Source organism: Hibiscus syriacus, unplaced genomic scaffold (assembly GCF_006381635.1).
Source record: "Hibiscus syriacus cultivar Baekdansim isolate YM2019G1 unplaced genomic scaffold, ASM638163v2 tig00002237_pilon, whole genome shotgun sequence".
NCBI lineage: Eukaryota > Viridiplantae > Streptophyta > Magnoliopsida > Malvales > Malvaceae > Hibiscus > Hibiscus syriacus.
This window is the reverse complement of record NW_024061918.1, coordinates 1,996,458-2,068,546: the sequence shown is the minus strand read 5'-3', so window position 1 is coordinate 2,068,546 and position 72,089 is coordinate 1,996,458. Positions and strand designations below refer to the sequence as shown.

Here is a 72,089-nt window from a genome sequence, read left to right as displayed (position 1 = left end):
ATCTTTTCCTTTACCAAAATATGGATCCTCATCAAAATCCAAAGATCATATGGTGTCAAGCAAAAGGCAATCAAAATCACAATCAAAATCAAAATCCCAATCACAACTGGCTTCACCTTTTAGGACTATTAACTTAGGTGATTTTTAAATGCAAACGTTGTATTATGTGTATTTTATGTGTAAACTTTTAACATTTTCAGTTAGGCATGTATTAGTAACTTGAGTTTGAACATTACTATGATCTGTTCAGTTGTTATCACTTATTACACATTCATTTGAATATCGCAACGCGAATTTGACTATCGCAACGTGAATTTGACTATCGCAACGCAAAAATTGCAACGCGAATTTGACTATATCAACGCGAATTTGACTATCGCAACGTGAATTTGATTATCGCAATGGGAATTTGACTATCGCAATGAGAAAATCACAAAGCGTATTAGACTATCGCAACGCGAATTGACTTTCGCGTTGCGATTTTGGCTTTCGCATTGCGATTTTGAGTTTATCATTACGAAAGTGTACCTTCAACAGGTCTTTTGCCTTCAATATAATGTAGATTGAAATCAACAAATCAACTTTTACATTTCAATCAATTAAACAAGCAAAAAATAATAATAATTCTTATTTTCCTCATCAATTAAACAAATCAACTTTTAAGAATCAATTAAACAATCAAAAAAAGTGTACCCAGACAGTTGTTTATACACCCATACATCAATTTCACGCAGCTCACTTCAGGATTAACTTGCAGAAACCAAACATTTGCTCAAACAACACTTTCTACACATCTAAAACCAACAAACAACAAATTATTGAATTCTAGGTACTTAACAACACTTGCATTTGACTTACAAATTGTTTATGGACACTTTCATAACGCGGATACAGGTAGGCAGCGTCTCGCATATATTGCTCTAGCCATAAAATGCCGGAACCACATGCCTACTACACCTCTATCTCTATAGGTGAGAGGTAGAAACTTTATACTTCCTATCGTCAAACGCTCCAAGCACATGCATACGAGAGGACCACAATCCCCTCTGGCTCCCTGTGTTTGTTGTGGTGCGGTCTCGTCTCTGATAACTGTAACATTGAACTTCTTTGGCTTCTTGTTTCCAGAATAAGTCCAATAATTAATCGCATCCAAGAATTTAGCCAAATGAGAGCTCCATCCCTTAATAATATCTCTCAAATCAGACAATGATATGTAATTTATCATGTTGTCATATACTATTGTCTTCAGGGATGGGAGCTGAAGCTCGACGAGAAACCAATGATTATGTTCCAAAACATGGATAAACACCTGCAATCATAAGTAATAATTCAATTGCGCACTTATTTATGAACACCTTTAAAATATTTAAAAAATAAATACTAACCTTATCGACCTCCCACCATGCAGGATAAAGTTTATCTTGTCCATTACCCAACACATATGATTCATCTCGTTGATTCTTCAAGTGAACTACGTGAAAAGACGTCGGCATAATTGTATATCGCATATTTGTTTTATTTTTCCTTAGTTTCCTTATTATTAGAAGACATGACACCCATGCATCAATATGTTGTTTTACAAAAAAAGACATATATTAGTGAATTACATAAATTTAGAAAAAAAATCAAAATGAAATATAAGAAAAATATAAGACTTACCCCCCATCGAAATAGCCATTGTCATCAACCCCTAATAACACACCCCACCAAGACCGATCAAGCAACAAATACATATCATCGTTGAGTTTGTATATGTCAGCGTAACACCCCTAGCTCCACTCATGTAGATAAAAATCAACTACGGTCTTAGCCCAAAGGGTATTATCCAGAATTGTTTCCGGTAGTTTTCTCCTATCCACTTCATCTGCCGAAATGGTACTGGCCGGTAACTCATACGAAAGCTAATACTCATCCATCATGTCCGGTACGTGAGAGGGTTTCTCAATAATTCGACATATTACGTCGTGTGAATCGGGCTCTTGAATGGTGGGAGGGACCTCTTCAACGATGACAGGGGCCTCTTGAACGGTGGGAGGGGAATCTTGAGGGATGATACGGGTCTCTTGAACGATAGGAGAGGCCTCTTGAACGATGACAGGTGAGTCGGGCTTCTTCTTACGGAGTCTTCGCACTATTGGGGTGAACGAAGACGTAATGGCTTGTACACGCCGTCTGATGTGTGAACCCCGTCGTGCAAGAAAAACCCGACGTAAAGCATCCACCTTATCGGGCCACTAAAAATAAATTAATATATAAATCAGTAAATAAACAGAAATGATATTAAACAGTGAAAACAAAGACAAATATGTTTCAAACTTGCACGGTATTCACCCAAGTCATTATTCTATCATAGTTCACAAAATACATCAGATAACATTCCAGAAGTAAGCACTTATATAAACATTTAAAAGGACAACATATAGGTTTAGTGCATGTTCAAGGACAACATAAAGAGTAGTAGTTTATTCTTGAAACTTAAATTTGCAACACTGTGAAGTTAGTATTTGTCTTTGTCTTTTGGTTGAAGTAATGCAATCCATTCAAGTTTCAATTTGCAGAAGAAGAATAGTTTCTGAAACTTAAAATCACAACACGAAACTTAAAATCGCAACGCGAAAATGACTATCGCACCGCGGAAATGACTATCGCAACGCGAATTTGACTATCGCAACGGGATAATCGCAATGCGAAATAAAAATCACAACGAGAAAATCGCAACGCGAAACCAAAATCGCACTTCAGATATTGTCTTTACAGAACCTAGTCTAAGCATTATTATCAGTGCGATGTTGACTAATAGAGCCATTTTCTAGAGGATGAATAACTACACTATCTATGCAGTCTCAATCACTATCTATATTGTGTTTGAGTTTATGTTTATTGCTCTCATCTGGAAGTTCTATTTTTCACCATCTATGGTTCTGATCATTGCCATTCTAAACGATGAAACCATCATGACAATCTCAAATGACAGAGTAAAGTCATCTTCCTTGCCTGATAGATGGAAACTGAAAGAAAGTTTTGCCACCAGAATTGTGCTTGGAGGCTAATTGGCATTGATTACTGTCGTTTTCTTCTAGGTTATGTATGATACCGACTTCTTCTCGGACAAATTTGGTGTAAGGTCTCTAAGGGACAGAAAGGATCAAATGATGAGTGCTTTATATTTACAAGTGAGCATTGTGAGTCAGACTCTAATTTTTGTGACTAGATCACATATTGGTCTTATGTTGAGAGTCACGGACTACTACTAGTCACTGCCTTTGGTCACTGCCTTTGTTATTGGACAGTTGGTTGCTACTTTAATTGTTGTATATGCAAACTGGGGATTTGCAAGGATTCAAGGAATAGGATGGGGATAGGCTAGTGTCATATGGATTTACAGTGTTATTTTCTACTTCCCACTTGATCTAATGAAGTTTGTCATTCGTTATATCTTAAGTGAAAGTCAGTGTGGAAGCCAGTGCGTTGCTCCTAGCGATTAGATGATCGTAGATAAGAATCTACCATTAGGTTACTCCTCAGATCGATGAATCATCATTTCAGTCTCGACTATTGCACGATCTTCGAGCTCACTGTTTCATCTTGGATCTTCATATTTAAAAATGATGTCTCTCAATACTCTGTAAACCAACTCCGTTAATGCCTCGGCGGTGTTGAAGTTAGCGCGTCACTTTTTTATTACTAATGATGACATGATTGTATAGAAGACTCCACTGCTGGATTACTCCTCGAATCAATGGATCACCACTTCAGTTTCGAATGCGGCATGATCTTTGAACAAGTCTCATTTTCTACTCTCAACTTTTTTAGCCCTCAGTGCATATCTGTGTACGCAACCGCTTGATTGAAAACTTTTATCTCTTCTTTAAGAAAATTTTCTCATGAATATCCCCTTGCGGATCAATACTTTTCGCATTATGTCATGTCGATGCAATACAATGCAAAGAATGAAGAAAATGACACAATCAAAAGAAAATAAATAGGTTAGTGTACATAAATAAAAGGAAATAAATTAGTTAATGTTCACAAACAAAAGGAAAGAAATCATTTAATACAGGTGAGACAATCAATACAGATAAAAATATTATTCAAAGATTAATATAACATCTACCCCGTCATGATATATACCCGAACATGCTTTGATTAAATAAAATTCCTACCCGTACATGCTATCTACCCAAAATAATTTTCAATAAATTAATCTTAACCGCATGATATCTAGTTCGCATGTTGTTATTCAACAGGATTTAAAGCAAAAAGGAAAGGTTCAGAAACGTTCCTCCTTTGTGTACACTTATTTTGGGTACCTACTGACGGACAGAGGTTCGGTATGACTATACCTAGGGTGACCGTTCTACGATTCACTATATGCATGGTTACGACTCTAACAGGAAAATGGTACTCGAATTGTCCTTGATGTCAGTGCCTCCTTGGGCTGCCAAACCCTCGATCCTCACCCATTATAGGTTTTGAACGGAACGAGTTCAATTCGAGGGGATTCAATGCCTTATACTCATATGAGGAATAAATCTCTACGAAGGTATAAGGTATGTATCTCATGGGTTATTTTCTAAAACTCATACGAAGAATAAATTCTTACGAGAGTAAAGCATTCACCCGACTAAATTGGATCGAAGCTCATGTCTAGAGCTTATGTTATGCAAATGTATGTGATGTGTGTGAGGAGAAACATACCTACCTTTGACTAAAAAACATATACGAAAAAACTCAACAAACTTGAACTAAGTTGCAAGCAAAAATTCAAATGTTAGTATGACAATTAAAAAATCAAGCAATTAAAAAACTTCAATGAACTGATCATAAGTTAACAAAAGACTTGAACTCATAATTTCGACCACAACGACAATGTGTAATCGACTTACAGCCTGACTCTCTAAAAACATTCTCTAGCAGAGTCGCCAAGTTGTCATAACCATTTTTTAGGGTGGAACAATTATTTATTGTTTTAAAAACAATTACAACTTTTTATTTTGGAAAATGGGTGATTTTGGATTAAATTGGATAGAGTCACCATCGACCTTTGAGTTAGGTAGGTCGAATACCTAAAAACGTCTTTTAAAACAATTTTAAGAAAAAATATTTTTAAAAGACAAAATTAGTCTGTGTTACCAGAGGTTCATTTTAAAGGGTTCGGGAGTCGGTTACGCGTGGGGAAGATTAACACCCTACAACGCCCAAAATTGGTACTGTGTCGCCTACAAATTGACGTACTGGTGAAATTTATGAGTCGAATATAAAGTTAAAATATGATCCATTTATCGAACATTGATTAATTTGCTTCGAATTCATTATTTAAAGAAAATCCTTTAACTCGATAAAAAATCTTGAAATTTGCAATCCTCCATCGGGAAAGCTATTTCAACTATTTTCCATTGTTAAAGAATATTCTATTGTCGAATATGTAAAAGATGCATATCGAATATAAATTACAAATTGACAGTTTCGAAAAATAAAATACATAACTTGCATTGTTTGGTTGTAAAATAAAAATGAATTAACAATTAATAAACTAAAATTGATTTATTTCAAGTTTCAGTTTGTTCGAAGTGTCGGATTGTACCACTTCGATCAAGTGATACTTTCCATGCCCGTTCTACAAATACATTCTTGAAAATATTCGAATAAAATAAAGGAGTATAAAAATAATGATGAAAAAAATATTACATGCATGCTATTAAAATATATAAAACATATATCTAATGTAAATAGGATTAATAATATTTATTTAATTTATGCGTGTACTTAGTTGATGCATAAAAGGATGCATAAATATAACATGGCCATATATATATTTATTATATATTTTTATTACATAATCTAAGTAGTGTTTTATACATGCACGAATATATATATATATATGCATAAAGAACTAAACTATATAAAAATATGTGAGAACCACTTAATAGAATCGTATGGCATTAGATCCCACTTTTGTCAAAAAAAAAATTTAAACAAAGCAATGCAGAAACTTTTTACACAACAAAAATCTTGACTTGGAATTAAGATCACATGCACATTGATGTTATTTTACAGACATATATACATAAAAATGTAAGTAAAAAACAGCTAATAAATCAAGATACAAATTCCAACTAAAATACACACATACAAATATTGTAACATTAATATATTATTTATGTATAAAAATATGAACATAATTATATAAGATGCAAAACAATAGCACATAAAAATATTAATAATACCCTTACACATATGCATATATATAACACCAATGCAAATAAACACAACATATAATACAATCATTTCAAGCATTGAAAAAAATAAAAACGAAACAGTGAGAACCTAATGAGCAGTATACCCCTAAGCTTTGAACACCAGATTAAAGAGAATGACTAGAATGAAAATGAAACGCAACATAAGACTTCACAACCTAAATTACTCAATTTTAAATGTTGACTAATATGAGGGACTAAAATTGATACTACATTAAATCATCAGTCAAAATTCTAAATACCTAAACATATAGGATTATAGAAATATGGGACTAAAATAAAACATTAAGAAATAAGAGGCTCAAAATCAAATAAAGTACAATTAATGACCAAAGTAAAACATTACAAAGATACGAGGACCTAAAACGTGATTTGCCCCAGAATGAAAACATGGAGGGGTGGAGCGAAACGGCACCGTTTTCAAGTGGGTATTTAAACCCAATCCAAAACTCAAAATTTTCATCTTACCCTCATTTCTCACCTTTCTGCCCGAGAGAAGAGAGACAGAGAAAGAAAATTCTCTCAAGGGTTCAACTGAACCCAAATTCCAGTGGGTTCTCAACCGTGTCAACCACCACAGTCGACCGGTGTCAGAAGAGAGAGAAAAAGATGTGGCTAGGAGCACCTCTTCGCCCTGGTGATGATCCCACACTTCGTTTGGCCTGAAAGTGGCCCCATCGCCGTAGATATACAAAGAAACCCCTCGGTTTCTTTGGCTCCGGTGACTCTTGGACTTCTCGGTGGTCAAACTATGAGGTAAGTCTTCTTCTCTATTTATTTCCTTTGTTCTGTTGTGGTTTTCTTTTCTGATTCTCTATTTTTCTTTTTGATTTCTTCGAATCCCCTTGCTATTTTTTTCCGAATCTCATTCCCTATCTCCGAATGCTCCCCTCTTATTTATTTCTTCGCACATCACCTAATCCCACTTTTGCATGTCAATTTTCTTTGTGTTTGGTATATTAATGACGGGTTTAGGTAAGAGTTTGGTTATATTTATTTTGACTTTGGCTTGATTTGGTGGATGATTGCTTTTTTCCTAGAGAAAATAGTAGCCCTTTATTTATATTTATTTTTACAGCTTATGAAAAAGGGTCCTACTCCATGACTTTTTCATTTCTCCATTTGTTACTCTTCTTTTGCTGCTGGAGAGTGGATTTGGAACTGAAAGCATGAGGCTGATAGGAGTAGTTGGCTTCACGTGGGTTATTGCAGTGGTTGAAATCTTAACCGGGTCGGGTAGGGTTGACCGGTTCGGATCATGTATGGTCACTTGTAAACGGGTCGTACTTTTGGTATTTGCATCTGTTGGGTTGTGCATTGGGCTTCGGGATTGGTCTTGTAATTGGACTGCAAAATATGTAATAAAACTAATTAATATTAATAATAATAATAATAGTAATAATATTAATATTTAATATTTTTGGCCCGGACAAAAACGGGTGTTTATAATTAATATACAGGGTCATCAACAATGGAGAAAAGAGATGAGGTGTTTTGATTCACTTGTCCATTACTTCTTCAAAGATCACTGCTTACATACAAATTCAGGTAGTATGGTTTGAGTCATAAGAGAACCGATTCATCGTCTATGGGAAAACCTCTTTTTTTTCTTTTTCGAACAAATTGTTGTCCGTCAGAAATTCTCAGAACTTTAGTTACTTAAATCATAAAGAGTAAAATACACAAATAATCCTTCAATTATATGATAATTTTTTTTGTTGAATTCTTCAATTATAAAGTATAAAGAATTATAAAATAATCATATTATTTTAAAAAATTAATAAAATAGTCTTTTCTTAGCTAAAATTTTAACTACAAATGATGTGATATTTAATGAATTTGGCATGAATAAATATAACCCTAATTATTTTGATTTGGCTCTATTTCTAAAAATTAACCCTTAATATTTTCAGATTCTACCAATTTAGTTTTGAGAAAATAACCTTAGTGACCGAAAATGCCTTATAATATATGATTTTGACCAACTTTTTTTTGATTTGCCAAAATGACCAACAAAATCGCAATGCGATCTCTAAATCGCAACGCGATCTCCAGTATCGCAAATCAGTTTCCATATTCGCAACGCGATTTTGACTATCGCAATGCGAATATGTAAATCGCAATGCGATAATACAAAATCGCAACGCCATTCTGACTATCGCAATGCGATTCTGACTATTGCAACACTGAATTTCAAATTCGAAACAGGTTTTAGTTTCGCAACACAAATGTTTTGGGTATATAACTACGCAGCAGCAACAACTCATAACCTAAATCCCTAAATCGTAACTCATTCCATCTCCATCTATCACTCTCTCCGGCGACATCCGTTCCTATATCCAACGACATCCTATATCTAACGAAATCCTTCCCCATCCGGCAACAGGTTTTAGTTTCGCAGCTCGTTTGTTTAGTAAATTAATTTACAATAATGAAATCATCTAATGTTGATCATGTTTGGATAGATTTGTGTTTTGGAGGGTCATGGGAGAATGTTCATGGTGTTTTACAATATATTCCTTTACCCATGAATCTTCAACAAAAACTATCATTAAAAAGTAACTTATAAAACTCTAATGTTATGTGTTGCAAATAAATTGAATTTAGAGCCCCTAAGTGGATTTAGGCTATCTTATCAGAGAAAAGGTAAAGTTTATTTGTTAACCGATAATTAAGATGTTGAACGATTCATTGCTTACATTAGTGTTTCGCAAGATGATGTTACATTGTATGTTGTTGAACCTAGAAGTAGTGAAGTTGGGTCAGTAGCGGGTAGTAATCAACTAAGTTTTTCAACCCCAGTTTATGGTGCTCAAAATTTAATGATTCCACCACAATTTCATCACCAAGAAAATTTTGTTTCACCACATTTCCAATACCAAACACAATCTCAAAACCCATAACCTTTCCCTAATCCAAATGCCAATAAACTTTCAGCACCAAATTCCGGTTTTCGTATTGACCAATTAGACGATGATGAGCCAACAGAAAAAATTGTGAGTACTAGTCAGTATTCGAAATTTGATCTTGGTCAATACCCGGACTTTGATCTTGGTTAATACTCAGATTTTGATGATATTTCAGAAGAAGAAACAGACCCTGCGTATAATGATTTTGATATTGGTCAATACCCAAATTTTGATGATGAAACAGCTGCTGCCGAGGAAGATGTTGTTGATGATAATGAGGAGGAAGTTACGACTGTGAATGAACATGTTGAACATACATTCTTTAATTCATATAACCCTGAAGAAGAAAAAGAAGAAGAAAGAATCCCCGAAGAAAAGTCCCCGAAGAAAATGCCACGGGAGTATAACTGGAATATGCCAGAATTACTTCAGATACCGGAAGAAGAGTTGGTAAAGATAGTTGATTGTTACACAAAAATTATTCGTATCAAGAAAGATGATTGTTTTGATACAAATGAAGACATGAAGATAGCTTTGTATGCGAAATGTGTGGAAGATGGCTATCAACTAAAAGTTAACAAATCAAGCAAAGATCGTTTCGAAACAAGGTGTATGATTGACAAAAACTGTACGTGGCGTATGACTGCAAAGAGGATAAAAGATTGCGAAATGTTTCAAGTTAGGACTTTTATTGATAAACATACATGTTCAAGAACCCAAGTTTTTCCTCACCATAGACAGGCAAACAAAAAGGTGTTGGGTGGTTTTCTGGCTGACTTAATGTTTTTGAATGGCAGGGTATATCGGGGACATGAAATTATGACTGACATGAATGCTCGGTTCAAGATTAGTATCTCATATTCTCAAGCTTGGAGAGCCAAATGTTATTCCTTGGAATTGTTGAGGGGGTCGCCAGAAGCATCGTTTGCCCAACTGCCGGCTTATTGTCACAATTTAAAGCTGAAAAATCCTGGGTCGGTAACTCATATCAAAACAGATAGAGATGGACGCTTTGAGTTGCTGTTTATCGCCATTGGTGCTGCGGTTAGTAAATCAATATAATTCTGTTGACTCATTTTTGTTAGTTAAATGCATTTCACATTTAAATGATTATATTTCTTGTGTATATTATTTTGTAGATTCGTTCGTTTATTACTTGCATGTGCCCAGTTATTATAGTTGACAGAGCACATTTGAAAGGTCGATACCTTGGAGTAAACTTATTAGCAGTAGTCATGGATGCTAACAATGGGATATTGCCAATAGCTTACGGGGTTGGCAAATCTCAAACCTCTGATTCATGGACATGGTTTATGGGGCATCTTAGGGATTGCATAGGTCCTATTAGCAATCTGACAATCATATCCGATAGGGCAAACTCAATTGACAACGCTGTTAGAAGGTGTTTCCCAGATGCTTTTCATGGACTTTGTGGTGTTCATTTGTATAGAAATCTAAAATCAAGGTCTGCTGGTATAAAAAATCACAAATGGACATACTGGAAGGCTGTAAAAGCTTATCAAGAAGTGGATTTTAATAAGCATATAAATTGTTTAAGACGTGTTTTGCCTCAGTGTGCTCAAACACTAGAAGATGTCGGGTTTGAAAGATGGTCAAGAGTATATCAACTTGGAGCAAGATATGGTTTCATGACGTCTAATAGTGCAGAATCAATCAACGCTCTAAGTCGTCATTCTCGGAAATTACCCATTATTATGTTAATGGAGTTTTTTTGAGCCTCTATTCAACAATGGTACTACAAGAAAAGAAACATGCAGGTATTATTTCTTTAAATTTGTAACTTATCATATATTTTACTCAGTATTATTTATTTAAATTTACAGGAACATTGGAACATCGTGTTACACCATGGACTGAAAAAAAGATAACGAAACGTGTTGTGAAGTCAACGTCATGGAGAGTTGAACCATGTCCAAACACTTTGTTTGAAGTACTGGATAATAACTTAAATGGGCTTGTCGATCTAAATGCAAAGACGTGTAGTTGTATGAAATGGCAAACATCTGGTTATCCGTGTGGCCATGTTATAAAAGTTGCTCTTCATCTAAACCAAGATGATTCAAGCGCATACGCTATGGATTGCTACACTACATAAGTATATCGACAGACTTATGCTGAGATTATCTACCCTATTCCACATCCTTCTGAGTGGGACATACCAGATGACTTACAAACAGTTTTGCCATCAGCCTTGGACAGAAGGCTACCTGGCCGACCAAAAAGTCACGATCGTATACCGTCTAAGGGTGAAGAGAGGAAGAGATCGACATGTAGTCGGTTCAAGGAAAGTGATCATACAAGGTTGACATGTGGATCACCAGTCCCATCACAATCATCTTCTGCACTACAAAATATGGATCCTCATCAAAATCCAAAGCTCATATGGTGTCAAGCAAAAGGCAATCAAAATCGCAATCAAAATCAAAAATCCCAATCACAACCGGCTTCACCTTTTGGGACTATTAACTTAGGTGATTTTTAAATGCAAACGTTGTATTATGTGTATTTTATGTGTAAACTTTTAACATTTTCAGTTAGGCATGTATTAGTAACTTGAGTTTGAACATTGATATGATATGTTCAGTTGTTATCACTTATTACACATTCATTTGAATATCGCAACGCAAAAATCGCAACGTGAATTTGACTATCGCAACGCGAATTTGACTATCGCAACGTGAATTTGATTATCGCAACGGGAATTTGACTATCGCAACGAGAAAATAGCAAAGCGTATTAGACTATCGCAACGCGAATTGACTTTTGCGTTGCGATTTTGGCTTTCGCATTGCGATTTTGACTTTCGCAATGCGATTTTGAGTTTAGCGTTGCGAAAGTGTACCTTCAACAGGTCTTTTGCCTTCAATATGATGCAGATTGAAATCAACAAATCAACTTTTACATTTCAATCAATTAAACAAGCACAAATAAGAATTATTTACTTATCAATTAAACAAATAAACTTTTACAAATCAATTAAACAAGCAAAAAATAATAATAATTCTTATTATCCTCATCAATTAAACAAATCAACTTTTAAGAATCAATTAAACAATAAAAAAAAGTGTACCCCAGACAGTTGTTTATGCACCCATACATCAATTTCATGCAGCTCACTTCAGGATTAACCTGCAGAAACCAAACATTTGCTCAAACAACACTTTCTACACACATCTAAAACCAACAAACAACAAATTATTGAATTCTAGGTACTTAACAACACTTGCATTTGACTTACCAATTGTTTATGGACACTTTCATAACGCGGATGCAGGTAGGCAGCGTCTCGCATATATCGCTCTAGCCATAATGTGCCGAAACCACAAGCCTACTGCACCTCTATCTCTATCGGTGGGAGGTAGAAATTGTATACTTCCTGTCGTCAAACGCTCCAAGACATGCATACGAGAGGACCACAATCCCCTCTGGCTCCCTGCGTTTGTTGTGGCGCGGTCTCGTCTCTTATAACTGTAACATTGAACTTCTTTGGCTTCTTGTTTCCAGAATAAGTCCAATAATTAATCACATCCAAGAATTTAGTCAAATGAGAGATCCATCCCTTAATAATATCTCTCAAATCAGACAATGATATGTAATTTATCATGTTGTCATATACTATTGTCTTCAGGGATGGGAGCTGAAGCTCGACGAGAAACCAATGATTATGTTCCAAAACAGGGATAAACACCTACAATCATAAGTAATAATTCAATTGCGCACTTATTTATGAACACCTTTAAAATATTTAAAAAATAAATACTAACATTATCGACCTCCCACCATGCAGGATAAAGTTTAGCTTGTCCATTACCCAACACATATGATTCATCTCGTTGATTCTTCAAGTGAACTACGTGAAAAGACGTCGGCATAATTGTATATCGCATATTTTTTTTTATTTCTCCTCAGTTTCCTTATTATTAGAAGACGTGACACCCATGCATCAATATGTTGTTTTACAAAAAAAAGACATATATTAGTGAATTACATAAATTTAGAAAAAAAAAATCAAAATGAAATATAAGAAAAATATAAGACTTACCCCCCCATCGAAATAGCCATTGTCTTCAACCCCTAATAACACACCCCACCAAGACCGATCAAGCAACAAATACATATCATCGTTGAGTTTGTATATGTCAGCGTAACACCCCTGGCTCCGCTCATGGAGATAAAAATCAACTACGGTCTTAGCCCAAAGGGTATTATCCAGAATTGTTTCCGGTAGTTTTCTCCTATCCACTTCATCTGCCGGAATGGTACTGGCCGGTAACTCATACGAAAGCCAACACTCATCCATCATGTTCGGTACGTGAGAGGGTTTCTCAATAATTTGACATATTACGCCGTGTGAATCGGGCTCTTGAATGGTGGGAGGGATCTCTTCAACGATGACAGGGGCCTCTTGAACGGTGGGAGGGGACTCTTGAGGGATGATAGGGGCCTCTTGAATGATAGGAGAGGCCTCTTGAACGATGACAGGTGAGTCGAAAAAAATTTTCTTTGTACAGGTGAAAACTTTGACGCAATTGTAGTGACTAGGCTTATTTTATTCCTTAAGGTCAATTGAGCCGAAAAAAATTCTACAAAAACAATAAAAATACCAAGTTAGATATACCAAAAACAATAATAAACATAAAGAGTAGTAGTAGTTTATTCTTCAAACTTAAATTTGCAACACTGTGAATTTCGTATTTGTCTTTGTTTTTTGGTTGAAGTAATGCAATTCATTCAAGTTTCAATTTACAGAAGAAGAATAGTTTCTGAAACTTAAAATCGCAACACGAAAATGAAAATCGCAACATGAAAATGACTATCGCAACGAGATAATCGAAACGCAAAATGAAAATCGCAACGCGGAACTAAAATCGCTTTGCGATTTTCATTTCGCGTTGCGATTCTCTGTTTCCAATAGTCATTGTCTAAAATTGAAACTTGAATGAATTGCATTATTTCAACCAAAAGACAAAACAAAGACAAATACTAACTTCACAAGGTTAAAGACTAAACAGTTTAGCAGTATTGGCAGCAATCGAATGAATTTAATAAGCAATCTAAGTGAAATGGTTAATCTATTATTGAAATTACCAGTAAACTTATCATCAATTTCAATATGAAAAACCTAATAATAATGCAAAAATTTCAAAATAAAAATAATTAAAAAACTAACCATCGTGGTTGATTTGGTTGATTTTCCATTTCTGACCGTAAATGATTGTGAGGGTGGCTCTGAGAGATGGAGATAGACGGATTTCGCCGGAGATGGGGATGGATTTCGTCGGAGATGGGGACGGATGTCGTCGTAGAGAGTGAGAGATGGAGATGGGACTGAGTTGTGATTTAGGGTTGTAGGTTATGAGTTACGATTACGGGATATATTAATATTCGTGTTTGGAATTTGAAAATAAAATATGCGTTGCGATACTAATGGCGCTTTGAAAATCGCATTGCGATTTTGTATTATCGCGTTGCGATAGTCAGAATCGCGTTGCGATTTACATATTCGCATTGTGATTTTCTAAAATCGCAACGCGAATTTGGAAAATCGCAATGCGATAGTCAAAATCGCATTGTGAATCTGGAAACTTATTTGCGATATTGGAGACCGCGTTGTGATTTAGAGATCGCATTGCGATTTTGTTGGTCATTTTGGCAAATCGAAAAATAATTGGTCAAAATCGTATATTATAAGGCATTTTCGGTCACTGAGGTTATTTTCTCATAATTTAGGTTGATTGTGTACTTTTCCCTTTATTTAAATAGAGGCTAAAATAAGTTTTTGCATCCATGTACATGTGAAAAAGCGTCTATAGGGAATACAAAGCCGAGCATATGCAATCATAAAAGCTTTGTTGCACCAAATTCAAAGCATCTGATGGAAATGATAGACTTTTAGATAAAAAGAAAATCTACTGAGGTCCTAGAACTTAAAAATGGGTTTTTTTTACTTAAAAATCACCCTATGAACCTAATATGCTCTAAATAATATCCTTTGACTAATATTTCCCTAACTAACATCCTTTCGTCTGAGGTGGCACTAAGGCGCTCTCCCGATAAAGAGCTTTAGCGGGATTTTAGTTGACTGGGTTAACACGCGGGTAAGGAGCATTTCAGGAAATGCGCCTTACATGGTTTCTGCTGACTGGGATGCCACACGGGTAAGGCGTGTTTTAGGAGGCACGCTTTCACGGGGTTCGGTGACACGTGGGAAGGAGCGTTTCAGGAAACGCACCTTCCATTAAAATACATTTAATTCCCACCCGTTTTCCCCACCTAACACCCTCTTCCCCCCTATATAAACTCCTTCAACCCCCTCATTCTTCACACCAATACATCTCTTCGTCTTTAATATAACTCAAATTCTTCCTTTATTTGAGTTTAAAATTTCTTATTAGTGGTAATAAATTTATTTTTAAATTATTATATTTTTGTAAATAGTTGTTATTTTTTTATAAATAGTTTTTTAAAAATAATTTTTTATTTTTTATTAAAATTATATTTATATAATTATTATTTATTTAAATTTATTAATTAATTATTATTTGTGCTAATTATGTTTGTTTGTCTACGGTTATCATAGAAAGCGAAATGTTGTTGCGTTTAGATGCAAATCATATCTCAAAACATTTTAGTGATATGGTAATAATTTTTTAAATTTATGTTAATGTTTATTATTATTTTTAATTTAAATTTATCATGAATTTATATTAATGTTATTGTTTATTATTATTTTAGTGATATGGTAATATGTTAATGTTTATTATTTTTATTTAGGAAAATGATCGTATTTTGGAGATATTTATTAAAAACACGAAGATACCGACACCAACACGTATTTTTCCGTATCTGTCTTCCGTCGGATTTGGGTATATTGAGAAAGTTATTGGTGGTTGCAAACTCGAACTCATCCTAATTTCCGCATTAGTTGAGAGGTGGAGACCGGAAACACACACATTTCATCTTCCATGTGGAGAGTGTACAATTATATTAGAGGATGTCTTAATGTATTTGGGGCTTCCCGTTGACGGAAATATTATGTGTGGTGTGGCCGATGGAGATTGGCATTCAATATGTATGAAGTATATTGGAGCTGCTTCGCTAGATTTCAATGGAGGTAGAATATCTTTATCATGGCTAAAAGCCAATTTTGAAGTTTTGAAAGAAAATGCTTCTGAGGATGAAGCAAAGGCATGTGCTCGGGCTTATATACTACGAATCATTGGAGAATTATTGATGCCTGACAAATCTCGCAACCAGGTGCATTGTATGTGGTTGTGTCAACTTATTGATTTTGATGAAGCTGACATTTCTCTTTAGAGAAATGTGTTGTGCATCGAATTATAATAAAACTGCTATCGGTGGATGTCTCCTGCTTCTCCAATCATGGGCATGGTTTCGCATGCCTTTCTTATGCCCGATCGTTAATGCCTTTCTTACGCTCACATGATCGAGTGGTTCGCGATCGCTTCCAATTCTACCGTGTCTTTTGGACTTACCCTCAATGTATTAATGCAGTGAAGTACTATAAACCAGTTGTCCAAATTGATGGTACTTTCTTGTATGGGAAATACAAGCAAGTTTTATTATTGGATGTGGTCCAAGATGGTAACCGCAATATTCTTTCTGTTGCGTTTTCCCTCGTTCAAGGAGAATACACTGAATCTTGGGCTTTTTTTCTTAAAAATTTACGTTTACATGTTGTCACAAGGGAACGCGTATGCATTATTTCAGACCGAGGAGCCGAGATAATCCAATGTAGAAATCTCCACATGTTCAACATCGTTATTGTGTCCGTCATATTGCTACAAACTATTATGGAAAATACAAGAAGAATGATGAACGTCAGTTAGTCGTGCGCATGGGTATGTTACTTTTTTTCATTTTTTTCAATCATTTTCGTATTACTTATTTATACTTCATATTAACTATTACAAATTTCTAATGGCTTAGGTTACGAACTCTTACCTCAAAGGTTTGAGTCTATGCTACAAGAATTGTTTGGCAAAAATAAGAAGGGGTGCGAGTACATTATGGACATCAATAAAGAAATGTGGACAAATGCTTATGATGGGGGGTATCGCTATGGTCATATGACAACCAACTTGGCTGAAGCAATCAATTGAACCTTAAAGGGGGCTCGTCATTTACCAGTCACGACATTGGTCAAAACGACTTATTTTCGTTTGGGTCAACTATTTGCAAAGCTCGGTGGACAAGCTCTTACTTAGATGCAGAACGATCATATTTATCACCCAAGACTAGTAGCTTATTTACAGAAAAAAGTGGTTGCGTCAAATGGGATGTTGGTTACAAATTTTTTCTCGCACCCGCGAATTATTTCGTGTAACCAAAATGCCACGTCCTCTTCAAGAGATTGAAGCTTACTCTTTCAGAGTTAATCTGCAAGAGAGGTTGTGTGATTGTGGTTTCTTTCAAGCACTCAAATATCCATGCTCTCATGTCATAGCAGCTTGCTCATATTCCCATTTGGACTACAAAAATTATGTTGATCCCGTATACCAACTTTCACAAGTATTTAAGGTATATGAATTTGAGTTTCCGCCCATAAGTAACGAAAGAGACCCATATGAGATTCAAACTTGGCTTACAATTGTACCAGATCCGTTGCTATTGAGGGACTCAGGTCGTCCAAAATCCACTAGAAAACATTGTGATATGGATATTCGGGAGAGGTCAACAGAACAAAAAAGATGTTGGCATTGCAGAAACATCGGGCACAATAGAAAAAAATGTACAACTCTGTTATCATCACTTAACCGTTAACCCTTATGTAATTGCATTTTCTATTTCAATGAATGTTTTTGTTTCTAATATTTAAATGTAATTATTTTTCTATAATTTCCCAATGTAAATGTATTTTCTACCTAAATTTTCCACTTTCCTCTACTTCAAGTAATTAGAATTTTCAATTTAATTGAACCTTACCCTAAAGCACTTTAACCTACACAGTCTTAATGAACCTTTGACCTACAAAATCCTTCACCACTTTCACCTTAACGAAACATATAACACTTTAACCTAAATTCACTCCACCTTTAATACACATTTAAAAAATACCTTCGACAATTCTTAAATCATAACCGGAACACTTTACATAATAAATTACTAATTTATAATAACTCTAAACCATAAACCCTAAATCTTTATTTTAAAAAAAAAAAAGCAAAGGCGAGTTCCTTGAAACGTGCGTTCCACCATGGTGCCATATCAGTTGGAAAGAGCTTCCCCGGAAATGCGCCTTATGTCCACATAAGCAAACCCCACTAAAGCACGTTACCGGGAGCGCGCCTTATTGCCACCTCAGACGAAAGGGTGTTAGTTAGGAAAATATTGGTAAAAGAGTGTTATTTAGGACATATTAAGTTTATAGGGTGATATTTAGTTCAAATCGCCTTAAAATGATCATAGATTTATATATTTTACAATTGTTTTATTCATTTTTATTAATCTCAAAATAACGTATTCGATTTTACTCGGATTAGAACATTCCAGTTGTTGTTCACATAAATTTTGGAACCAATGTGAGTTATTATTGACTATAATTCAGATCCATTATTTGTTAGTTTTTTAATATTTTATTTAAATTTTGTTGATTTATTAGAATTTGAATTTAAATTAAATTCTAACTTTAAAACAACCACGTACAATTGCAGGTGCCAAAAGAAGCGTGGGTCCAGCAAACTAATTCTATAAATATCAAAAGCGATTCGTAAAATCTTTTAGAAAAAATTGGGGTGTATAATAATTCTATTTCCATTTCGGTTTAGCTAAATTTAAAATAATATAATATAATATGATAAATTTTTTCATAATTCTTTGGGAAAATTCCCTTTCTAAATCTTTCAGTCGTTTTTAGCAATTGGCCAAACTTAACGTAGTAATTATATGCTAAAGCATTGGAATCAACAGTTGCATGACCTATTTACATAAAAAGAATCCTTCTAATTACAGTTTTATCATAATATTCAGCAAACAAAAATAAGATTCCACATAATTAGGAAGGGAAAAAAAAAAAGAAACAGAAGCAGCTCTCAGTGTTGATAAATTGATTGCTGATAAAACGTAGTAAAAGAGGTGTATTTATCGATAAATTACTGATTTTTTATTATTTACGTGTCAGATACCGTTAGAGAAAATATTATTGATTTAACACCTTTTGTAGAAAGACGTGGCTCATGAACTGCGTCTTACGCTAATGTGTCGCCACGTGATGAAAGACGCTGCCCATGAATCACTTCTTACGCCAGTTGGAGTCACATCAACGTAAGTCACGGTGCATGGGCCGCGCCTTTCTGCCAGCTGACACACTCGCCAGAAAGGCGCAGTATATGGGTCACGCATATCATAATTGTATCCGAACTTCTCGGCTTTAAACTTTTCCCTCGGCTATAAATAATACGCTCTCAACCCGTAAAAATTACCCATCAATCATCTTATATTTGATTTAGAAGTTCGTTCGATCTTTCGTTATAAGGTAATTTTTTTAATATATAATATTTTTTTATATGATTATTTGAAAAAAAAAATTATTGTACTAATTATTTTCTTTTAATTTTTGTGGTTGTAAAATTGGAAAGCATGATCATATGTTGAAACATTTTTGTCGATACGGTAATAATATAAAATTATATTATTTAAATTATTTACGTTTATTTGTAAAAAATTTATTGCGCTATATTTTAATTCATATATTATTTATTTAATTAGGCTTATTTCAGTTTTTTTTACAGATATAAGACTATCTCCCTTTCAAACTCTCAGAATGACGCAAATTTCAGCTATTGTTTACTATGATGGAGAAATTCGGGAAGATGAAACCGGCGTTATGTTCGTATCAAATCATTCTATTAAAATATCCTTCAAGAGAAACATAACTCTTGAGGAGCTGATAACGAATATTTTAAGGAAGGTTCATGTTGGAAGTACTAGAAGACTGTCGTCGTTTCAGTACATATTTCCGACATCAGTGTTTCCGTTAACTTATACAGCGTTCGAACTATCAAACGATGATGATGTTGAAATGATGGTTGATTCTCAAAATCATTATTCAGACGCCGATACGGAGATGTATGCAAAGTTTATTGAAGTGCGTGAAGTTCGGGGTATGCCATTATGCTCCCACTATGGGGTGGCTCAACAAGCTGATCAAGTTGACAGCCCAATTACAGTAATGTATAATGATTTTAATGCCATAATGGGAAATTCGCATCATGGTTCCATCCCATCAAGTTCAACGGGGAGACATTCATCAGCAACTCCTTACGATCTGTACAGAGGTAGGTCCATAAACAATCCGTATGGCAACATCGCGTCCAGTTCAAGGGGAAGACATTCATCTGCCAATTTATTTGACCTAAATATGGAGATGCCCTCGACGCAACAATCTATGTAGTTTCCATTTGAAACGATGGCTTCAAGCTCTAGGGGAGGCATTCTACTGCGAGCTTCTTTGATCTCAATGTCGATATGTCTTCTAGTTCAAGGGGAAGACATGCAAGTACCAAGTTGTTCGACCTAAATGTGGACAGCGTGAATGAACCTTCATCTCCACCAGAAGAACCGCTTAGTGAGCCAGGTGCAGATGGTGCTGAGACTGGACTAATCGTTCACCCAGAATCACCGTAGTTCAACTCTGATGATGATGATGATGATGTATATGAAGTTTCAAAAAATGTGGTACAAACTAAACCTCCAGTACACATGTATGAAGATGACTATGGTGCAATATAGGGCCAAAATTTACGGATATGCCTAATCTTGGTGACTATGGATTTAACTCATAAATAATTAATGGTGAGTTATATTTAGGCATAGAGTTTTCAAGCAAAGAAGAAGTGATGATCGGATGGTGGCAATAAAAATTTAAAATATATGTAATTATGTTCAGTCCAGAGTCGACCGCTCTACGACCGAAAAATATGTTTGTCATTGTGTCCAACGTGAAAATGGATGCAATTGGATGGTTCTCGTATAGAAGAGGAAGGGGGAAAACAATAGATGGGAACTAATGATATACAACGGTCCTCACACATATTGTGCTGGAGTGATCAACCAAAATCATCCCAACTTGGACTCCGAAATGATCTGTCAATCCATCATGCCCATGGTAAAAGCAAGCTCCCATATAGCTATTGTTGTGTTGATTTCAACTATACAATCACAGTATGAGTATTCCGTCTCATACAGAAAAGCATGGTTGGCAAAGCAGAGTGCGATTAGAAAACTTCACGGCGAATGGGATACATCTTACAACGAACTACCAAGTTGGTTTAGGGTGGTGCAGAGGTTGAATCATGAGACAATGTGGACTTCGAAACTTGCCATGCATACCATAATGATCGAGTTCTTCGTGATCGATGCAAATTCTACCGGCTTTTTTGGACTTACCCACAATGCATTAATGCTGTGAAATACTGTAAGCTTATGGTCTAAATCGACGGGATATTCTTGTATGGAAAATACAAGCAAGTTTTACTATTGGCAGTTATCCAAGATGGTAATCGCAACATTCTTCCCAGTTGCTTTTTCCCTTGTTGAATGAGAAGATACAAATTCTTGGGCTTTTTTTCCTCCGAAACTTACGCTCACATGTTATCACGAGGAAAAAAATATGAGTCATTTCAGATCGCGAAGCTGGGATCAAAGCAGCAATGTAGTCTTTGGATCCAATGTGGCAACCACCCTATGTCCAACTTAGGTACTGTATCTGACACATTACTGCGAACTATCATGGAAGGTTCAAGAAGAATGATGAACGCCAATTACTTGTGCGCATGGGTATGTGAATCTGTTATTATTTTTTCTTTCAATCATTTTCATTTTTTATAGAAACAAAGTTAGTAAGCTCTACATTTTATGATCAGATTACGAACTACTACCTCTAACATTTGAATCCATGCTTCAAGATTTACGGGCGAAGAACGAGGAAGGATATGATTACATCAGCCTCATCAATAAAGAAATGTGGGCAAATGCATATGATGATGGATATCGATATGGACACATGACGACTAACTTGGCTAAGGCAATCAATTCGACCTTAAAGGAGTTACGTCATTTACTTGTAACGGCTTTGGTAAAAATGACATATTTTCATTTAGGAGCACTTTTTGCGAAGCTCGGGGACAAGCTCAAACATGGATGCAAAGCGGTCATATCTATCACCCTAGATTAGTTATAAATCTACAAAAAAAAAAAAAAGAATTGTTGCATCAAATGGAATGTCTATAAGAAGCTTCTCTAGAACGCATGAATTGTTTCGTGTCACAAAGATGTTGCGACCTCTTCAAGGGATTGAAGCTAACTCGTTAAGAGTAAATCTATGGGACAGATGGTGCGACTGTGGATTTTTTCAAGCTTTGAAGTATCCATGCTTTCATGTGATAGCATCTTGCTCGCATACCTGTCAAGACTACAAACTGTTTTGTGGATCCCGTATACCTACTATCAGAAGTGTTTAAGGTATATGAATTTGAGTTCCGCCCCATAGGTAATGGGAAAGACCCTAATGAAGTTTAGAATTGGGTTCCGATTGTACTAGATCCGACTTTAATAAGGGACCGTGGTCATCCAAAATCCACTCGAATTCATTGTGATATGGATATTCGAGAAATATCTAGACAAAAAAAAGATGTGGGCATTGTAGAAACCCATGACATAGTAGAAAAACATGTCCACTTCTTTTGTCATCAAGTAACCGTTGATGAGGAACTGATGTAGTTGTTGTTTATCAAATAATAGTTCTTGTAATTTAATTCACATTTACTTTAAGTTAATGTCATTTGATAACCACTGATTAATTAAACAAGAAACCAATACAAGAAAAGGGTAAAGAAGAACCATTCAAAGTCAAATTATCCAATAAACATATAAAGATTTGACATCTATTAGCTTTACAACTTTATTAAGAAAAATAAGATTTGCTTTGACAAAGCTATGATTTATATGAAACATTTTTATTGGTATTTGAATATAATTTTAAATACAAAAATCTTTTAAAAGACAATTGTCTTTGATACATATAATAAAATAAATTAAGTATTAAATGGTAAATAATTAAAAATAATTACAATTATTTGTCCAAAAAATAATTAAATACAAATATAATAAAATATTTGAATCTATCGATGTTCGCGTCTTGAATGTGTTCCGCAGGGCGGTAGCTGTCTGTCTCGAGGAGGATTTCTTCTTATAACTTGTTCTGAATCCTCATTGTCATTATCATCACCATCATCGTCGACATCAGGAGAAGATACATTTTGTTGATAAGGAACTGATGCCGATGCAACACCTCCATAGAATAAGGACCCTAAAGGTGTATGACTGACTATCCCACCGCTCATAGAAAACTGGGAAACTGAGAAAACACATACATCGATGAGTGAGAAAAATGTACAGGAGGTGTCTGTGCGTCGGCCATCGGCGGTGAGGCTGGAATCGCCAAATAACCAGCATATGAACCCCAAGTCAGATCTACAAACATAGAACCATAATATCCTTCAGGATGGGTCATATAACTCTATGGCGGTGGTGGCATCTGGTATGTGAACAACGGTTGTGGAATCTGATATGGTTGCAGACCCATATGAATTGGTTGTGAGGTGTACATCGTTGCAGATGGTGACTGCTGTAAAGGTTCTGGTGCTGTAGCTGACGACAAACCGGAAGCACATGCTATCCGTACACGAGTCGGGGAATGATGGGGTTGTGATAATGTACATCTTTATCGACGTCGATGAATGCTCCGTCCTTTTGCATCCTTGAAAAGCAGGAATGGTTTCCCGTTATTGTTGAACCACTCGTAATAACCATATTCAACCGTTAAATAATCCACATAAATGGGTTCTCTATGGGGAATGCACCGACGTCGATCCTCCCATATCATGACCCACTCATAATGTTTCAGCAGCCAATTCACATCCTTTTTACAGCGTCAATCGATATTATGCAACTCGTCGAGATTTTGAGGTGCTTCCGGAATTGATTGTACAAAGCCAAATTGTCGGAGCACGTAATCAGTGGGGTGCCACTCGATAATCGCATAACAGATCAAAGGGACCACCGCCATCGAAACATCTAATGGGCCACTTAACTCATGTGGGATGCAAAACTTTATATCATCATTACAATAAGAAGCCCATTCAAACTAAAATAAATATTTATAATTCTTATCAAAATAATAATCTAATTATATAACGATAATACAAAATAGATTTTCAAACATTTAAATACATACCTTTATGTCAGCCTTCTGATCAATTAGTAGCCTCATTAATTCTAATTCAGCAGGTAGATCCTGATGATTTTTTCTGTCAATAGACCACCTATTCAAAATAATAATTTTTATTATATATTAGATAAAATGATTAATATATGAAATAAATATTGTAATTACCTCAATAGTAGCGAGAATACGAACGCATTCTTTACAACAGGACAGAAAAAGGGCATGCGATACCATGCCCAAGACTGCAGCAGAAGGAGACGTACGCCGATAGCATTTTTCCTATAGTCAGTAGCTCGACACATTTCCCTATACAAGAATGCCAAAACTATCGAGTCCCAACTCAGTGTTCCAGCCAGATGAAAATTGGTGAGATGCCGCAACCACATACAGTGAACTTGGTTGCGCGATTTGTCGGGTATCAAGAACCCTCCTATCAGCTGTGGTATGCATGCCCGTGCATATTTTTTTACCTTATCCTTCGAGGCGTCCTCACTCAAATTCTTGAAATTTTCATCCAACCAATCTAACGGAATTCGACCACCGTTAAAATTTGGCAGGACACCTCCTAGATATTCTTGGCACAATGAATTCCAGTTACCGTGTGCCACCCCTGAAAGCACATCTCCATCTACCGGAATCCCCAAGTGCGTGAAAATATCCTCTAGCGTAATTGTACACTCTCAGCATGGAAGATGGAATATGTGCGTCTCTGGTCTCCACCGCTCGACTAATGTAGAAATCAAATTTGGTTCTATCTTACATTAACCTTCATATCTAGCTACATAACCGAATTCAACCTCAACTAAATACGGCCAGACACGAGTTGGTATCTCTAACTTAAAGTTGCGGATAAAAGGATCTAATATACAATTGCACTCCTAAAATTATTAATAATTACAAAAATTAATATATAAACTAATAATAAAAAATTAAATAAATAAATTATTACTAATAATTTAAATTAAAATAAAATTTAAAAATATTACATTATCAACAAAATGTCTCGAGATATGATTTCTATCCAAATGAAGCAGATCACCTTCTATTTTATAACTGCAAAAAAAAATTATATAAAATAATTTAAAAAAATACTAAAATATTAATTTAGTGGAATATAATATAATATATTACATTCTAAATAAAATTTGACCGAAATTTAGTTTTAAAAGAGTTTGGTTTTTGATATGGTTTGAGAGGATTTGGTGTGGTGGAAATAATTAAGAGGGGATATTTATAGAATGGAGATGGGGTTTGGTCGGATGGGTGAGGGGAGTGTGAACGGTTGGGATTTAATTATGAAATGCACGTCCCATGCACCGCGCCTTTCTGGCGCATATGTTAGCTGACAGAAAGGCACTGCCCATGCATCGCGCCTTACGCTGATGTTGCTCCAGCTGACGTAAGGCGCAATTCATGGACGCGTCTTTCAACACGTGGCACCACTTCAACGTAAAGCGCGGTGCATGGGTTGCACCTTTCTACAAAGGGTGTTAGATCCGTAATATTTTCTTTAACGGTGTCTGACACGTAAATAATAAAAAAATCAGTGTTTTTTTCAGTAAATACGCCAGTAAAAGAAAACAACATTCAACTTGGTTGTATCTTGGTGGCAGCGACAGGGAATGCTCCACTATAAGCAAAAGACTCGTCACTGTATGGATGGATATCAGCTCCCTTAGCTGCATCCTCGTAAGTTGCCGAGCTTACCGCCAATTCGGCGTTCGGGTTAATGCCGACCATCTGTATAATGTCTTCAATCTCCTTTACCACTTCACCCATTGTAGCCTGTCGGCTCCCGTCTCTTCAACACATCTCATTGCTAGCTCTACAAACCTTTCCAGGCTTTTGGATGATGGGCCGAAACCAATAGATTGGTCCAGAATCTGTTGGAGATTATACAATGTTTTTGATTTGTCCATTGACATTCTCACCTCTCTTACTATATATTTCCCTCGCTCTATTGGTCTTCTTGAAGTTACTATTTCCAGCATCAGTACTCCAAAGATGTAAACATCGCTCTTCTCAGTTAACTGTTAAGACATGTAATATTCAGGATCCAAATAGCCCTACAACAGAAACATATTCATTCTTAGGGATGATGGCCTATAAGTAGAGAATAACAACATTTAAGGTGAAAGGAAATGAGCAACATTGGTAACAACCTAACAGCTGAGCTTGGTACTTAGTTTTCTTCCATTACAAAAGGTTGTATTAATTGTATGCATAGAGTCAGCGTATGGACGAACCCACCATTGTACCCTTCACTTGAGTACTAACATGACTCTTCTCACTGTCACCCATAGGTTTGGAGCGACCAAAATCAGCAACTTTAGCTTTTAAGCGTTCATCTAATAAGATGTTAGCAGACTTGATGTCCCTGTGAATAATGGGAGGATTCGCGAGCTCATGAAGATATGCCACTCCTCTAGCTGCACCAAGGGCTATTTTTAGTCTCCTGGTCCAGTCCAATCTGATTCCCAATTTCCCTGCATTATTATACTATGTTATTTTTCCAAATAAGTAAATCCATGAATGCAGAAAAAGCATTTGATGTCGGGATATATATATATATATAGATATAGATATATATATTCTTTGTGAGCTAAGGATATGTAAAATGATGTTTAATTATTGATAATGTAACCCAATTTGGAGTAATGAAGTTAAGAAACAGAGGAAGTACCTGACAGACTGTCACTAAGTGAGCCATTAGGAACATACTCATATATCAACATTTGTTCACCTCGCTCAAAACAAAATCCCAGTAGACTAACATTTTTATGATGAACTCTTGATAGAAGCTCAATCTCTGTTATGAATTCGAGCCCCCTGCATTGATCCTTGCTGAGCTCGTTTGATAGCAACGAGCTCCCCTGTAGGGAGAGTTCCACTATAAACCTGTAAGTGAGGAAATCGAAATTATTTGGAAAAATAATTTTTTTAACTCACGATGATCATCCTAAAGAAATCTATCTCAGCAAAACAAATAGTTACAGACAGAAATAATCTATCAGAAACAATGCAGAAACAATCTCACAACAAAATTAAAAAATATAGATACAAAAAAGGAAACCACTGGAAAATCCTTTGTTAGGTACCAAATTTCCCCAAATCAATCTCACAACATAGCAGAAACAATGAATCCATTGACATAGCAAAAACAATCAACCAAAATGAATACCCATTTCCCCAAATGAACTGAGAAATCAACTATCCAATCAACCATAAACTTAAGACCCACAGCTAACATACATAAAATAAACGAAAAAAACAATACAAAGAGTGAGTGAAAGACTTACCTCTTGGAAAGGTTGTTAGGTGCACCACCGGTAGGCTTTAGCAACACGAAGAAGAGCAAGTTCAGCTTTGAGATATTTCAACTGGGCTGAAACCTCGGTCTTTGATTTCTGCCTCGTCGGTGACAATGAAAATGGAGGTCAAGGAAGATGAAACAAGAATTAAAAGGAGGTCAAGGAAGATGAAAAGGGAGAAGTTGAAAAGAGAGATACCTGAGAAGACACAGTCCGCCTCGCAAGGCCACTGGGAAAACAAAGAAAAATGACTTACCCTTTTCCAAGGTAAGTTATTTTACCGTGTTTTACTTTGAGTTTTTCGTTGACCGTAAAATAAATTATATTGACCCTCTTGTTTTACAAGAACCAAACACAAGAAAATGGGAAAAATATTTTTCCTCCAATCAAACAGACCATAAGAATAATTTTTAGAATTGAAGAGAGGGAATATTTTTAGAATTAATTAAGATGATTTTATATTATGATTACCAATAGATTTAATATGGAAAATGTGAACTACAACATAATCTCTATAAATTATTACACAATAAATTAATATTTTTTAAAAAATAATACTTTTTATTCGATTTAAGTTTAAGATTTAAATTAATAATTTAGATAAATTAATAAGATAGTAATTTTTAGAAAGGCTCGTATAAATTTACGGCATCTTTCATATTATAAATTAATAATCTATAAAATTACAAATATAACTATAATGACTTAGTAAAATATGTTTCCATTGTTATTTTCAAACACTTTTCAATGTGAAATCATGGTTGATTTTTGGATACCTTTTAGATAGATGTGAACCCATAGTTGGTTGATTTTGAATTTGATTGACTAATTAGGAATGTTTGATGTTGTTTATAAAGTAGTTGATTTTCTACCATACATGAAATTGCATAAGTTTTAACTAGTACTACGTACTCTAAATAATTTTGTCTTTTAGGATATGTATTATATTTAATTTGTCACATTGTATAAGAACATCATTCCACTAGTTAATACAATGTTTCATTCACGAAGAATAATATAGATTTGTTGAATCGAACAAAATCAATTTATATTAATAAATTAATAATTTATCGATTAATTGGCACCTTTTTAAATTAATAAAATCACATGATTTCAATATTATTAATTTATAGAAGTTTTATTGTATATCTTTTTTTTCAATTTGGGCATCTATCTTTTTTTATCAATGTCGTGTCTAACATTTTTGAATTATCATTTTAAATACTTACATTGTAACGACTATTAAAAAATGTTGTCAATCACTCAAATATGAAACGTGATACATTTATTTTTTTAAAAATTTTATTTTCTAAAATATAAAAAATACTTTTTTAAAAAAACCTCAAAATTTCTATAAAATCTATCCAAAATCCTTAATCCAGAGCATCAAATCCTCATCGGTTGTCTCCCACTACTGTCGCCTATCCATCCGTAACCTCCTACCTAACCATCATCAGTCGTCACCTGCAATCTCAATCTCCCAAATCCCTAAGTGTGCGTTTGGTTCACGAAATGTAAGATTACCAGTGAGAATAAAAGATTACTGGGAATGTTGTATTTTGTGTTTGGTTGGTTTAGCATGAATGTAAGATTACAGTGTTTGGTTAAAGGAATAAAAGATTATTGGAATTTATATTTTACCAAATTGTCCTTAATATATATATATATATATATATATATATATATATATATATATATATATATTAACAAGTTGAATTCTACTATAATTAATTTATATATTTTCTTTAAAAAAAATTAAATTCATAAAATTTATATAATTTTTTTTACAAATTTGAAAAGATAAATAGGTTTAATGAAAGGGTAAAATTTTATTTTAACCCCAGAACTTCATATAAAATTTTAATTATTGACTTTTTTTGTAAATCTAAAATAATTTAAGGATAAATTTGTAATTTAACCTTCGTAGAATTTTTATTATTCAATGACAGAAGAACGATATTTTTGAAAAAAATATTTAAGGGAATTTTAGTCCAAAACGTCGGTAATCCAACAATACCTAAGGGAGTGGGTAATCACATTCCCGATAATATACCCCCAAAATACCATTGTTGATAATAAAAAATTACCAGGGGCTGGGAATGTTGACCATCTTTATTCCCCCGGTAATAAGATATGACGTGAACCAAACAGCCCTAAATGTCAACACATATCCATCGTAACTAGGGAGTGAGTGATCAACGGGTGATTGCCGACAACGATGGTGGTCGACGAAGAAATTAAAAGTTTTAGGATTACATTTAAAAAATAAGAAAAATTGGAATTTTCTTAATCTATGAATTTTTAAAAAAAAATAAACAAAAATAAAAATTAGGTCACGTGAATATTACTAATTGGTTGATAGCTTTTTAACGGATTGTTTAACGACCATTTCGACGTAGGTATTTAAAATTGTGATGTTAAAAACATTGAACACATTTATTAATTGAAATTTTTTAGATACTTAAATATAAAAAAAAAAGATATACTTTAAAGACTTTTTTTTACTAAACCTTATAAATATAGGATTCAATATCATGCAATTAAATAATAAAAGGAACACATGAAACCTTAATATTGGTAGTTTTAGATAGGAATGAGCGTTCAATTGAGTCGATTCAAGTTAAAAAAATTTGAGTTATTCGAGTTGAAGAGTCGTATTTTACAACTCAAATTGAATTTGATTTTTTTTTCAAATCGAGTTTAGTTTAAGAAATTCGAGTAAACTTATTCAAGTTTTTATATATTTTATATTCTTTTCACATTATAGTGTTATTTAATATATCAAATACAATTAAAATCATAAAATATATTCATAATATTATATTTTAAATAAAGTATTTTGAGAGTAAAATATTGAAGAGTGTATAAAGGAGTCAAGGAATTGATGTGAAGAAAGAATTTACAAACAATTGTAGTCAAAATACCAAATCAAGTAAAACGCAAAGTCAAGGAACTAAATAAAATAAGAGAGTATATTTTTAGTGAAAAAGTAATACTAAAAGTTACATAGGTATTTTATTCTAGTATATGAGAATATGGTTTAAATTTCGTAAAAAAGGGGGACTTAAAATAAAGTATAAATTGAAGAAATAAGGAAGTTGTGAAAAATTCAAGGACTAAATTGAAAAATATAAAATTTGTTATAAAAAAGAGTAATTGAAAGTACATATGTATTCTACTATGGTTTAGGAGCGTGTAGTTCAAATTTAGTAAAAAATGGACTTAAAATGAATGAGAAATTGAATGAGTAATGAAATAAGGGATTAAATCGTAAACCGAATTGATAATTCGAGTCAACTCAAAATTTCAAATTTTCAACTCGACTTGAACTTGAAAACCGAATTGATAATTTGATTTAACTCGAATAACTTGAAATTGAAAAAAAATCTGTTTTTTGAGTCGAGTCGAGTTTTGCTCACTCATAGTTTTAGATTTTTTCTATTGGTATTTTGAGTAAGGCACCAGTTGCAGTTGAAGCTTTTAATTACCGTTTTAGTGATAATTTAATTATGAATAGTGTGAATTCATAAGTGGACTTAATTATACCAATTTTGTTAAGGGTCACGTAAACACTTTCGTTAAGTGTTAATGGTAGGTGACTATATTGAAACCACTTAAATAGTTCAGTGGTCATATTGATGCAAATTTGAAAATGGTGGTTATTTCGTGACCCAACCTATAGTTATGTGGTCATTTATGTAGTTTACCCTTTTTTATTTTAATAAAATATAGGGTAAAATATAGTAATGGTCACTGAACTTTTCTAAAGCTTTCATTTAGGTCCCCCAACTTTTAAAACTTGCAATACAATCCTCCAACATTTAGTCCGTTTGCAATATGGTCCATGATGTAACCGATCGTTTGACGTCGTTACATTGCCGTTAGTACATCTGAAATATGGTCACTGAACTTTTAAGGCACTTCCATTTAGGTCCCCCAACTTTTAAAACTTACAACATAATCCTCAATTTCATTCTAAACCCCAAATTCCTTTTCGATCTCAAATTTCCTTTTTTACTTCTCTCTTCTCATTTCTAGCGTAACTTTTTAGTCAGGGATGCATGGGAAATTCTAATCTAACTTTGAAATTTTTGGATGTTTTGACTTGAATAAGGGTCCATTGAGAGAAGACCCGACCAAGGGGCTATCGGGACCATCAACGATTCAAGGTGTAGTGTTAGATACATGTCATCTCAAGTGAAGCATAGATGTTCAATGAAATGCTTGTGAGAAAAAAATGGGGTTAGAAATGCAGAGTTGACAAATACTACTAAGATGAACTAAGTATCATTGTTGAAAGTCACCAACAAAGTTATAATTATTTTGTATAAATGACATATAATAATTTCTTCGTTTAATCCTTGTGGTTAAAGATTTTCCAACAGATGATCAAATATAATGAAATCTCAAACAACGCATTCACCTTTCAGTCTCTTTCGCTATTCACTCTCTTTTGGTTTTTGTTCTTCAAATTTCCGCCATGTAAAATTGTAAACCCAAACAGTGCTCTGTCTTTCAGTTTTTTATTTATAAAGAAAAAATGGAGGAAGAATTGCTGGAACGCACCACTGATTGCGGTTATTTCTAAGCCTCTCCCCTCACTTGCAAGAAGGTATCTATTTTCTCTTTTGGGTTATCCGGAAGTAAGCTTTTCCTCTTTCACACTTTCCCATTTTCAGCTCTCATTGTGTGTTTTTTGTTGAAATTTTTATGTTTCTGGAACTGTATGTCAATGATCTGGATATTCAGTGTTAGTTTTGAACCAAAACTATCTAATTTTTTTTTCTTAATCAAAATTTTTTGTACTCCTTATGAAAGATATTCAGTTCATCAGAATATAAGTGAAAGAGGGTCATAAGCTAAGTTTTTTTATCTTCTTTTTTGTTTTTTCTTTAAATCAGGGAATTGGTTATAAGTATCGACATAGTGAAATCGCCAGGCTCAATCCGAGAGACTGTTGGTACTAGTTTACTGGGAATTGTATTGATCCGACCTATGGTTTTCGACGTCCTGTGAGCTCGTATTCTTTTTAATAAGTTCATGTTGATTATGGGACTGATATATCCTGAACGAATTGGATGTTTTACATGTTTTGGAAATTTTACAGTTGAATTGTATTGAATTATAGCTTTAGAAGACAATTCTGCATGCACGCAACTCGAAAGGCATCATGATAGGGTAGTATATTTGGAGCAGCTACTTGACCCTGTCATGATGCCTTTCGAGTTGCGAAAGAGACTGAGAGGTGAATGCGCTATTTGGGATTTCATTATATTTGATTATCTGTTGGAAAATCTTTAACCACAAGGATTAAACGAAGAAATTATTATATGTCATTTATACAAAATAATTCTAGCTTTGTTGGTGACTTTCAACAATAATACTTAGTTCATCTTAGTAGTATTTGTCAACTGCATTTCTAACCCCATTTTTTCTCACAAGCATTTCATCGAACATCTATGCTTCACCTAAGATGACATGTATCTAACATTACACCTTGAATCGTTAATGGTCCCGATAGTCCCTTGGTTGGGTATTCTCTCAATGAACCCTTATTCAAGTCAACACCTCCACATAATTCAAAGTTAGATTAGAATTTCCCATGCATTCCCGACTGAAAAGTTACGCTAGAAATGAGAAAAGAGAAGCGAAAAATGAAATCCGAGATTGAAAATGAATTTGGGGTTTAGAATGAAATTGAGGACTGTGTTGTAAGTTTTAAAAGTTGGGGGACCTAAATGCAAGCGCTTGAAAAGTTCATTGACCATATTGCAAACATACTAACGGCAGTGTAACAGCGTCAAATGGCCGGTTACGTCTGGGACCATATTGCAAACGGACTAAATGTTGGAGGATTATATTGCAAGTTTTAAAAGTTGGAGGACCTAAATGAAAAGTTCAGTGATCATTACTATACATTACCCTAAAATATAATATTCTTAATATTTTGTTTATAAAATTATAAAAAATCATAAATAATATTAAATACATTATTTTAATATTTAAAAATAATAATATTAATTTTTCTAATAAATAATATTATTTATTGTATTCAATATTTAAAATATATAATTTCTAAAAAAATATCAAACAGTGGAAAATGGTTTGCACAATTTCATCCAAACACTGTAAAATGATGTCTAGAAATTATCTATTATAAACATTATGTTGTAAATTATATTTACAATTATATATGAATCATATCAATTTAAACTATAATAAATTCAAAAAAATATTATATATGAATTATATCAATTTAAACTATAATAAAAATATAAAAAATAAAAATATAATTTATACAACTCATTATCAATATATTAATATATAAATCATTATTTTTTTATTTTTAAATATTTAAACTAAATTATTAAAAATAATATTTTTTAAGGATGTTATTATTAGATTATTAAACTAAAATGTAAATACATAATTGAGTGGATCCCATGCATTATTAAGGATAAAAATTATAATTTGTTTCCAAACGTAAAGTTAAAAATGAAAAAACTAGAAATCCTGATTTTTGCGGTTGGTTCGGAACCATCGTTTCTACCGTAATTTTTTTACTCAATTTTGTGGTCAAAATAGATTTTTTAACTAAAAGTGGTTTTAGATAATGTTACCAAACGAACCCTTAATTTCAATATTCAAGAAGAAAGCTTAATCAAGCTTGACTTTTTTTCTTCAAGTTTGCATTGTATTAGTTGTCTTTTATTTTCATATATGTTTAAGGATGTAAGTAATGATCTGTTACTAAAATAACGATTGTTATATAATAATAAAAGTGTTATAAAAATTATTAAACATAATTTATAACATAATTGTAACCGTAATTTAAATTTATGCATATATATTATATGAAACTACTTTTTTTTTAATTAACTTAAGATGATTATAAAGTATTATATGTTCTAAATATTCTCAATCATTTCACATTAAACGTTTAATTACCTATCTGCAGTCGTTGGTGTTTAAACTCATGACTTCTAGGAACAACATCAATTCCTTTAACCCGAGATAAATTGATTCGTGCTATATAAAAACTACGTGGTGTAAGCCAACCAACCACCTCTATAAAAATATGCCAAGATGGAGCTCACCCAATCCATGGCCAAGGCGCTACCTCGCCAAACCTCATAGGGTCATCGTACACGTAAAATTTAGGTTGTTCACCTCATTACCTTCTACGAATATAACATATGGACAAAAGTCAAATCACATTAATTCCAATCCACCTTACTGTAAAAAAATATTAAAACACACGACACCGAACCTAAATTCTTGCTCTCTATCACACATGGTTGTACATTCCAGTGGTGTGACCAAATTTGCAGCAGCAGCTCATTTCATGCACGTCTACCACGGTAACGACTAAACTTCTGTTATTCGACGTTATATCTTAATTTTTTTATTGTTTTTAATTCAAGTTAGCTTAATCCTCACTTTCATCTACATTTACAAGAAATTGTTGTAAAGTTTGTAAATGAGGTATATTAGCGGCACCATCCATGTGATTATTCATGGATTTACATACGATTTTAGGCCTTACCCTAAACTCCATCACCACTTAAAACCATCGTTTTCGGTTCTAATTTTCGTGCCAAAAATGATTAAGCGGTTTGAAATGGAAGGTTTCGTTAGGGAACTATCGCATTAGAAGAAAGTTTCGTGTTACTGTAACTTCATTGTTTCTGTTGTCGATGGCTTCGTTTGTGGTTGTTCTCGGGACTTTCACGTTGAAGTTGTTGGTCATCCAAGGCTCCTCGCCTTGCTTCCTGAAACTTAACCGATTTTCTCCGCCGCTGATGAGCTCTCCGTATTCGTACATTTTATCTAACTTCGGTTTCCGGTCATCCCTTCCCCATCCGCCTTTTAACTCTTCTTTGGGATCGAAAACTTCGATACGCGCCCTGGACGACAACGGCACGTTGCATTCCGTGACGGATGATCAGGAGCTGATGCGGCGTGCTATTGTCGTATGTCCAAATGTTACCGAATCCTCGGGGAACCTGACCCCGAAGGTGGCGTTCATGTTTTTAAGTAGGGGATCTCTGCCTCTAGCACCCCTTTGGGAAAAGTTTTTCTTGGGACATGAAGGGCTTTACTCCATTTACATCCATACATCGTCGGATTTCATCGACGAGCCACCCGTAACCTCGGTGTTCTACAAGCGCAAGGTACCAAGCAAGGTGAGATTTAAGAAATGAAGACTATAGAACAGGGCGTACACGAAGCTGATCAGATTTTTCGATTCATAGGCGTATACAATTCGAGAATTAATTGGAGCTTTTCATGTGTAAATTTGATTCTCTTTTGTAGCCTGTTCAATGGGGAAGCGTGACAATTGTAGATGCCGAGAGACGGCTGTTAGCCAATGCATTGCTCGACTGCGCCAACGTAAGATTCGTGCTGCTCTCGGAAGCATGCATCCCGCTGTTCAACTTCACCACCGTTTACAACTACCTCATCAACACCAACCAAAGCTTCATCGGTTCATTCGGTGATCCGAGGCCAACCGGACGCGGCCGTTACAACAAGCGGATGTTGCTGAAGGTCTCATTGGCCGATTGGCAAAAAGGGTCGCAATGGTTCGAGGTCAATCGAAAGCACGCCCTCAAGATAATATCAGACGAAATTTACTACCCTCTCTTTAGAAACTATTGAAATCCTCCATGTTACGTAGATGAACATTACGTGCCAACTCTTGTCAACAAAATCTCGCAGGAGCTTAACACGAATCGGAGCATCACTTGGGTCGATTGGTCGAAAGGCGGTCCACACCCCACACAATATGTGAGAAAAAAATGTATCGATGGAATTGTTGAATCGAATTAGGCAAGGATTTGATTGTACTTATAATGGTCACACACGCTCGATTTGTTTCCTTTTTGCCAGGAAGTTTCATCCGAATACGCTGGAGCCATTGCTTAGGATGGCTTCAGCGTTGTTTGGATTTAACGAATCAAACACTACGCAGGAGGTCAAACCGTTGTGAGTTTTGGATAATCGGTGGATTATTCAATTAAAATACAAATTTAATGTTAGATATGTTATTTTGATATTAAGTGTTAAATAGAATAATTTGTAGGAGTAAATAAAAAATATATGTTTGGCTTAACTGTGACTTGTAATCTATGTAAAATGCAACGTCAGTCCTTAACGATCGAATGGCGGAACTCACATAAACATAATTCTTTAATTTTAAAACTCTTTAAATTTGGTCCAAATGTTATAATTAAATTATGAATGTCATATGAGCTGTCGAAATGATTCGGAAAATAATTTATTGATTAGATTATAAAAAATATGATCAATCAATTGAATTCAGAAGTTAACGTAATTATTACTTAAGAGTGGGTAATGATTAAATGATTATTTAAATTTTGAAAACAAATAAAATGTCACATTTTAATACATAATATTAAGAAAAATTAAATTTATTACTTCCAGTATAAAGTCCAGTCTAAAATGTCGTTTTTCTGGATGGCTAAGTCATTCCTCCATGGCATAAATCGTTTGAAAAAGGAAAAATAAATGGGGATGATTTAGAAAGCTAGAGATTAACTAATGATTATTATTTTTAGAAATTTTAAATTAAAGTATAATATTTGTAACAATATTTGAAGGTTCATTTTTAAATGGATGTAAATCTTTCAAACTTATATTAATTTAGGCTTAAATGTATCAAAGGCCCCTGAATTTTAAAAAATCAATGTGATTTTCCAACTCGAAAAAAAAATCCAATGTAACTCTTTGACCAACTATTTTCATCATTGACCAAAAGTTCTGATAATTCCTGTTGGATAAATTATACTATTCATCACTTAACTATTTCATCTCTTCTATTTTGGTCAATAAACTCAAAAAGTTTCATTTTCGGAAATAATAGAGACTTCAGGGACTATGTATGTCGTTAACCCATTTTATTTTAAAGACAAAAATCACCATCCTTCTCTTAACTGTAGCTGAGGGAAAAACTGAAACTCAAATCAATTTCCATGGCTGAAATTAGCAACTTAAGATGGATCCCATAAGTGAGTCTTGTTCTTTTCTATAGAAAACGAAGAAACAAAGAAGAAACGAGTTTGCCCGTAGAGAGATAGACACGGAAAGAGAGAGGGGGAGGCGACTGTTGTGTTGTTGAGGAAGAAGAAACGAAGAAGCTTTCTCTGATTTCACTTTTCCCCTTAATCTCTATTTTTTATTCGGTGTGAAATTTTTTTCAGGGTTTTCCCAAACGGACCCTCTATTCGGGCTCAAACTCTGATATTATTTGAGCTTCGATTCTGGTTTAAATGAAGAAAACCCGGTTTACAATCCCCTAAATGAGCCTCGTTCATGTATAGCAAAGAACAATGCCATAAGAATCTCCACTGAACCAGAAAGCAGCAAGAACTGGGACTATGAGATCAATGGTTATTTCCCCGAAAGAGATTGCACCATCGTTGATTTCGTCGGCAACATTGTCGCTCAGGTAGTTCATATATGTCGATGTTATAATATGGTATCGAGTGTTCTAAGTCGTAATTCGTGTGTGTATGACAGACCGGAGTCAAGAAGGAAGTAGAGGAGGTGATGGCAAGTAAAGATCTTTATCATGTAGTGGTGAAACCCGGAATCGATCAAGCTTTTGTTTTCGGAGTCATTGCTGTTCTTGATTACATTCATGGTGAATCTGCCAGGTGCTGATCAACGAATTTCTATGGGAGCTAAAGAAGAGAAGTCTTTAAATATCCATGGATAAGCTTGTTTAATACTGGGAATGCTTTATTTTGTTTGTTTTGTCCGATTTGTGTCACTAAATTTGGAATCAAATGAGCTGCAAATTCCATTCTTATTTATTTCAGGACAGAACAGAGCATCAAGCTTTCTGTTCATGTTTATGTTTGCTATTCGTTGTTGTTTATGTCTTAAATTTAGAATTTTCCATTAGAACAAGAAGAATTTAACGAAGAATCCAATGCTATTCGAAATTAGAACAGGCATTGTCCATTAACCCTCAAAAGTATGAAGCTTTACGGTGTTTGGGAAATGCTAAACGGTATTTGGGAAATGGTAAGACTTCTTTAGCGTTTCAGCCATGGAGATTGATTTCGAGTTTCAGTTTTTCCCACATTCACAGATAATAAAAGGAAGGAGAGTCCAGTCTTTAAAATAGAATGGGTTAACTCAGCCTTAGTCCCTGAAGTCTCTAGGATTTCCGAAAATGCAATTTTTTTGAGTTTAGTGACCAAAATAAGAGAAGAAAATAGTTGAGTGATAAATTGTGTAATTTACCCAACAGGAATTAACTGAACTGTTGGTCAATGAAGGAGGCCACATTGGGTTCTTTTCCGGTATATACTCTCTCACTTTTCCGGTGTAGTATCTCTCACTTTTCCTCATGCCTACGGCTGTGGCGGACAAACTAAACAAAAGTATTGTAAATTTTATTTAGGGCGCTAAGGAAAGAAGAGCAATCCACTAAGTGAAATGGGATATCATTAATTAGCAAACCGAGATCATTTGGAGGGTTGGGTTTTTTTAACATCAGAATCAAGAACCGTTCGCTTCTAAATAAATGAATTTGGTAACGAGCCAAAATGCTTGTGGAGAAAAGTCATTGATGTCAAGCATGGGCTTGACCAAAATCTGTTGCTCTCGAGACCAATTCACCGCTCTGCTGAACAAAATTGAGGATAATATTTCTCAATATCTAAGATGTGTACTGTAGAAAAATCGAGTTTTGAAAGGACCATTGGACTAGAAGTCCTCTTAAAGTGGCTTTTTCTAGAATTTTTGGAGTTGCTATTAGAAAGAGTGTAAAAGTTGGAGATTTTGGTTAAAAAAATAACGGGGTTTGGAATTAGAACATTGAGGTAAAAAGACTGCTCTTTGAATGGGAATTGAGTATATGGAATAATTTTATGAATGTTATTAATCGCGCTGTGTTAACTGTGTCGGGGGTGGATCGGTTAAAATGGTAGGGGGCCGAAAATGGTTCATATTCACCGAGAGACTTTTTTATATCTGCTTCTTTTGAGGGGTTAAATGAAGACATCATTTGGAAATTACTGTCGGCAAATCTTGCTCCACATAAAATAGAAGTCTTTGTTTGGAAGGCGATTCATCAAAGAATTTCCTCCTTGCTGGAACTCTCAAAACGTGGAGTCTCAGTTTCGGATCTAAACTCATGTGTGTTAATAATGAACCAAAATCAATCAATCATTTGCTATGCCACTGTGCGATTGTATGGAGAGTGGGGCAGCGGTGCTGCAGACTCTGGAAGGTAAATCAAGCTATTCCCAGATCTGTCAAATCTTTGCTCCTTTTGTGGCATCATCAAAAGTTTCACATGAAGGTAAAAGCGATCTGGATTATGAGTTTCTTTAGTTTTATTTGGTCATTTTGATCGTCTAGGAAGGACATTATTTTCAGTAATCGTTCGGTCAATGAGGAGAGTGTGGCAGCCATTGCTCATTCCTTCTGTTCAAGATTTCATTCGATGTCTAGATGCCATTCTTAAGATAGGCGAGTGATGGTCTCATCGAGGCCCAAAAGCCAACCCAAAGGTAGGTGAGTGTCTGCTGTCGTTATTGCGTGGTGTGATAATTCTCAGGTTGGTATTATAGGCTACATATAATAACAAGGATTTTTAGGAGTATAGTCTCCTGCTTTACTTTTGTGAATTGGGATTCTGATTTATTTTTGTGTTTTGCTCCTGCTGTGTGAGTTTGATTAATGGTGCTGTAAACATCTTTCATTAGGGTGGTGTCAGATTGGGTTAGATTTAGTTTGTTAGTGTAGGGACTAAGGTGATAGGGGTGACAGCTTTGGCGTGTCCTACTGTCAAGTATGGATGGGTGTCCCAGTCTTTGTAAATGCTCGTCTCTCTTGTGCATCTTGCCATTGTTCTGCTGTACAAAGTGTAAAATGTTCATTGCAGTTGTGAAACTAGGCAAAACAATGGCAAGATCCACAAATTAAAAGCAATTGAAAAATGAAAACGTATAAATCCCTATTTCTTTGTAAATGCTCGTCTCTCTTGTAAAATGAAAACCTATAAATTTAATCTCTATTTCTGTTATTAAAACCATAGGTTTAGCCGACCCAAAAGCATCCCATGGGTCCCAATACTTGTCTCTTATCTTCCTAGGAAAATGACGGATTGTGGTGTGTCGGCACGGCATAATCATTTTATCAATTTGCTTATTTAATGACCAAAAGGTAAACGCTTAATGTTCAACACGAATTAAAAGTTTAATTATTATCACCATCTCTACTTTATTTATTTGTCAACAAAGAGGGGTTTGAAAAGGATAAGGTTTACATTACGATCGTTACTACAACCTTAAGCGGCCATTATAAGATTTGTCAGAATTACTTCCGCAAGAATCTGCATAAAGATTCGATGGTTCGACAGTGGAAAGAGGCGGCTACAACGGCGGGGGGAGGAACCGGTCAAGATGAAGCCAGTGCCGGCAGCGTTGTTTTTATCTTTTGGGCAGCTTTAGCCACCCTTTTTATCATTACGGCGATCATGTTAACCTGTGCCGGAGGTGGTGGATCCAAAGACAAAGCCTCCGCCACCGAGGCAGAGGTCTACGGCTCTTCCACCTGCGCCGCCGGATGTGGTGCTGGCTGCGGCGGATGAACAACTCAAAACTCTTCTGATTATCACCAGTTAGGCCAGCTTTAGCCACTTTAATTTTCTCATTGAAGCAATCATGTTATCGGTGTTATAGTCTTACAGAGAAATGTATATCATCGACTTTGTAATGTGCTTCTAACATTCCAATTTCTTTTCAACTTATCCCTTGTTTTACGTTTTTAGATTCCATGTGAACAAACTAGAAATGTGTTTACAAGGACTTCATTAAGAAAAACTCATAACTAGAGTACTTTTTTCAGAAATAGAGAAATGTAGAAGGAAATATTCCACCTGTTGCTTAAATATGAATTTAAAATGACGATCATGATTCATCAGTGATATATAAAACTGTACATCATTAATACATTAAATGTTAATGTAATTTATTTTTTTTCAATTGTTTGTTGCGTTTGAAAACTAAAACTGAAAGTTAAAATATTTATTATTATTTATTTTATATGTCAGTGATTTTATAAATTTTAACGTTAACTTAAATGGTAATTGACTAAAATTAAAAAATATACAATGTTAATGATGAATTTGTAAAATATATATAATTTGATGATCAAAGTAAAAAACAGTTTCCATTGCCATTCCAAATAAGAAACTTTGTAAATTTCTTCCTTCTGCTTTGTTTGATCTTCTCCGTGTGAATTTATGGAACAATAAGTTGTTTGGGGACGTTTGCCTGTTGAACTTCTTCAATAAGTTCAATGGTTCAATTCCTTGGGATTTTGGAAATCTTTCTAATTGACAAGAAACTGTTGATTTGTCTCACAATCTCTTTACTAGTTTATATTGATCTTACCTATAACATCTTAAGTAGTTCAATACCCAAAATGGTGCTCTAATGAACATAGAAACAACTGTTTTAAGTAAATTAATTATAATATAAAATTTTATAGGTTGCACAAACTAATTTACCTTTCCTCGGTGATTACAAAAATTATTATTGTTTCTAGAAATTTTATAGGTTGTACAAACTAATTTACTTAATTAGTCTCTTCATCAATGCTCGAACATTAATTCAAAGATTGGGTCTTTACAATTCTCATTCTACAAGAAAATTTTGCCTTCGAAATATTTTGAACATAACTATCGCGAAAGATGAAGTCGCCTACTCTCCTCGGCTTTCATGGTTCTTTTGAGGAACTCTTACCACGGTAAGGGATGGATGCGAGATTTCATGTTAAGGGAGATAAACTTGAAAATTTTGAAGGAAAAACCTTTTAAGGGATCGAAAACATATTTTCAATAAAAATATATAAAATATATAAAAATTTAAAATTTTTAAGAGGAAGACGATGACGCCCTTCTCTAAGTCCATCCCTAACCACGATAATCCTCTTTTCTAAAGTTCCTTAACCTCATTTTTTCCCCCGAAAATACAAAAAGTTCATGAGCCTAGCTTATATCAGCTCGGTCCCTTTCTAACAACTCAGAAACCTCCAGAGGTGGAGCTTCAAACACGACCGCCCCAATTTCGTTACCCCTCGTCATTGCGGTCACCTTGTCGGCTACAGAATTAGCTTCCCTATACACGTGTGAAATCTTGACTTCCCACTCCCTCTGCAGCATCTCGCAAATGCTTGTGGTAATTGCATTACCATCGTTCCTTTGGATGTTTCTATTCAGAATATCCTTCGCCATTACACAATCTGTTTCCACTTCTACTTTTCTGAACCCCTAATTCCATGCATAAACTAAAATATCATGGCCCACAATTCCGCATTAAGAACAGAACAAATACCTATACTCCGAGAGAACCCAAAGATCCAATCACCTCGATCATCTCTCAGCACGCCTCCAGCAGCAGCCATATTCCATGGTCCACCTACAGCTCCGTCGGTGTTAGCCTTTATCCACTCCTGTTCAGGGCTGCCCAATTTAACCTGAGATCTATCTCTTCCTCGAGCAGCCTTTATAACACCTTGACTCATCACAATTTCATTTTTGAGTCAAACACTTCGAACCTAAAGATCCTCCCTATCAATGTAGTTATTTTGGAACGGGAGGTTGCATCTCCGTTTCCAAAGGTTCCAACAAATTATGGAGAAAAGCAAGTTCCAGTGTCTATCATAGATCGAGAAATTACCATGGCCCCGCATATTGGTTGATAACCATGTTTCATACGGCATTTCCATAAACATCTGTAGCTTATCCTCACGAATTAGGCTTCGCCAAATATTAGCAGCAAATGGACAATGACGGAGAATATGAGAGATATCTTCGCTTTCACTATGGCAGAATTCACAGCTTAACGACGATGTCATATGCCTCTGGTGTCTTTCTGCATTTGTTAAAGGACGATTATGAAGAGCGAGCCACAAGAACGTTCGTATTGGTTATGGAACTTTTCGCTTCCACACATCCCTCCAATTTGTATTATCTCCAAAAGTTGTTGCTGGCTCCAGGCTCCTATAAGCCGATTTTACTGTGAAAACATGGTTCTCCTCCCATCGCCATCCAGGTAGGTCATCACCAAGTGAAAATCTTGGTGAGCAAATCCCAGCAATTCTATTACAAATCTGGATAGGAAGGCAATCATACAATTTTTCCCAATCCCAAGCACCTGACGCCGTAACCATCTATGTTGCACTGATACGGGGACGGGATGGGAAACGAAAATTCTTAAAATTACAGGGTACGGAGACGGTAAGGGTACAACATATAATAAAAATTAAATTATAAATAAATATAAAAAATCATAAATAAAGTTAATATTTCACAGAAAATTAGAAAATAAAATCCATAAGTAAATATTATAAAATAAAATTCATAAATCAATACTTCATAAAAAAATTGGTAGCCAAATTGTAATTATTGTAAATTGTGTAACTTTTTTCGTAAACCCTAAAATATTTGAGGACTAACTCTGAGGTTATACCATTTTTATTATAATCACAAATCTATGGCTTTGTTTAACGCGGTGCCTCCCTATTTCTTTTCTTTCGATGATTCACGAATCCTTGCTGGTCATCTCGTAAACCTATATCTCGTCGTGCCGCCACCATCCTTAGCTCGCCGATCATCTTCCAAAAGCCTTCATGTTGTGACCCCAACCCTCACCGTCGATGTGACCGTCTTGATACGAAACTCACGAGCTTTGACTCTCATTCTCCGCCGTCGTGGGCCGGTTCGGACGCCTGAGAACGCATTTGATAGTCACATGCCGTCCCCAAAACGTCACCGGGTAAGCATTGAAACGGGTCCCCAAGTTTGTTCAACCGTATCCCGTCATGTAGCATGTCCCTGATACGTACCCGTGTCATCCCCGTGTTGGAGACGTATCGGATACTGAAACGTGGGAAGCAGTGCCGTCCCCAGTAGGAAATGATCCGCTAAAGGTCCAATGTCATCAATCCAAATATCTTGCCAGAAATCCGCATGAGCACTATTCCTTATTTTACAAAAGATGTTATTTTTAATATCTTCCCAAATAGAGCTCAAACCTTTCCATAATCGGGAACATTTCTGCCGAGCTATGAGCAAAGGAATATCCTCCGACCACCTATATTTGTGCTTTAGGATCTTTATCCACAATCCATCCCCTCCTTGTACCAACTGCATCCCAATTTTCATTAACACTACAGCAAATGTGTTATGTAGCGGCGTTTTAAGGGAAAACGCCACAAAATCTAAGCATGTCGCGGCGTTTACAATACAAACGCCACAAAATTATACTTTAGCAGCGTTTTTTAAACAAACGCCGTAATAGAGTGGTAATTTAACGGCGTTTATAGCTCAAACGTCGTAATAGAGTTGTTTATAGTGGCGTTTTTTCAACAAACGCCGCAATCACTACAGCAAAATGGGTTAATAGCGGCATTTGTAGCGGCATTTTTAGAACAAACGCCGCTAAAGACTCGTACTATAGCGTCGTTTTTATAAAAACGACGCTAAAAATGTACTTTAGTGGTGTTTTTTATACAAACGCCGCTATAGACTCGTGATTTAGTGGCGTTGTTTATACAAACGCCGCTATAGACTAGTACTTTAGTGGCATTTTTATACAAACGCTGCTAAAGACTCATACTTTAGTGGCATTTTAAGCCCAAAATCCTCCAAATACTCATACTTTAGTGGCGCTTTTATATAAACGCCACTAAATACTGTACTTTAATGGTGTTTTAAGCACAAACACCGCTAAATAATCGTTCTTTTGTGGTGTTTTTATACAAACGCTGCTATATATATACCACATTTAACTAAATTTAGCAAACCCTAGCCCTAAACTTAACTCTCAGGGGCCTCATGCTTTTGAGAACCCGACCAACAGACAAGTCACATTCTCTAAGAGAAGAAACACTCTTCAAAAAAGCTAATGAGCTCACCGTTCTCTGCGATGCGAGGGTTTCCATCATCATGATTTCCAGTACTGGAAAAATCCACAAGTTCATCAGTCCTTCCACTTCGTATCACTTTCAAAAACCCTAGATTTCTACTTTTCTTTTTCTTTTTTGAAAAACTTGAATTGAAACCTTATATTTCTTCTAATTTTTTGAAAAACTTGAATTGAAACCCTAGATTCTCATCCACTTTACCTATATTGGAATTTTTTATAATTGCAATTTCAATATTGGTTAATTGGTGGAATTTTTGTCCTTCAGATTGACAGCGATGAGGATAATTTGTGGGAAGCTAACTGTAGAGAAAAGAATGAAGAAATTGCAACCAGGGGAATGAAATTCTTGAACTGGTGAGTGGTCCCTTTGTATCTGCTTTAACTATATGGGAGTATTGTAACATCCCAAAATACGGGTTAGTGACCAAAATTGTAAAATTTCAGAATATGGTGATTAAAGTAGAATAGTTGAATAGTTTAATGATTTGTTCGGAAATATTTCCTAAAAGTTTATAGTAATTATCCAAAGAATTAAAGGGCAAAATGGTCATTTGACTTGGAAATTATAATTAAATGATATATAGGCATGTGGGATAACGATGAGGAGATATTTTCTCCACTTCATCTCCTTTGTTCTTCCACACGAGAGAGAGAGACATCAAAGGTGAGTTTGCTATTTTGTTAATTATTTGTTGTTTTAAAAGTTGGGTTATGATCACTAGATGATAATTAAGCTTAAGGAAAGCTTAAGTTATCTTAAAAGAAAAAGATAAAAGAGTTATGATAGATTAAAGAAAATGAGTTTTTATATGAAATCATGGAATAGAGTTGATAAGTTGAATTTTAAGTTGAATTTGACTTGTCATCTATGAGAATAAGAAGATAGAAGTGTTAGAATTGTATTTAGAACATATTGAAATTTTAGTATGATTCTTGAATTACATATGAATGATAGGATTTTTAAGTCATAGAGGATTTTCATGGATATAAGTTAGTTTAAGTAATGGTAGTTGAGTTTAATGACATGGTAGGGGTTTAAAATAGAAGAATTGAAAGAAAAATTGATGATTTTCGAGCTTAAAATACAATTTCTGCGTAGAGGGAACCGATACCCTATGAATGGGAATCGATTCCCCCTCTTGAACGAAAAAATCCAGTATGTTTAGGGGGTATCGATTCCCCTGGGGGGGTATCGATTCCCCCTAAATGAAAATATAGAATTTGATTCATTAAACCGGTTTAAGTTATTAACATCAAGTTTAAAGTTTAGGCTTCTGATAGTTGTTTTGAAATGATATATTTATGTAGATATTGAGCCTAAACAAGTTCCGGAATAATCAAAGGATTATAATCGAATCAAAGCAAGGCTAAGGTGAGTGCAATTTAATTTGTACTTATATTATTGAATAAACATTGGCTTGCGATGAGCTAGTGATGGAGTTACTATGGTAAGAAGTAACTCCTAAAATGTGATTTGATTGGTAATCTATGTGATGGTTTGTGTGATTATGAGATATGTGTTAAAAGACAATGATCTAAATGACTACATGAATCATGTGGTATAAATTATGTGATTACATGTATGTATAATACATATTGCTTGCATTACATGTTAATGTGATTATGAATAGGTAGAAAGGAAACAAATGATGATATAAGAATCTATTATAAGATATATGATATGAAAATATGATAGTGAGCTATGTGAAAGAACTATGAGATATATGAGTTATATGGAAAATATATGCAAACAAGATATGACATCTATGTTTATATGAAACAATGCAAGGTGATATGAGCTATGTGAGATATGAATATAAAATCATATGAGAAGTGAAAAGAATTACATGAAAATAGACTAAGTGATTACATGTATATGTGAAAGAAGCTATGAGCTTATATGAATATGTGATATGAATGAAGCTATATGATACGATCTATGTGATTACATGCACATATGATATATGTTATATGAAATGACATATGAATAGGCAATACGTGATACATGTGATATGATATGGAATACATGGTTACACATACATGTGGTATGTGACAAAAGAAAAATGACAAGTAATGTGAACTGTTAAATGATAATGCCCATGTTATGTGATATGAGAGCTAGGGTATAGTTGGCATGCCAAGGGTAGAGGGTTTACCTATGTTCTTCGGGACATATGGATTGTTTACCTATGTTCTTGGGGACATATGGACTGTTTACCTATATTCTTCGGGACATATGGACTGTTTACCTATGTTCTTCGGGACATATGGACTGATTACCTAGGTTCTTCGGAATCTATGGACTGGTCCTTCGGGACATTGATCGAGCTGTGGTGACAGCATATGTGTGCACAACCTCAATGTACTCACATACCTTAAGTTCTCACTAGTGTACATGGGCTAATAAAGTGATTAAACAAGCATACTGAATGTGATATGTATACGATGGGTTTATAAATGGTTATCAAAGGTAAGTGGTTTGAAATGTGTTACATGAACCATATGATGTTATGTGTGTTTCTTAATGATAATGATAGAGATTATGATAATGATGGTATATGTTTATGTATGCTTTATGTTATATGAAATATTATATGTTTTATATGTCTCACTAAGTCATCGACTTAGCGTGTGATTGTTTCACACGTAGGTTTGGAAAGCGAAAAGAAAAGTAAAGAGGAACAAGACAGGTCAGTTCTCCTTAGCGAATGTCAGATCAGAAGAGAGGTGAATAATATGTATTTTTGTATATAAAGTTCTAGTTGGCATGTAATAAAAAGAATATATTGTATAAGCTCTGAATAATTTTGTAAATGTTTTGAATAATTTAAATGATATAAAAGTTTTTAAATTACTCACTATTTTATACGAATAATTTTTTGAAAAGTCAATGTGACACTTCAGACTCGTATCCTGGTCGGATACGGGTTGGGGGTGTTACAAGTATGGTCCTCCAAACATATGGATTTTTTTTAGAAAAAAATGAGCATACATATCAAACCCATATTTTGACCCAGTTTGCATTTCCCCCTCAAAAATCCAAACAACCATTTGTTTCGCCATATACCCATATTTTGATTTGTTGTTTTGGTCTGACTTCAAAACAAATATTCAATTATGGGGAGTTTAGGAGTGCTTGTGAAACACCCGGATGATTTCTATCAATTGTTGAAGCTGAAATTGGCTTCGAGGCATGCCGAGAAAAAGATCTTGTCGGAGCCTCACTTGGCCTTTTGTTTCTCCATGCTTCACAAAGTCTCTTGTAGTTTCGCCTTCATTATTCAACAGCTCGACACCGAGCTTAGAAAAGCCGTAAGAAAACTCTATGGATTTCATATGGTGTCGTCTGATTTCGTAAATTTACTATCGATTTCGATTGTATTTATTGTGGATTTTATTAATCCTTAATATTAGACTAATCTTTGTTCAATCTGGTGATTTGATTTTCCCCCATACTTGTGGTTTTGCAGGTCTGCATATTCTATTTGGTTCTTCGAGTGCTTGATACTGTTGGTTTGTTCTTTGTCTTTTAAACCCTTTATTTCCCTTTCTTTTCAGTGTTATTTTCCCATCGTGCATAATCTTTCACCAATTCTAAATTACTAGGACCAATTTCTGCATATTTGGCCTATATAATCTATGAATGATAGTAATATTTTGCGTTTCCTTTTCGAGTTGTTCGATAAGAAGCTGAGGTTTTTTTTTCGTGCAGAGGATGACACTAGTGTAGCAACTGATGTCAAAGTTCCTATCCTCAAAGACTTCTATCGTCATATATACGATTGCAACTGGCACTTTTCATGTGAGCATCTAGAAGTTTTTTCTCCTTCAAAGGAGGATTCTCGATTCTCTGTGGAGTAGAGCAATATGGCACCAGGATTGGGCTAATTTTATTACCGAAAACTTTACCGGTTAATGAATCCCGGTGTGTTTGCTTATATATCTTTATCTATTTTTTCACGTGGTACAAAGAACTACAAAGTTCTTATAGACGAGTTTCATCATGTATCTATTTCTTTTCTCGAACTCAAAAAAGGGTCGGTTATTTAATTTTTTTCTCGATCTTCCTTGTTCATGAAGACTTAAATGTGGTGCTGATTTGTATGTGTTTATTTAGTTTATGTCTTTATCTCCTAACTAGGTTATCTTAGATAAGTGGTTCAAGTTTTTTTTGATTGTGGATTTTGATCCCGAATGAGAAAAAAGTCGATAATTCTCAATTGATTATGCAGTTATCAGGAGGCTATCGAGGACATTACGAAAAGAATGGGTGCAGGGATGGCAAAATTCATTTGCAAGGAGGTTTGCCATTCTTGCATTATTAAAATATGGTTGATCTCTTCTAGATTGTCTTTTACCATATATAAGAACTCGATCTCTCAAGCTTAGCCCCTGAATCTGTTCAATATGCATGCAAGAATACAACTCTTAAATGTCTTCATATCATATTGTATACTTGACCAAAAATATGTATATATATATTATCTTATATACGATCCCAGGAACTTGTGTTTTGCTGCAGGTCGAAACGGTTGATGACTACGATGAATATTGTCACTATGTAGCAGGACTTGTGGGATTAGGTCTTTCCAAACTTTTCCATGCCTGCGGCACGGAAGATTTGGCTCCAGATTCACTCTCCAATTTAATGGGTTTATTTCTTCAGGTATTGCTCTGATATATGAATGAAGCAACATTTCTTATGAGTGCATTTTGACATTTGTTTGAAGACACGATTCTTAAACTATGTGTTCTGGATCTAACAAAATGGAAGAAAACGAATATTATCCGAGATTATCTTGAGGATATTAACGAGATACCAAAGTCGCGAATGTTTTGGCCTCGCGATATTATATGTTCTGTTTAAATCATTAAATACTCCTGTTTTAGTTGTTTTTTACACTTCACTGCACATGAAATAATAGGTGATGGCAACACTATGAGTCCAAAGCAATCAACTTTTTTATTGTTCTTGGAATTCATACTCCTGTTCTTTAATCTTTCTATTACTAGATTTTAAACCTAGGATTTACCTTATTTCAAGCGATTTAAGCTGATACAGAAAGAGTTTTTTACATAGTATTACATTTCTACACCATCTGTGGCTCTATCTTGAATATTATTATTTTTTGCTTTGCATTTTTTACTGTCTTTTGGTGCCATTACCTTTGACCAACTCACATTAGGTTTTACAATTACTCCCATTGTATTAGTATTAGACATTCTATTTTACTTTCCCAATCTTGTTCTGAATCAGGAAAATGAATTATCTTATACAACTATTAAGGCAACATATTGGCAGTTAGAGTTAATGGTTTCTGTACTGATTTATTTATTTCCATGTTGCAGATCAGTAGTAGAATGTTACAGCTTCAGGCTCTATTTGAATCTTTGTTTGATCTTTGTACTGTTGAAAATGTGAGTTGCAAATTTCTTATTTGAACTTGGTACGAGTACCGCTAAGGAATCTATAATTTTAGTTGTTAAAGAAATGTGTTGTTAACTTTTTTAATGTAAGATATAATGGATTTTCATTGGCATTGATGATTTATTTGGATATGAAACTAGAGATCGGGTTTGCATTGCCATGGTTGGGGCCTTTTCAAGTGGCATGCCAATTGGAGTAAGACCTCATGAAGCAACATATCTGTGCAAGAAATGACAGGACAATACTAGCTCTGCATCATTGTTTTCCCCATATAAATTGGATTTATCTCTTTGAATTTAAGTGTCTCATTGTGACGAAGAGTAGTGAAGAATGTGTAAGATTATAAGTAAAATATCTTAGATGTTATTATTGTTTATTATAGTTAATAATGTTGAACTACATTATATTTTACGTTAATGTAAACATTGATTTATTATTATGGATTTCAATTTTCTTGTTATGGATTTTAAGTTTGTTGTTTATGGATGTCAATTTTATTGGAAAATGCTACAGGTTAAATTCGGATAATAAAAGAGTAGAAAACAACATTTGACAAATTAGTTTTAATTTGCAAAATCAATTTCTCTTAGCTATAGAGAGGTAATTAGCGGCATTTGTATCTTAAAACGCCGCTATAGATATGACATTTTGTGGCGTTTGTTCTAAAAAGCACCACTATATACCAGATCTTTTGCGGCGTTTGTGGGAAAAACATCGCTAAATCTCAAGACCTATTGCGGCGTTTGTGTCAAACACGCCGCTAAATCTCAATACCTATTGCGGTATTTGTTGGAAAACGCCGCTAAATATCAACACCTATTGCGGCGTTTGGTGGACAAACGCCGCTCAATATCAACACCTATTACGGCGTTTGTTGGACAAACGCCACTATATATCGTTATCTATTGCGGCGTTTTTTTGTTACCAAACGCCGCGAACTTTAGCGGCGCTATTTTCAGCGGCACTTTTCGCGACGTTTGTCATAGCGCCGCAGGTGTTTTCTGCGGCGCTTAAAAACGCCGCTATAGGTAAAAAAAGGCCGCAAATGTACAGTTTTGTTGTAGTGTAGGAACGCTTTGTTTTGCCTTCCCAAGTCTTTAATGCCGAGACCTCCCTTAGCTACTGGAAGTTTCACCGTGTCCCAATTAACTAACGGTATCATTTTAGAATCAGCGTTCGAGCTCTATATGAATCTTCTTATTAATTTCTCCAACGTGTCGCAGACCCCTTTCGGTAACCAAGTAGATTGCATGGCATTAAGGAATTGTTTGTAGAACTGCTTCCGGAAAGTCTCATTTCCACTTTTTCGATCAGGTACCTGTACGTAGCATTAATCACTCTGCCATGGAGGATTAGAACCCCTAAATACTTTCCAAGGTTTTTTACTTCCTCAAAGTTAAAACTATGAGCTCCTTTGCCTCATATTGCTATCACAATTTTGGAGAAGTAAATATGTGTTTTTGTTAAGTTCCTTAACCTCTTTAGTCAAAGTCTTCGATTTAGCCTCTTGGTGAAAGTCTTTGACGTCTACTCCACCATGCTCAGCTTTCTCTTGCGTCCAACTGTAGTGCCTTACCCAAGGCTGCGCCTATCTTTCCGCCAATCGTTAACTCGATGTCCTTGTGCAAAACCCTTGTCGGTCAAACGTTACCCTTGAATCTGTCCTGAACCAATCAGACCTGTTCTTTCATCATTTAAACTGAACCTAATATCCATAAAAAAATCTCCTCCACAAATCCCATAAATCTGTAATTTTCATTGATAGTTCATGTGTGTTGCAGGATCAACAATCAGGGAAGATGAGTGGGATGGAAATTGAGCGAGGGGGAATCTGCTATCCTGATAATTCACATCGACCTACAAGGAATGTTGTCACTTCAACGAATGAAAGAAATGGGTCACCTCAAGAGTTTAGCACCAACGTCTTGGTCATTTATCAAATAAAGTTTTTTTTGGTTTGATTTCTTGTTCAAATGCATGCATCAAGTTTATATATATAAACTTGAATTGCCCCTTAGCTAAACAAACTCACACTCCATTTGTTTCAAGCTTAATTCGTACTAAAGCACCGTTTAATTTGATTCATGTTTGATATTTGTGGAGGGTATCATGTTTGTTCTATAACTGGTGCTCGATAATTTTCTTAGAACAAAAATCTTCTGTCCCTTTACCATGATGTCTAATTGTGCTCTACCTATTATTTTTTGACACGAGTTTTTTTTTTTAGAAATGATCATTCAGCTCAGTTGGTAGAGCACAAGGTTCTTAACATTGAGGTCGTGGGATCGAGTCCTAAGGAGGGCATTTCATAATATGGAGGTCTCCTACATAAGCTGCTCTCAACCTGGCGTTAGGGGCAACCTACTATCTTACCTCCCCTTACCCCCATTACATATGGAAATAAGGATCAACTAATTTTTATAAGAAAAATACATAAAAAACGACAATGAAAGGGTCTCGTTAAAAAAACCTCCCTAAGCCTAGGATGGAGGGAAAATTGTGCGCCTTTCAAGTCGAAAAGTTCAAAGCACAAAACAATATATCCACCACAAAGCCACACTCTAGGAACACACATTGAGAAACAAACAAACTACATAGTCTCAAACACAAGCTAAGCAAATGAAAGGGACACCAGTGATAAAAGCATCACCTATACACTAATACGACCACCTCAGCCCGTGCAGGAGCACCCACCCAACCGCACCCATGAAAGAAAGCGAGCCGACGTGCATAAAACGACAAAGAGGAGAACCACACGACCACCATTAAGCACCAAAAGCGCCCAACAATTTAAAACCAGCAGCAGGATCAATCAATCAGGCAATCAACATAACCGACGGATAATAAACATTTTTATTTTAACGGCAATGCAGACGTTAACTGCAGCAAACATGTCTTTTTTTAATAATTATTTTCTCATAACAATGTTGACAGTAACTAGAATAAAAAAAAAGGTTGCATCTCTTTCCTAAAATTTTATCCATGAAAAATACTGAACCAACAAATGAGTGTTGATTTTTTGTTTCTAATTTTTGGCCTGAATTCGATAATGAAAAAGTTTATAAAAGTGAGACGGTGTGGAAATGAAACAAGATCAACTTTAGTAATCTTATTGTTAATGATTCCATATTTTAATTAGATATGGTTTAGTGAGGAAGTTGATTCAAAGACAACTAAGCTTTATTCATTCTTCAATGGCTATAAAAACAGATTTGATGATCGACTCCATTGTTCGAATCTCTCTTCTGCAATGTCCCAAAAAAAACCAAGTTTTCATCATGTCTTTAATTTCTATGTAATTAGTCTCCAATAGAATATCGAAGTTACTTTTTTTTCAATAACATCTACTAAACTTTCTGAGTGTTCAGATTATTCATGTTTACATGTAGTTGTACTGGTTTATGGATCAACACCATAGTAACATTTCTACTTCCGAAACTGACAAAACTGATAATTTAAATACTAAACGAATAACTTACCCTAAATTTTATTCACATAAATATTTTCTTCTATCCACAATATGAGTGACAATGTAGTCATAAATTTATATAAATATTCCTTAAAATATCCACTTTAAGATTTACCCAAAACGTAATATTCGTCGTCCAACATGAGAATCAATGTATTTTTGTTTTTGTTATCAGAAACGAATGTGTTTGGAATTGATTCACAACTGTCAAAGAATCATTTGATTAAAACTAAAAAGAAGACAGAGAAGAAGAAAGATATATCCCCCATAATTCAATAATTGCTGCCGTAGAAGCCATGGACAGTGTCTCCCATGCGTAGGGATGGCAAATAGGCGAGGCGGGTCGGGTGCGGATACCCCTCTCCATCCCCATACCCACCTAATATTTTTTAATCCACCACCCGTCCACCATTCATAATGGGTATAAATTTTCAAATCCACACCCGCCCACGCGGGTACATTTTCAAATTCATCCTCACACTCACTACCCACTAGCGACATACCCATCTAGACCCGCCTGAAAACAAACTAATGAGATGTTAGAATTGATTCCCAGACAGTTCGTGATGGGATAGCAACGCATGCTTCAATTTTTCAGAGGAGTGACTACGAATGTTATGGAGACGGATTGTAGAGAGCATGTAGTCGCAGAGCTGGATTGTTAAATTTCTTTCAATGTTAATTCTCATAGTGCGCCTAATATGGGTTTTGAGGGGCTAAAGAACATGAAAAATAACGTGGTTAGTGAGATTATGGGTTTAATCAAATAGCCGAATATTTCCCTAATTAAAGACCAGATTAAAAACTAAATATCCTTAATATTTGGTTAAATTATATATTATATATTATACAATATTAAAATTTATAAATTAGTCTCTAAAATTACACCTAAATTCATAATGGTCCAAAATTTAATAGATATTTAACTGGGCGGGCGAGTAATGTCTCAAACCCATTACCCGCCCACCACCCACGACGGGTACCACTTTATAAAACCACACCCGCCCACTACTCGCTAAAATTATACCCATCCCCGCTCCAATTGGAGCGGATGCGGTGTGAAATCCGCAAAACTATACCCGTTTGCCATCCCTACCCATGCGTTGCATTTAGCCTCAAATCATTTTATATAAATTATTCATTAAACAGTTCAAAAATAAAAATAAAAATAAAAACACGATACATCCACCAATATTTTATTGACCATTTGATTTGAAATGGAAAAAAGAGGGGGGGAAATGCAATTTAAAATACTTCTAAGAAAAGATTGAAAATGACGTACAAAATTGAAGAGAAAAGTAGGCGGCATCCAGACCAAAACCAGGAGAAAATCAAAGCGAGTTGCGTTCAAAGAAGAGCTTATGGCATTCAAGATTACGATTAGATAAATAAGCTGAAACTATGGCTACAGAAAACAAAAGATAAACATGAAAAGAAAAATTCGGACGCATACAAAATGTAAGTTTCTCAGTCAGAAATATCAGCAGGAGCTTTTGTTAAAAGAAATACGACATAAAATACATCTTCAGGTATATGAACATTTTTTTAACATATGGAATTCAATTCCAATACGTGGATTAATTTGAATTCAATTCAAATAACATATGCAAAGCCTAAAGTGAAGATCTTTAAAAGATTTGAAAAACATTAAAGATTTGAGTCTGACTCTAGATAACATAAGCAGGGGCCTACTACTAGGTGAAGTTTGATAACCTAAACGAATTTCCAGCAGAGAAAAGCAACACCTGTTAGCATACATGAAGTTCAAAGGAAATGATTAATATGTATCAACCGAATACAACGCCAATTATCCAAACATACCCTTAGTTCGTCTACAGAAAAATCTGTAATCAAGTGAGTTGAAGAATTACCTTGAACCATTGAAAGTCGAGTATGGTAACAGGCAGTGTTCCTAAGAGTATAATGTAGGTGGAGCAACAAATAATTATTGTTATCAAGTATACAACAAGCAGGAGTAAGGAGGATGTATGGGATTTGAGGACCTATACTAAAGATTTCTTTTATGTAACCAATAAAACAAGCAGATTAAATAAATCTAGTGCACGTTCCTAGGGAATGAAATTAACTGTAAATATCAATGATGAAAACCTAATAGAATTCATGGCAAGAAACTAGAAATTCGCAGCAATATGGATAGATTTTATCAATGGGGAACAAATAAGGACAAACTTTGTTGAAGGGGTCGATAAGAGCAGAGAGAGATCATAGTGTCTTTCAGTTTTGAGAGTGCTGCAAGACTTGGAGAAATTGCAGCTCCACCAAATCAAACAGTAAGGTAAGTCTCCTTTATTTCAGGAACTTCACCTCAAGTCTTGTTTGGGTTTAGAGAATTGGAAGAGTGTATCGATGTCGAACACTTTCTCCACAAAACTTTCCTAGTATTAGATAATATATGAGCTTCAAGCAAGAATTTGCTTTTGCAAATATATGTCTCTGCACACTCGATACCATAGGAGCCCTGGATCAAGAACAATGTAAGAAAAAAAATTAAAATCTTTCACTATTTGTATAACCATTATCAAGTAACAGATAATATGAATTGCACACAATATAAGAGTTTGAGCTTTTACAGTATAAATCTTCAGATGACTTTCATTTCCTATGACAATACCGACAATATGACATACACAAGATAGTAAAAGACCATAGAGTTCCTTATTATCTTTCACAAATACATATCACAAACCAATACAAAATTAAAAGACAGACACTAACAGAATTTAAAGATATAAACCAAACCCTTCTTTCAAAATTGTTGTTGCTTCCTTCTTGACTGATTTATATTGGCTGTGAAGGTCTGATCTGTGACTTGATGTTATCAGCCAGAGGTTGCGCAGATGCATCTGGCAAGACTACTCCAGTCATGGTTTGGTACTGAGAAGGCATATTCGGTGCCAGAGGCTGGGAATAATACATCTGAGCATGAGCAGGATCATTGAATTCATAAGCATATGTGGCAATTGCGCCGGAGGTAGGTGCAACAGATTGTGAAGGATGATGAATCTGAGAGTAACCCACAAATTGTTGCTGATGCTGACTTTTTTGTAGTTGAACCAGTTGAGGGTTACCCATATTCGATGTTCCGTATAAGCCGGTGGCAGCAGTCATTTCAGGTTTGGCAAGAGGAGCATTTATCATTGGGTTGTATGCTACATGAGTAGGAGCCATGGTAGGATTGGAAGGAGTCTGTGGACGGCTTGAAGGGATTCCTGTGGGGGCTTCACTGATACTAGGTTGCTGGACATGCATGCCGTAAGCTTGAGCCTGACTTGCAGACACATAATACAGGGGATATTGCTGATCAATCTGTGTTGGATGATGATGATGATGCTGTTGCTGCTGGGAAGGGTACACAGGATAATAAGCTGATATTGGTACCGCTCCAGAGGGGTGATGATGAATGTAATGTTGTGCAGCAGCAGCATGTAAGAATTGCTGCTGCTGCTGCTGCTGTTGTTGCTGCTGGTCGAATTGAGGTTGCTGCAATACATAACCTGAATCCTGAACTGATTGTTGTACCTGAACTCGGCCAATTGTGTTTGGATCAGAGATATTAATCTTCGGATCAACAGCGTTTACAGGAACCCTGTTAACCCCAGATGGGATCAGAAGAGCTGGGTCTTGATAGATCACAGGTTTTGGGCGTGATAATGGATTTGTGAAACTATTTTCGCTGAAAAAATTATAAACAACAATCTCAGCAACTTTTAGACGGTAAATCCAAGCATAATTGAAAAACAGAAAGCAATTATAACAACAATCTCAGCAATTTCTTAACAGCAAATCCAATCATAATTGAAGAACAAGAACAACTATTGTCACTGAAGAATCGTAACAACAAACTCAACAACTTCTTAACAGCAAATCCAATCGTAATTGAAGAATAAGAACAACTATTGTCACTGAAGGATCATAACAACAAACACAGCAACTTCTTAAACGTAAATCCAGCATAATTGAAGAACAGAAATGTAATTCGAAGACTATGAAAACGGTACCTTGAGATTGAATCTGGAGAAGCCAAATCTTGACCACTGCTATACTTTTGTTGATTCTGAAGAGGCGGAGGCGGAGGCTGAGGCTGTGGAGTTTGTGTTTTCCTATAACCCACAGGAACCCCATGATCTGATCTCTCATCATCTGAAAGAACCCGATTAGCATACTCCCCAGGAATCACACCTGAATTCAAGATCACCCCACCCCCAGAAGCGGCGATGCCCACCGGCATCGGCGGTTGGGATGACAAAGCCGCAAAGACTTCATCCTGTTGCTTCATTCCCACACCCGCAGCAGCAACAGAAGAAGCCGTAACAGTAAACTGAGAAAACTGTTCCTCAATTCCCACTCTATGCTCCTTCTGATCATCAGCATGGACTCGAATAGGAGGTAAGTTGGCAAGCAAAGGAGAAGAAGAAGTAGAACCAAAAGAAGAAGTAGTTTCAAGCATGGGAGAATCAGGAACCGAGTGAACATCTTGAGTTTTCAAATTCATATTCTTCTGGCTCCCACTCCCTTCATCTTTTGATCCAACTTCAGCAATGTTTCCCTGAAGATCTTCATCCAATCCCAACAAATTCACGTTCGTCATCGGATCGGAAAACCCTCGGTTCAACAACCCGGACCCATTCAACGCGTTAAGAAACCATTCATCTGACTTGGTGGAATTGCTAATGATCGGCCCAATTGAATGAGAAGACGCTAGGGAACCGTCCGGATTGAGAGGGAAAAGAAAGAGGCGAATACGGGAGGACTTACTTGACGACGTCGTTTGGGAACAAGTTCGATCGTATTCATCGATCATGTTTTCGAGGTCTTCGTCGGTTGTAACGGTGATGAGAGAGTCGAGGTCTTCGGAGGGAAGTTGGTATTTGAGAGTAAAAGGGCAGCCGCGGAGAAGAGAAAGGGACAATCGGTGATGGAGGGAAGCGAGGGTAGTGTGGCGGTCAACGACAAACATACGAGTGTCGCCGCCGATGTAACACAAGACTTTGTCGTTGGGACGAGGGATGATGGTGCCGCCATAGCTGCACATGAGGCGGAGCTTTGAGTGGAGAGCAGTGGGAAGAGCTGGGTCGTCCCATGAGTCCGTGTTGCGGGAGCGTGGCGAGGAGTCTATGGACTCGGGATAGGTGGCGGGAATGGTGGCGGCGGGAGCGGTTGCAGCTGCGGCTGTGGCAGTGGTGGTAGAAAGAGGAGGAGGAGCCGCTGCTGGCGGAGGCGGCGATTCCATTTGAGGAATTCCTGTGGGGGAAGGGTGGTTTTGGAGAGAGAGAGAATTAAAAGAATAGAGAAAAAAAGGATGCGATTCAGTAGCGGAAAGTTGATGCTTAGCTGGTTTTGTTTAGCTGTTTTCTTCTTTTCATTTTTTGCCCCTCTTTTTATGTGTTATTTGGGTAAATTTTATCATTACTCACTAAATTATTAATTCTTTTCTACTTTAATCATTAAATTATTTTTTAATACACTCATCACTAATATTATATTGTTTTTATTTTAATTACACACCCATTATAAAATAAAGATTAAGCTGATATAGTTTTTTTTTTACTTTTTAACTATTATTGATTGTCTATATATAATATTAATGATGAAAATAATAATAATTTGATCATCAAAATAAAAAAGAGTAATTGTTTGTTGAGTAATAATATAGCTTACCCTTTTAAATTTAAAGTTTTGATTGCTTCTATAAAATCATGCTTAATTTATTATTTTCATTTAGATTTTTTAGATGAACAAAACCTCATATATATATATATATAGTATTTCGTATTATTAAGTATAATATTTTATTTTATTATTGTGATTTAAACATCATTTTAAATGATTTTTTTTATTAATCCAAGATCATTGAAAGTGATAGTACATGTTCTAAAGACTCTCTCAACTATATCACAATGAACGTTTAAATATGTTACAGTCACTGATATTCAAACTCGAGATCTTTATGTATAATAATAATCCTTTTAACCATTGAATTAACTTAATTTATATATTTTAAATAATTTTGTTGAAAAAGAGGATGACATATCTAAATCAATATGATATATTTGATGATGTAACAATCAAAAATGAAAACATAAACTAGGGTAAATTATATTTTAGGTCACTCATTTATTAAACAAGTTACATACAAATCATATTTTTCTATAAATAATAATTTATTTGTTTAATTAAAATATCATTACAAACAAATAACTAATTGTTATATATTAGATTGAATAGTTTAGGGACATGGTATAATAATTTTCTCGTTAACCAGAGTTATACTAAGGGTCTGTTTGCTTCACATAAAATATTTTTCGAAAAACGTTTTCCTCATTTTCCTATTTGGTTGGAAAAAAAATTGGTTGATCAACGTAAAACATTTTCCTGGTCAACAAAATTTTCTTTGTGTTTTCTGGAAAATGACTTACAGTTTGATTTCGTAAGTCATTTTCCAAACTTTTCACTTCAAAGAATAAATATTCAAAATAATTTTATTTTATGAATTTAATATTAATAAAATATTTTAATATCCTTTTATTCAAAATATTAATTATTAAAATATTTAAAATATATTTATTAATATTTCTAATAATATAATATTATATATTTTAATATTATAATAAAATACTCAATTATATTATAAATATAAGTTATTATATTTTATTTTAATTATATAATAAATTATTAGTAAATTTTATATTATTTATTAGTTTTAGAGAAATACTATTATTAAATTATTAATAATGAATAATATTATTTATGTATTTAATATTAATATAATAATCCAATAATATTTTAATAAAAATATTTAAAATATATTAATTAATATTTTAAAATATAATATAATACTATTACTTTAATAAATAATTATTATACTTTATAATATTTTTATTTCAATAAAATGTACTAATACTAATATTTTTATTAATGAAATTATAGAAATAATATTTTAATAATAATAAATACATTCTTTTAATATTTTAAAAATAATAAAATTATGTTTTATGTTAAATAATATTATTTATTGTATTTAATATTTGTAATAAATAATTTTAAAAAAATTCATTAACTAGTGGAAAATGATTTGCACAACCTCTTCCAAACACCATAAAACATTTTCTAAAAAATATAATTCATTTTACAAAAAATATTTTCTAGAATATGTTTTCAGTGAAATAAATAGACCCTAAACTTACTATTTTAATTAATCATAATAATAATAATTATTATTATTTATAAATATATATTTTGGAGTAATACATCTATTATCATTTTATTTGAATTCATCAGTTTATATTATAAAATATAAAATTTAATTAAAATAAAATAAAAGTAATTATGTATATGAATCTTTGAAAAATTAAAAAAAAATTGCATAAACATATTGAATTTTCTAAAAGGAATTCGTTGACAATTGATCACAAATTCACTATTATATTACATTACAAGAAAGATTAAACGTAAAGACACTTAAATAATATTTATCAAAATTGACTTGACGATGGCGTGAAACATTAGGTAATTTTATAATTAAAAAATCACTTCAAAAATCAATTTAGCACATATTATGGATTATGTACCAAACTATCACCCTTTCTGACAAAATTAGAATGAGATGTGTTTAAAAAAATGTAAGTTGTTGATGTGATCCAAAGGCATATTTCAGGGACGAGCTTTCCAAGAATTTTGTTGGTTTGGCGTGTTACGGTGGAAGGTTTGTTTCAGGAGCCGTGCTTTTCCAAAGTTTTGACTGTGAGTTGGGAGGCGCGTTGCACAAGACGAACCTTCCGTTCCCCCAACTATTCTCGCCCAACTTACCCGCCTACCCTCCCCATCCCTTATATAAACCCCTTCTTATCTCTAAACTAAACGCACCAAAAATTATCATAATCTCTTATTTCTTTTTATAATTTCTTTCAACTTGGTTCAAATCATCATCGAGAAATTTTTTTGAAGGTATAAATTTGTTTTTATTACTTTAATATATTTATTGAAAATTTTATTAATTAAATATAATTACTAATTTTTTTATTTACTACAATAATAAAATGGAAGTTGGGATGTTGCGATTGGATGTAAATCATATTTTGAGTCATTTTGCAGATATGATAAAAATATTATATTATGTTAATTTAATATTTTAATATTTTATTTTTTTCAATATTTTTAATATTATTTCAAATTTTAATTTGTACAATGTTTGTCAATTAGGAAAATTATCGTATATTAGAAGTGTTTATTCGCAACAATAAGATGAACACACCGCGTCGTATATGGATGTATTTATCTGAGGTTGGATTTGGTTACATATCGAAAATTGTTGGAGGTTGTAAACTTGAACTCGCCCTCATCTCTGAATTAATCGAGAGGTAGAGACCAAAGACACATATTTCATCTTACATGTGTGGTGTGCACCATTACCCTAGAAGATGTTTCATTTCATTTGTGGCTTCTAATAGATGAAACTGTTATTTGTGGTGTGGCAAATGGTGATTAGCATTATTTGTGCATAAAATATCTATGAAATTCCCCAATTGAGTTTAACGATGACCGAATAACATTATCATGGTTGTAATCCACTTTTAAAGAGTTGGACGAAAATTATTTCGAGGATGAGGCTAAATGTAACACCCTAAACTCGATTGGGCCTAAAGTGCCACGCTAGGCTGTCGAGGCAACCCCTGATCCTTAAAACCTATTCATTATCTTTTGAAATGTACTAAATGGTATCATAATAAAACATAAATAATTGTTATGAAAACATTTTACAAAATCGGAGCTCTGAGACGCATGATTTAAATCAAAGTAATATTACATAAGTAAGGTTCTGTGAATGTACATGCCCACTAAAGCTACAGTATTGTACTCTGTCAGAGATGTTAGAAGTCCTACGGCGATGGTGCTTCACGAACTGCTCAAGCTACAGACCTGCCAACGAAAAACTTCCGAATGCTGAGCTTACAAAGCTCAGTAGTGTAATCTCTAATCTAGAGCATCATAAGAATTTCATAAACTAAAGCATTATAGAGACATAATACTAAGCAGTAGGTACAAGCATGATTCCAATCAGTGCTACCCACGTAAAGTCCTCCAGTTATATCCCTTGAATCTACGTCTCATGCTTCCTTTAGTCTTCTCTAAGGGTCATGTCATGAGTATATAAATACTAAGTCTTTAACCTTATTATCATCCTATAGTGCACCACCATGCTAAACATAATGACGGTACCCGGTATCGCAGAGCCATCGGTACTATCACTCAATAATAAGTAAGCATAGTGGTGTAGATCAGGGTCACATAGCATCACAGAATTCACACCTCTGTTTGCTTAATAGAGGTACCTTGGGTAGACCTGGGTTACACAACATCAACATCTCCCAAATATCTCAGGCGAGGTCTGGGTCACATAGCATCGACACCTCCCAATACCTTAGTTTAGGTATGGGTCACACAACATCAACACCTTGTTTGGCTAGTCTACTCTTCTTGAGTACTCGAAACATGTCTGGGTTACATAGCATCAATACCACGTTTAAGTAGGACTAAAGTGCATCTTGCACTGACTTGGATATATCCGGATATTTTATGCACACAAAACCACCGTCCTACTACTAAAGTAACTCGAGTTTCTTCACTGTTCCCCGAGCTACACACAAGAGCATAAGTCTTATGGAATCTTACCTCAAAAGGATTTTATGATTATCACACAATTATTATTATCTTGTTATTATTATAAGCCTTTGTCTAAAGCTAATGTCTTAACACACGTTAGTCGATGACCCTATAAGGAAATCAAAGTAACAAACTTACTCATTATCGATCTTGCTGAAGTCAGGTGAGGCCATTTCCTCTCAACTGAACTATCTCACTCGTCCTCTCACCTAGGACATTAGGGAAATGTTAATTAGAACTTAAAGGGTATTTTAGTCATCTCTGACTTCAGATAGATCTCTAAGCATTTCACGATTTTCTGTCGATTATGCTTATTTTTCACTGACTGAATCACTAGTTAGCCCGATATCTGACTCAGGTTTATTACTGGGTAACAACACTCCTAACGCTCTTATCGTACTGAATCTAACATATTCATCGTACCACTTATCGGATATCTCTTGTAACAATCTTCGATCCCAACTATCCGTATACATCATTGATTGAAGATACTTTGGTATATTATGCTTAATATGGTTATACCCGATGTAACCTACTCCTACGAGTGTTTGTAGGTATGTTTGGTCATTTATGTCCCTCACGGACTAAGTCTTACTATTATGGATCATCCTTAGATCTTACGGACCTTAAACGAGTCAAAAGAACATTCAACATCACTTAGGACCTTTGATAAATGCAAATCCATCCTTTTTCATCGAGTAAAACAAAAAAGGGATTAATCATCTCTTTCGAGGGATAGATCTTTTTGAAAATGGATCGATCCTTTCTCCCGAGGGATCAATCCTTTTGAAAATGGATCGATCTTTTGCTGAACAAAAACTTTGTGATTGATTCGTTTAGTCTAGGGATCAATCCTTTTTTTTGGAATGACTTGCTTGAGCTAAAAAATCACTCAAGAATCACCCCAAAAGCCATGGGTTGGTTTCTAAATTTATTCAAAAGCTTTAGTAAGTTATTCAAGGTCTTAAGGCATCATTTAAACATATTATTAACACCTAAAACGTGATTTGGTTAAAAAATTAAAGATAAACCCCAAAATGCTCAAATAACCAAATCTTAGCAAAAAACCATATATTTATGAAATCTTAATATTCCAAAGGATTAAAATACACTACATTGGATTTAAAAACCCGAAATGAAGCTCATTTTTCTATCAATCACCCTCGCTTTTGAACTTTGTTAATTTTCCTACCATTTTCCTTAAACCAAAAATAAAGACAAGATTCTTAGTAATAGATGGAAATCATGAATATTGGGAATGGATTGAAGCTTAAGATGGTAAGCAAGAAACCTCCATCACTCACCTTAAGTTAAATAATTGTCATGGAGAAAGAAAGGAGAAATGAGGAAGATGAGAGAACCCCTATGTGAAAGCTTGATATAAAACCCTAAAATCATCTTCCAAAATCTTTAATGTTCTAAATGCACTTTTGGTCATTTGCATTTTATCTTATATTCAAAAATCCCCCTTTTATGACAAATAGGGACTCAAATCCAATCTAATGAAGCACAACAACTTAATTTATAATTTCACATGGTCCACTTACCTATCGAATAAACCCAAAACTAATAACCCGTAATTTGGGGTGTTACAACTCTCCTCTCCTTAAAAGAAATTTTGTCCTCAAAATTTACTCGGTCCAATCGATGATTTATCCTTAATTCAAACACTTAGGAACCTTGAAGTACCTAACTTATATCAAAATTGATTTTGACGAAAGAAATCCTTACACTCTGACATACAGCTCGAAAATCACAAAATCGATCTACAATTTCCTGAGGGCGTTACTAACGTTAAACTTTAAGAGAAAACCTTCGAAAGCTCAAAGCTAAGAAATCACATCATTGCTAACTGATGCAGCATGCTCGAAATATTCCACAAGGATAACGCTACTCGTCCATTCACTTCATTCTCTAAGATATTCTCCGACAAATCTTACTTAATCGAGTTAATTCACTGCCTAATCTGATAACCTCTTTTACTTGTTGAACATAAGCAACTTAACTTGCTATACCTTAAGATCTTACGATACTTACCAACAACTTCTTGATACCGACTACTGAAGATACAACAGTAATCCTCGATTAACGTTAATCTCTATGCTTCTGTTGCACAACTCTGGTTCACTACTCAACTATATTACCTGATTGTTTCTTATATATCTTGTTTCTCACATATACAATGGTCATCTAATCGAATATTTAAGGTACTCACAATTAAAATTGATCACTTGCTGAGCAGAACTAACGACATTTGACTCTCCCGGAGAGCACACATCACAATGCGGAGATCTCACAAGATTGAACTCTAACTTAGGGGTTATGAGATTCTATATCTTGCACACTGATCGCTTGTGAATGTATATACTAGGGCAAACAAATTTGTGCAATGTACACAATCGATGCAAGTAATATAGTAGTAAGTTGAGTTATCGTCTCCTCAGGGACTGGTGGGAATTTTTTATGTTTTGCTACAACTAGAACTAGATGTTACGAGCTAGTCTTGAAATTCTTTTCGAAACAGAAAACAATTAGTATCAGAGGATATAAATAGATGGAAATGTATTGTCGAGGCAAGAAATATTGTGAAGTATGATGTGCATAAAAGTTTGGTTAAGGCAAGGAAAATTTGCAAGAGTAAACAAATAAAAATTGTCAAGGCAAATAGAAACGTCAAGTTTAATATATTCAGGAAAAACCTCACACAATCAGACTTCTTACAAAGCACTTAGGTTGGTTTTTCTATGGCGATAAGTTATTCTATGTCTGGAATCACTAGTGTGTTATGCTTAGGTTGCCCGATAGGATTATTGGAGTATTCAATGACGGCTGCTACGATAATACTACTCGATGTGAACTACAACCCTTGGTTTGTCAAACTATTGTTATGTTAATACCCCTCAGTGTAAACTGTAGTCTTTGCATATCCTACTTAAGTAGCTACCTATAATATCCAAAAAACCTGGTTAGTGACTAAAACAAAGGTTTTTGAAATTTGATGATCAATTTAGTAAAAGTTAAAAAGTTTAGGGACTTAATTATAAATTCTTTGAGTATGACTAATTGGAAAATAAGGAAAGATGGAAGGGCAAAATGGTCAATTGCTAGTAAATGAATTAAAAATTTATTTGGTGGTCTTTATATCCACGTGGAAAGAAAGAAAAGAGGGAAAGAAAAATCTGGAGTGTTGGAGCTTTTTTTTTCTCTTCTCGTGTCTTCATAGCTAAGGTAAGGAATGCTCATATTTGTTATTTCTTGTAATTTATGATGGGTTTTGATTCTTTGGGTATTAAGAAAGCTTAAGGGAAGCTTAGGGTGGCTTAAAACTCAAATATAAATAAGTTATGAAGGATTGAAGGTAAAGAGTTTTTAAGGGAATTATTGAGAAATAGTTAGTAAATAAGTTTTGAAGTGAAATTTGACTTGGCATGAGATGAAATAAGAAATCTAAAGTATAAGAAATAAAATTGGAATATGTTGGAAATTTAGTAAGATTCTTGGTTTCAAGAATTATGATTAGATATTGAAGATGATGATGTGTTATATGAATATTAGATTATTTGAATAAGTACAATTAAGTCTAAGGGGTTAAAAAGAAGTTATAGGAGAAGATTTAAGTGAATTTGGATAAATTTTTGGGTAAAGTAAATAAGTTATGGGCATGGGGTATCGGAATTGTTCATCCAGTACCGATACTTCAAAGCCAAATAAGTAGAATTTGAGCTTGGGGTATCGATACTGAAGGAACAATATCGATACCATAAGGAAAAATTAGATGAAATCTTTAAGAAGTATCGATACCTAAAGGGTGGTATCAGTACTGGTTAAAGAGATTATCGATGCCATTACCGAGTTATAAAAGCATAATGTCAAAATGGTATCGGTACCTGGGGGTATCGATACCATAAGAGTGTAGTATCGGTACTATAGTAAGAGTACCGATACTATTACGCTTGAAGTTCTTAATTAAGTGGTTCTTTTAGCCTATGTTATATTGATTGGTTATAAGTGATTTGAACTTTGATATTCAAATAAGTCATATAATTGTGTAGATATCGATCGGAAGCAAGTATCGGATGAGTCAACGAGATAAGATTGATCAAGAAAAAGTTGTACATGTTTGATTGGAATAGTGAGGCCAAGTGAGTGCATAATATTAGATATATGATATTTGATGGAATAAGACTTGTGATAAGTCTATTTTCCATATTAGAGCATATGAATATGAGTTTATGTGTCATATGTTATTGCATGAGTTACATGTTATACTATGTATGTTAAATGAGTTATGTGAATGCATGTCGGTGGGATAATCTATATTAAATGATATAATTGAATTATGTGATGATGTAAACCTGGAATATAAGTTATATGGTATAAATATAAATTATTATATAAACATGAAAAATAAGCCATATGATATGACATATACGATTATATGAGAAAGGAGATGAATTATATGAGAACATGTATATGTGAATAAACTATGTGAGCATGTGAATTATACATGTCTATGAGATAAGCCATATGACTATGAGCTATGTGATAAGAAGTTATGTGATTACATGATAACGAGATTATATGTCTATGTGATATGAATATGTGACAAACATAAATGATAATGCCCATGTTATGTGATACGAGAGCTAGAGGTATAGTTAGCATGCCAAGAGTCGAGGGTTCTACGTGGTCCTTCAGGATATATATGTAATCCTTTGGAATATATATGCGGTTCTTCGGGACACATATTTAGTCCTTTGAAATATATATGTGATTATGAAGGAGTGGTTCTTCAGGACATCTATGTGGTCCTTCGGGACATTTCTAAGTGGTCATTCGGGACAAATTCTATGTGCCCCTAGTGGGAATTTATACGAGCTGTGGTGACAACATATGTGCACAACCTTAATGTACTCACATATCTTTAGTTCTAAAAAATGTACATGGGCTAATAAAAGAGATAACATAAAGAAACCTTGTGTGATGTTATGTGCTTTGCTTGTGAAATATATGGTATGAAGTGTACAAAGGTTAACTACAAGATTATATGTTATAAATGGATTAATAATAATGATAATGACAATTATATGACTATGATATGATGATATATGTGTAGGTATATATAGTTTGTTATATGAACTGTTTTATGATGTTTGTATTATATTATTATATGAAATATGATATGTTCATGTATTATTAAGCACCTAGAGTTTTATTATACGTGTTAAATGCCTCACTAAATTATAGACTTAGCGTGTGAGTGTTTCACACTTAGGTTCCGTGAGCAAGAAGAGGAGCATGGATAGGAGAGTCAGGTCAGCTTATCTTTTCCAAAGATCAGATTTGAAAATTATTTGAATAATATGTATTTTGCTATATAGAATGTAGTTGGTATGTAATTAAAGATTTGAATTGTTTAAGCTCTGATAAGTTTTGTAAACATTTGATTAAAATGGTATAAATTATGCAATTTGATTTGATAAAAGATAGAATTTTCATTCTTTTGTAAAAGTAAATGTTTTGAAAAGTCAATGTGACACCTCAGACTCGTATCTGGGTCGGGTACGGGTTGGGGGTGTTACACTACCCCTTTTAGTCAAATAAAAGCCTCTTCTTATCTCTAAGGCAGATTAGAACCTCACCATCCCGAATTAGTTCCGTTGTTCACGTTGATCTACCCTAACTCTCTCGATTTAAGCATATATTCCTAGAAAAATGACAATCTCTCAAAAGCTCTTACAAAGTCTAGGAATGTTTTGCCGAGGCACCAGCAATCTCTCAAAAGCTCTTACAGTGTCAAGGCAAAATATTAAAACAATGAACAAAGCAACATTAAGCATAAGCAAACTTCATCATTCATTAACATTCAAATAATATTTCATCAAAACAATAACCAACACCAAGTAAAATAATTCATGGTGCGGTAAATATCATCCAAAGTTAAACATTCAGTACAAGCCCTTTAAGTGAAATAGAAACTAAGAACAAATGAAGAAACACTCTCAAACAGAGCTCTGCCCTGACATTCTGACCACCACCATGCCTTCTCCAGCGGCCAGCCTCTCTCGAGGGCCTGACCGTTGCTCTGATGAAGCCCGGCTATGGAGGGCATCAAGGACGATCAACTGGGGGAACAATGAAAAATAAGATGATGCAGCCGCTTACTCCAAGCCTAGGGTATAACCTCTCATTGATTGTCTACCTTTTTGGAGAGTTATAATGAGGCATTTATAGTGGAAATTTCTAGGGTTTTTTGTCCTTAGAAATTTCCTAAATACCCTCATTGACTTACCCATTTTATGAATAATATAGCAGCTAGAAGTTGTCAATTTCTATGATGAGGGCATGATTGCACGTGAGGATGAAGCTGGGCAAATGACATCAGCAGTTGTTGAGCCACGTCGGATCTGTAAGATAAATCTTTCCTCGGTAAGCAAAATATGTTCCTCACTAGCGTCTTCTTATGTTCCTCTAGCCCTGAGAACCTTTCTCCTCAACGCATCAATTAAGCCAAATAAATCTTGTCTAGGAAAAACTTATCCCCACATGCAAATATGACATAAATGAAACTAAATAAAATTAAAATACTATGACAAATGGCTTTTAGACACACAATAACTTAAGTGAAAAGACAAATAACATAGTCTTTTTACGGAGTTATCACACTCACAAACACTTATCATCGTTGAATTAAATGAAGACAGTTGACCTAGTCATACGATGTTTAATGAACTTGGTTTTCTATAACCCAAGGTATCCAAAATATGCAGTATTAAGCAATGATGCATGATATTGAGTGTGATACATAGCTCGTGCTCACATACCACAGAAGGACACTACTGTCGAGGCTTGGCTTACTTAGCTAACTCACTTACCGATCATGCACGAATGTATACTGATGAAATCAGAGGAAATCTCGAAATAGTTGTTTCAAAACATACACTTGGCTATCTTACTCCTCAAGGGTACTTGGGGCATCTACGTCCAGTTAGCAACCAAAGTGTTCTAGCACTAAATGAGACATATCCTGATGTTTTTGACAATAAGCAAACAACATACTAATTAGAGCAACTTATTGTACTTAACTCTCGTGGAGATCTTCATCTCCAATGTTGAACTCAGAATTTTGAATTTTTTTATGGGTCGATCACATGAACTATCAAAGAATATCAAAGATATCATTGCTCATTCTGCTAAGGTCGACCCACTTGACAATTGGGTCCCCATTCTAAGATCCTCCACATGAATATTTTTCTTACTTAGCTCACTGGTCACCACAAAAGAATGTGTGCACATATGTTTACTGAAGCAACATGAAAAGTTAAGACATCTAAAAATATACATGGCATCTCATCTGCATCATCGACATCCTGGTTATGCTCCTCTGCTATCTTACAAGCAAGATTAGACCTCGTCAAACCAGAAACAAGTCAAATCGCTGCTCTACTCTCCTATTCGAGCATATAACCAACATAAACCGAACTAGGACAATCCTTCACTATATGTTCCAAGGATATGCATCCATAGTACTTCCTAAAAAGCTTGAAGCACCTCCCTCTATGATTGTTTTGCCATAATTCTAGTACTCTAGAAACCTCAAAACTCTATCATAACCTCTAGAGCTCGTTACAGACAGGGAAGCTGGTAGTCTCTTACGAGACCCTACACCCGTACTCTAACTCGACTGGAGTGACAAAGCTGACATCACTCTTATATGCTCTCGTAGACCTTGGGTCCTCTCGGTCACTGAATGAGATCGGTCTACTGGCACACAACACCTCATAATTAGGCTAC

General features: G+C 34.6%; 2 protein-coding genes and 2 pseudogenes across 3 annotated transcripts; 2 read left to right on the top strand and 2 right to left on the bottom strand.

Annotated features, from left to right (window-relative positions):
- Positions 1 to 25,989: 25,989 nt before the first annotated feature.
- On the bottom strand, positions 25,990 to 27,660 carry LOC120138843 (annotated as a pseudogene).
- Positions 27,661 to 35,442: 7,782 nt separating this feature from the next.
- LOC120138834 lies at positions 35,443 to 38,431 on the top strand (annotated as a pseudogene).
- A 10,403-nt stretch (positions 38,432 to 48,834) lies between these two features.
- LOC120138816 (squalene synthase 2-like) lies at positions 48,835 to 50,584 on the top strand. The gene is made up of 7 exons (XM_039154222.1): positions 48,835 to 49,029; positions 49,188 to 49,230; positions 49,430 to 49,519; positions 49,679 to 49,754; positions 49,950 to 50,019; positions 50,240 to 50,383; positions 50,492 to 50,584. The coding sequence occupies exons 1-7, from the start codon at positions 48,835 to 48,837 to the stop codon at positions 50,582 to 50,584; spliced, it is 711 nt and encodes a 236-aa protein (XP_039010153.1).
- A 6,343-nt stretch (positions 50,585 to 56,927) lies between these two features.
- Positions 56,928 to 59,940, bottom strand: LOC120141907. 2 transcript variants are annotated; one of them, XM_039156673.1, is made up of 3 exons: positions 58,634 to 59,940; positions 57,374 to 58,308; positions 56,928 to 57,076 (listed from the first exon to the last, which is right to left on the bottom strand). In XM_039156673.1, exons 1-2 carry the CDS (start codon positions 59,863 to 59,865, stop codon positions 57,414 to 57,416), a joined length of 2,127 nt encoding a protein of 708 aa, XP_039012604.1. In that variant the 5' UTR covers positions 59,866 to 59,940; the 3' UTR covers positions 56,928 to 57,076; positions 57,374 to 57,413. The 2 variants fall into 2 exon arrangements, with proteins under 2 accessions (XP_039012604.1, XP_039012607.1); XM_039156676.1 differs by lacking the exon at positions 56,928 to 57,076 and having other exon boundaries at positions 57,191 to 58,308.
- Between the last annotated feature and the right edge of the window lie 12,149 nt (positions 59,941 to 72,089).

Coding starts and splice junctions, on each gene's coding strand:
- LOC120141907 (XM_039156673.1), bottom strand. CDS start 59,865: ATGGAATCGCCGCCTCCGCCAGCAGCGGCTCCTCCTCCTCTTTCTACC. Junction 58,309..58,633: donor TCTCCAGATTCAATCTCAAG/GTACCGTTTTCA, acceptor TAATTTTTTCAG/CGAAAATAGTTTCACAAATC.
- LOC120138816 (XM_039154222.1), top strand. CDS start 48,835: ATGGGGAGTTTAGGAGTGCTTGTGAAACACCCGGATGATTTCTATCAA. Junction 49,030..49,187: donor ACACCGAGCTTAGAAAAGCC/GTAAGAAAACTC, acceptor GTGGTTTTGCAG/GTCTGCATATTCTATTTGGT. Junction 49,231..49,429: donor TCGAGTGCTTGATACTGTTG/GTTTGTTCTTTG, acceptor TTTTTCGTGCAG/AGGATGACACTAGTGTAGCA.